Consider the following 72,089-nt stretch of genomic DNA (forward strand, 5'->3'; position numbering starts at 1 on the left):
GCAATGAAAAACTTCAATAAATCGATTATGTTACGTATTTCTACATGTAGGTATGTAGTTTATATATGTATTATTGTGTTTTTATGAATGAACATAGTTACATACATACAGATATATTTATACATAAAAAAATGTTTCAACCAGATGGCTCGGCAAGCATGGTTGTGCAGTGTGAGGTCATCGTGTGCAATCTACAGGTACACTGAGCTCCCCTATACTCGGGGTTTGGGGTTCAAACGAGGAAAGCTGGGTCACTTCATCAAGTGCATCCTAAACCAAATGTACAGATTCATACATGACATCAATATTATATTCCATCAGCATGTTAAAAAAATCATTCTTGTTTACAACAATGGAGGTGTTCTCCAAAAATAGTTATTCTAAAAGTGGATGCTACGCCTTTAAGAGTTAAGAAACTTGAAACCCTGTTTGCGCAACAACCAGTGCAGCACAGAGCCGCCAAAGTGTCTAGACAAACACGTGACAGGAGGCAGCCAATGGCTCCAGCTCTCTCCTAGGGGGCCCTGTGTGTGTGTATGTGTATGCGTGTGTGTGTGTTTCAGAAAAAGAAAAAAAAAGAGAGAAACGGAGAAAGAAAGAAATCTAGATCTCTGTTTATTCAGGTCGGAACACACGGAGCCGGACACACATTGGTGTGCAGGGATCGTTCTCAATTGAGTTTCAATACATAAGGATCTTTGGGGTTGTAGCAGCGATTGCATTACTTTCTCCGAGAGCACACTAGGATTCTAAAAAGGAATATATTTTGGAATTATTTTGCAGCGGAGTAGTTCCATTCATGTGCCGATCGCAGCTTTAAAAGGAAAGATCGGAAGGTGTTTCAAAGTCCAAACCCCTTAAGAGAGCACACTGTTCGGGTACTGTAGCAGCGTTGCATTCTGCTGCAACCATGTGTGATCTTCATAGCAAGCAGCATGAATGAAAGATAGATTAAAGGGACATCGTTTGGGAATAACTCTTAACGTATTTAATGCATTTTCGTATTAAGAATAAAAAGGAAAAATAGAATATTGTCTTAGCTTTTTTGCAAGGTTCTTAGTAAGTGAATGCATTTTGATTTCAATGTAGCTGTGTGCAATTGTGCTACTCTTGCAATTTATTTAGCAAGGTATTGTATTTGCCCCAAATCTAATGTTGCAGTCTGGTTGCAAATACACTGCACTCGGCTGTGCAATCGTTGCACGGCATTTGCAAAAGCTTCATGTTTTACGGCGACCTTGGAACTAATTGGTATCCAGCAGGATCTGAACTAAAATAAAAAAAATATCTATCTATAAATTGTCGTATGTTCAGGTCCAAACGCTCAGGTCTTGTGCGGCGACTCTGGAGAACCCGTTTGATTCCAGATAGAGAGGGGGGAGATGGAAGCAGTAAAAATAGCGAGGTGGATCGGGACGATCGGTGCAGCAGAAACCCGGAGAGAATTCACAAAACGGAGCTCAGAACGATGACCCTCAGCTCGCCCAGGGGCCGAGGAGGGGGCTGCGTGAGGACTCCTGCAGAAAGCGCCAGGACAGGCATCATTTTGGATCAAGGTGGAGATGCGTTTTGCATCCAGAGTCAGGATCATGAAAACCCCAGATCCTCGCAGGAAAGCGATTGCAAAACGGTGACCTGCTGTTTGTTTAAGGATCGGGACCACTCTGGACCCCAAACCGCACAAACGGCTCGGGATAAAGAGCCCAGATCGTGTCACTTCGCGCTGAGGAGCCACGCTCTTTCTGTGAGCAGTCAGGATGTTAAACCCCGCTCGGCAGTGGAGCAGGAGCTGAAATCCGCAACCTATTCTCTATTAAAAAGGCTAAAGGAGAAATCCTTGGATACCCTGGTGGAGGCCGTGGAATCGAAAGGGGGTATGCCCACCGATTGTGTGATGGTGTTCCGGACAGAGGTGCGGGTGGGCGGCCAGGCGGCTTCCCCTCAGCTACTTCTGTGCAAACTCTACCGCTGGCCAGATATGCAGCACCCGGCAGAGCTCAAACCTCTTTGCGACTGTGAGAGTTTTGGGATTTTGGACAGTCCAGCGGTGTGCTGCAATCCCTATCACTTCAGCAGGCTGTGCGGGCCAGGTAAGAACATGGATGATTATTATTATTATTATTATTATTATTATTATTATTATTATTATTATTATTATTATTTGTATACGTCATTTACAAACGTCATCGTATCTGCAGAAGCACAGTCCAGAAGATATTTAACATAGATTTTTGTTTTTGTTTTTTTCCAAACAATAATTAAACCATGTCATGAAATTGGAATAACAACGCGTTTCAAAGTTTTGATGCTGTTAAGAAGGGTACCTCGTATTGCATTAAAAATAAAAATGCAATCCCTGTACCACACAAATGAATTTAACACTGAACTATAAGGTATATCAGTTTAATGATGATCTGTTGTATGTGTACAGTATTCACACCAACTTGCTTTTTTGTAACAGAGTCATGAAGCTAGCTAGCCCAGGAGAAAGATATTTTCCCCTGGGCACGTAAACACTGTAGCAAAGAATGGGTTTAGAACCTGGAGAGGACCCGCGCCAACAGGTGTGATTTTATTGGAACAGAACAAAATCCGAGTGCGATTCAAGCGGTATAGGACACGCATTCCACATCGCGTTCGCATATTTATATCACTGTGGGATACAGAACCTAGTCACGTAAACACCAAGTGTGAGTGGTCCTTACCTCAGGTATCCGAGTAACCTTGAGATTTAGACGGTGTTTTAGCAGGGCTGTCTGTGCAGGGGTTAGAAAACCCGCAAAGCGTTGCGCAACGGACTGCCTGTAGAATGTGGGCGGGCTGGTTGCCAGAGTCAAAGATAAGAGCCTACCTACCACCTACCTACCACCTACCTACCCCTAGCTGGAAAAGCATACATTTTAATCGTGAGAAGCAAACAGTTTAATCACTCTCTTCAAACAACTCGATGACTGTGCGGCCCAGAACGAGCAGGTCAAGTTACTCTTGTAACTGGTGAGGTAATGATTATAATTGAAAACCAATCACAAAATAAACATGCGCTTACTTGACAGGGTGTGGGGTACGTGACTGTGACCGGGTTCTCATGGTGTGTTCTGTTTTTTAATTGTACATCCTTATGCTTTAGCAGTATTAACACATGCTTTCGACTTTGAATGGGGTTTTCATCCTGTAAAACCCCAATCTGTATTCAGAAACGTGGGAAAAGTCCATAGATATTGAGTAAGATTCTCCACATTATCAAAATAACATTGGGTTGAAAACATATCACTCAGATACTGAAAGAAATAATGCATTTCAGTTTGGTTTAATATTTCTATGACCAAAGTACAGTGCCTTTGGAGTGCATTCTGCAGAAGCGTCGTGTTGACCTACTAAAAGCCTTCATGGAATTCTTGTGTGACACGTCTGACTGGGGGAAGGCGTTTCTGTCCTGTCACCCGTAACCAAGTTTGATGTTACTCAAACATCATTGCTCAAATGAAGCGGTCATCTGTGGCACCACTTTCCTCTTCGAAGCCTTTCCCTTGCAGTTTTCTGAACTGCTTCCATTGTGTCCACAGCGATCTACTCGGAAGAGTGAAAGCACTTAAAAAGTTTATATGGACGTTTTGTTAAGCTGGTTTATTGGATGCTTGTGATCTAGAATCCGCTGGTTTAAAAAAAGAAAAAAAAAGCGCTTTTAAAAATACTTTAAAACAATCTGGCTTACTGGTCTGCAATGTGAGCGTCAGTTGGCTGTTCGCAGCCCGCAATCACGTTTTACTTTGAAAGGAAACCATAAATGAAAGATAAGAAACGTTTTTTATGTTGTTGTTGTCAAAGTGTCCTTCAGTTTTAACCACACGCTTTACCAAGCCCCTCGCAAGAAAACTAAGTACATCTTAAATCGTTGGTCTTTGATGTATTTTGCACATCGCTCATACGCACTGACGCATGGCCTGATAAGGTAGTATTTATTCTGTCACTGATGTAGACGATTTTGACTTTTCCTCGGACTCCATGAAGCATTACAAGTCACATGGTGAGATTAAATATACACTTGTTTTCTTGTTCTGTTGGAAATAGTGTGCTATATGAACTTATCCTATTCGTGACATTTTTATTACACTAAAATCACGTTATTGTTAATATATTATATATACATACAATTATAAAATTAGTGTCTTGTCCTAAAACAAGTTTAATTATATAAAAACATGTTTTCCCCTAAAAAAAATAAATAAAGGAATTGATAAGTGTTATTTTTAGTATGTGTTTTGTAATTAGAATGTGTAAATTGGCGTTAGATCAATTCCATAGGGCATACGTAGAAGCGGCTTACACAAACTTTTTGATTACTTTTTAGAACTGAGCAGGAGCGTGCAAAACACACCCTCACACACACACAGACTAATGGTTTGCTTCAGCAACGAGAGCTAAGATTTAAATAAGCACAGTTTTTTTCTTTCTTTTTTTTTTCTTTTATTTGGCCAGGCATTATTCCTTTGAAATGAGATCAGTTTCAAGTTGTACTTTAAAAGCCCTTTTTTTCCTAAGGAGGTCCCCTCTGCTATTTAGGTAAAGGAGCGGTGATAATATGCAGTTTGCATACTGCTGGCGCCGGCCGGACTAGCTGTTTATCTGGCTGACTGCGGATCCACGCAATTACTGTTCTCTTAAAGCAGCAACAGCACTATTATTTCTTGACATGCCGTTTCATAGCTTTTTGCACACGTACCGCATTTTCCAAATGCTGCAGGCTATGTTCTCTATAGAAATCGGATTGAAACGGTTACTTTATTAAATATAATTACTTTTAACTGTAGTGTGTTTTTTTTTCTTCTTTTTTTTAATGGTGCATGTCAAAACATTTTATTTAATAGGAAAATTACCTCTTGTGTTGCAGTAAACAAGACAAAAAGCACACAAACCAAACAATTGTGTTTTATTTTCAATATACTAACACCACCTTATCATAATGTTATGATAACTTGGCTCAATGCTGTTGTAAGTTTAGCCACGAGAAAACACTACTATGTATTTATTTCACTAATAAATGTTCAGGTGCTTAAAGAGTAGTAATGATATTTTATCATTGATCGATGTTTTCTTTTTTTAGAGTCTCCCCCTCCTCCATACTCCCGGCTTTCTCCTAATGAAGAGTTTAAGCCACTGGGTAAGTAGAAAAGTAGACTATTTCAATTACTGTATTATACGTTTCCATCATGGCCATCTGGCCGCTTTCATTTAACGGGCCGCGATGACGTCACACTTCCTTTGATTCAGTTTGACTGAGAATGGCAGAACCCAGTGAAGAGTCCCACTCAAAGTGTACCTGCTGGTCTGCAGCAATTTGCTGTTTCATATTTACAAAAAAAACATATATATTATAACCATGCAACAAACCCCACGTGGTGAACTAGCCTTAATATCGTTACGCCTGTTGATATTATACACACAGGGGGACATAACGTTGCAGGAAACAGTTGCATAGTTTTACTTTTTCTGTTAAATCATATTTGGATACAAAACCTTATGACGCATCCCTAAGGATCCTTATATACGAGTTCTTTCACATTTTTGATTGCCACATACAGCAGCAGTCACTTAACAGGGCTGTTTGTGTGGGTGATAGTCATCCTAGAATATGGGACAGGTTGGTTGTTTGTTAATAAGAGTAAACTGGTCAAATAAAAACGTGCCTTTTTGTTTAATTCAACGTGCTTTTAGCTAAGTCCCAAAGCAAACCACATTTAAAGTGTTTAATTGGAGTGGTTCGGCTAGCCAGGGACACACTGGCTGCTTACTTCTTATAACAAAGTTTTGCCTCAGTTTGAACGCGAAGGAAGGAAGCAAGCAAGAATAAACAACGTCAGGAATTTTAATGGTGGTAATTAAGTACAGTAGCTATGAATTGTTTAGCTCCTTAATGTAACCTTATCCAGTCGACACCAAGTTCCAACCTGCTTTATAAACTGAACCTTCTTTTGTGGGCTTTGAGAATGCTGCACTGAAGTTTGTATCCAGAAAGAAATGTCACACTCTCTCATATATTTGGCTATATGAATGTTCATTTTATTACTGGATGAGCAACCTATCCCTCAGAACTAGCCATTTTACAGTATGGATCCAGGTAAAGATTCCTTTAAAGGCAATTTATTGTTTTATTTTATGGACTATGGTGGGTTTTAAGGTATATCTATAATGATGAGCATGCAATATGTATTTGACTAAAGGACTTATTAGATTTCTCTTGTGGCAGGGCTTCATATGCCAGCAGCTACAGTACACAGTGACAGGTTTGCTTCTAATATATTTCCTTTGTTAACAGATCTTTCAGATTCAACATTGTCATACACTGAAACTGAGGCTACAAATTCTCCCAACGTCACTCCCAGGGACTTCTCAGGTAAAGCGTGCTCACAGTTCTAACTCTTCCATGCCTATTCTGTGTATATTCACAGTAGTGTTGTATCACATGAATCCTCAAGCTATCCTTTGAGAAGTGCTGAACACAAGTTAACAGCTCTTCCTAAAGGCAGAACTGCATCTGGCACGAAGCTGCTGTTTGTTTGTTGTTGTGTTTTTTTTTTTTTTGCATGAGTTGGTCATTCACGTTGGAATGCCTTACCTCTAGATCGGTGTTTTCATTTCAAACTTGAACTGATTTGAAGTCCACATGTTTCACTGTTACACTGTGCCTTTGAAATGCGACCGCTAAGCTTGTAGGATTTTTGTTGGTCATTTCATTTTTCAGGAGCTGTTCTTCAGTTCGTGTTGCCTGTCATAGGTATATGTAACCCACGTTTCTATATAGAAGTAAGTCTGCACCATCTAGTGATATGCTACTTTGCAAACGAGTTTCCTTTATTTTTGCTGGCAGTACTCTGCTGTGCACTAGATGGCGCTGGTGCTTACTAATATAAAGACACTTTGGCTGATCTAGCCTACTTTACATATGTCTCATATGTCTATGGCAACTAGAACTGAAGAGCAGCTCCTGAACTAATAGTCAAATCACCTTCACACAACCTAATAATAATAATAATAATAATAATAGCAAGTTATGAAAAAAAAGTACTTTACTCCTAAAGAGTGCATTTAGTCATGCATCGTTTGTTTTAGGTTTTTTTTTTTGGGGGGGGGGGGGGGGGGGTGGAGGGGGGTATGAAATACTGTCATATTATGTCTTGCTGAAATGTGCGATTTGATTTCACATGCATCATGTTTTGGCAGTGATTGGATTGGCTCTGTGTTTGTGTTCTCCAGTTTTGGTTGCTGTTGGTAATGGTTTGCATTTAAGGTCGAGCATGTGAGAGTAGCCTTGTTTGTTTCGTGCAATGGCTATGCTGGCACTGAATGAGAAAGTTATCTATTTTTAAACCAGCCAAAGGTGTGAGCTTTCTTTTGGTTTCTTTTGATTACTGGGATTGCCATTTAAAACTTGAGCAATAACGTATGAGGTCAGTGCTGTGCTGGGACTACACCTAGAGGTAGGCAGGGGAGCAGGGACTGTGCAAGCAGTGAAATACTTCAATACTTGCATTATGACAGGCACTGCCACATAAGGACTTCTTGTCATGCCTTTAGTACTGTACTGTACCCTATGTGGCAGTCCTCAAAGTGGGGAGGTCACGAAACATTTCATGGGGTCGCAAAACAAGCAGACCTACTATATTATACGGCTACAGAGAATCGCGGCACGCCTTCATCAGAAAGTAGATCTTGCATCTTGAAACTCTTGTCAGGTTTAAGAAAACACTTTTTTTCTGTTTATACACCTGATTCGCTGTTTCTGTAAATGTTGTTAGTAGATGTTTTTCTTTTTCAATAGAGGGGTTCTGTCAGATCAAGGTCCTAGGATAAAAGTCTGATATGGGTGGCATCTTGGTGGTGTAACCAGTGAAATGTTATTGGGATCTTTTCTGTAAAATTTCTGTTGTGTTTTTTGCGCTCAGCATTTTGTTCACAGAGTGATGTAATTGCTTATGGGTGAGGCAGGATTTGCTTGTCTCCATACAACTTAAAGGAAATGCAAACAAACTGGGCTGCTTTCCGATTAAAATGTGGTTAAGCTTTTCCAATGTTATTATCAGTGCTATTATGTTTTTAAACAAAAATGAGTCTCCTTAGTTTTCTTTTCCATAAAGCGATCCACAAAGCCTTAGTGTTTTCTGAGTTTATCTTTCAGACATGAAAGATGTTAAATCTTCAAACCTTCAAAAAATTCATAATGTTGAAGTTTTTTTCCTTACCTTTTCTTAGTTTTTTATTTATTTATTTTTTTACTTCATCAAAAGCTATTTAAACTTCCCCAAGATAAAGGTTTCATAGTAAAAGACAGCATGTCACTGGTGTTTTGTTTAAAACTGGGAGGGTATGATAAAATGTATTCTGTGGTGAAAGTGGTGTTTTTAACTGGAACAATATAAAGATAAAATGCGACCAGGCTTGCACTGTAATTGGATACTCCCTCTCCCGCAGTGCAGTTTCAAATAGTGCAACTCTTAATAACAGAGTGTGTGGCTGGCTGATTTATATTTCCCTTGTGGATGGACTTTGAACTCAAGGATAAGAGATAGACTAGAAAGTGAAGTCACGCTGTCAGTGAGCCGAGATGCCCGGGAGATGGAAATCGGAACTCCTGCTGAAATGGGTTTCAGGTTTTTTTTAAAAAAAAAAGCAGCTTAAAAGGCATTTAGCCCTGCAAAGATGTTTTATTTTTTGGACAGCTGATACTTTTTCTTGCACTCACAAATATGTTTACACACACTAGGATGTAAATACGACTCCTATTGCATAGCAGTGTCACCCATTCCAGGTTTTAATATGAGCTTGATTAGCCACAGTGTATAGACAACAGGCTCAGGTGAGTCTTATTAAACTCATAGTAAAACCAGGAATCGATCAAACTGTATGCAATGGGAGTCCTATTTCCAACCCTGCAAACATTACTGAATCAACTATTTTGTTTTCACAGACCTAAAGACATTGCGCTACATTATCCATATTGTGTTAATGGATCAATCCACAAAATATTCAAGTAATTATTTTTTTCTGTTTTTTTTGGTTTTGTTATTTTTACAACATGGTGCCATTTGAGTGAACCATCTTCACAGCGTAGTCCTCCGAAAGTGTCTTCATATATTGGTGATGAACACACAGTAGAAACCAAGCCCTTGTTTACTGTTGCCACAGTAAGTCTTTTGAAGAATGAAGGTGAAAAAGGGTTTCTGTGAGTTCTGGGATTTCTAAAAGAACATTGCAATCCTCTTAATTATCTTGTTTAACACAAACTTGGATGCCTGCACAGCAAGGAGGTTCATTCTTTCCTTGGCTTGCAGTGTAGGTCTAGGAGAATGAAGAAATGAAACGTCAGGTATCTGTGTGGTCTGGCGAGTAAGTAAGTGCTCCCTGAAGAAAATGGCTGAGATTAAATGGTAAAGCTCTTAAAAGCAATGCTCGGGGACATCTTCAGCCATCCTGGGATAAGGAGGGGATGCTGTTCCAAAACGGAGAAAAGCTTTGTGGTTTTAGTGAAGCAACCTATTTTCCAGACAAGAGCCATTCAAAGTCCCTGCCAGTAAGCCTATTGCACAACTGCAGCTTTTTAAATGGGCCCTTGGTTTCGAAATTTGCATTGCAGTGTCTCAGTGACGGTCTGCCCAGTTATACATAATGTTTGCTTTTGTTAACTGAAAATAAAATTGGTCTTACCGGAATTCTGCCCAAAGAGCAAAAACAGGGTATCGTCTTCCTTTACGAAAGCAGAACAGTTCATGTTGTCTCGCTTCAGTGGAATGAATGCGGTCCTCAAACGAATACACGTGTACGCTTGTAGGCATAGTCCACAGAAGGATGGTTTTGAAGAACTTTATTTGTAAATCAAGCAGTTTCTTGTGGCTTTCATGTTGTACTGCTGGGTTTCTGTAGAAAACAGGTATTTGACTTCAAAAGCATTTTAGGAAGTGGATGCTTCACCACAAGCATTCCTTTGAGGCACCAATTGCTCATAACCAAAGTCAAACATTTAGAGGAAAGCTGTTTTTAACTACAGTTAACGAGTCTCCCTTTTTAAAACGAATATTACAGTTGCATGTTATCGACCACAAGGATGGCTGTTCCCCATATTCAATGGAGATGTCTTCACAGAAGGGATTATTATGGTTCTGAATCTAATTAGCAGAGCTATTTGGTGCTTGCTGTTTCTGACTTGCTACATTTTGTTTTTTGTGACAAGCGTAAGATCTTTTTTCAGTAAACCAGGTAGATTGAGGGATATGTTTGTGTTAACTGGATAAGCTGTATTCTAAACAGCATATAGTGATTCTGTCCATCTCTAGCTTTGCACCTGTTTCCTCGCCGAGTTCCTGTGCTAGTTTTCAGATCAATCTGAATTGTCCATGTATTGCACTCAAAGTGAATCCCATTGCTTCCTGTATAGAGCTCCACATAAAGAATGCAATGCCTACCGGGATTCCCGTGCCAGTTGACGGGTGGTCTCTTCCGGAATTCTCAGCTCTAGTTATGGAACTTTCATTGGCTAGAAAAGGAACATGCTAAATTTGAGTCTTTTGTTAAGGATTTATTGGGCCTGGGGTGGATGCATATTTGTAAAAATACTAGTGGCACTTTCTTGTGGGATTAAAGAAAAAAAAAGATGCATAACTTAAAAAAAAAAAAAAAACGTTGGCTCTCTTTGATTAGGAGGAACAATTGCATAAGCAGACATCAGGTTTTCCTAGTTTTATTATTGCAATTCCCTTATTTATTGATTGATTTAATATTAATGATTTTATAATCACTCACATATTTGATAGTGCATTTATTGACTTGTATTCTCTTGCTTCTGAATGTGCTACTGCCCTTTGATTAAGTGGAACAAGGATTTCATGTATAATTCAACATGTCATATACACAGTATTTGTAGTAACTGTACAACCCTGTAATGTGGTTTGGAGTTGACTGGCCTGTTATTGAAGCTTAATTATGGCAATTAGCTGAAAAAAAAAAAAACATTGACAGGGCCTTTTAAGGAAAACATGATATAAATAAATGCAGACTTACTTCCTCCATCGCATTCTAATTGCACGCTTGGTCCGTCTCTCTTTAAAGACAACTTGCATGCTGAATTCTTAGAACCACATGCACTATTAGCCTTTTCTAAAGCATACAGGATTCCAGGAGCCGTGTATTGAGAAGCTGTCACGTTGTTGTTTGCTCTTCGGGTCATTTCTGTTGATGAGAGAGAAAGCTGATGCTCTGTAGTCCTGGAGGAATTTCAGTTTGTATAAGGACCGGCTGATAGCATCAGGACTGTAAGCCATGTATAGCAGGGTACTGGAGGGACACTCGCCCTTTTGTGAGGCACACAAAGACTGCATTTGAAAACCTGTAATCCACTTTTTACATATTTTAGATTTTAACAACCATATCGCCTTTTTACAAAATTCCAATTGAATTAATTAGCCTGCTTTTACATAAGGGATCATTTTGACTGGCCAGTTACTTTGGCTATAAAATTGTTATAGCCATGTTAGTTTTTGGTAACAGATTTGTGAGTGCAAAAATATGTTTTTATGAACAAAGTGGTGCGTGTTCGTATATAATATTAAAATATTGTGCTGTATTTTTATATCACAATTTTCCTACCTTAAGCCCTATTGCATTTTTTTCTCTCCCTAATTTTGTCCTTTTTTTGTTAAAAGTCCCTTTATGCTTCCAAAGCTTTAAAATAGAGAGTCTTAGACACACATAAACGTGCAAGGGCATCCCCACGTGTACAGGACACAAGTGAAAGAGAGCAGACCACCTAGCTTTGCATGTTTGGCCCATAAGCGTGGGATGTAGGCATCCTGTCAATGTTTTGGCATCTTTATAATGAGTTTATAAAGTATAATAAACAGCAGGCCAATTCAATAATACTGGTCCTCCAGACATATTAAGGCTATACTCTATACTCTACACATGCTGTAGCTTTTTGCCATTTAGGATAGTTCTTTATTACTTGAACTCTTTTTAAAAGTTTGTTTGCACCCAGCTGTGCTGCATTAGAGCAGCGCTCTCCTTGGCATCTTGTCTGTTAATCTATTAAGTATTCCAACATTGCTACAGTTTCGAAAATATGAAATAAAGGGCCAGAGGGGCTTTTGAACAATAGTAAGGAAATAAAAACAAGACAGACATCTGTCTCTCTTCATTCATTGTGATTTTATATGAAGAGTGCCATGATTTATGAAAACTCTTTGATAAGCTTTTGGTCCTGTTTATTTTCTAAATTAAGTTCGAAATGTCAAACTTTAAAAATGTTTTTTTTTTTTTTTTGGAAAATAACAAACAAACGAGAAACAGTGCGGCTAATGAATGGAAATGCTTTCTGTCAAAAGTTGCCAAATGCTACTGAAAGTCTTGTGTTAACTTACACTGCTGTGCAAAATTGGCCACTGCAAGGTGAGAACCCATTAGTACCACCCTTTCAACATGCGTGGTTTGAGTAGCAGAAGCAGGGTTCATTTTATACTGCTTTGCGATCCTCATTCTGGATGTGAACTGAACATCGAAGGGCTTGGTTCTTCTTGAAACGTTTCGAAGTCTGGTTTCTGTTGGTGTGGAATCAGAACACACACACACACACACACACACACACACACACACACACACACACACACACACACAGAGGAACACACTGCTGTGTTGTGTCTTCAGCTGAATATTTCATTACAGGAACCAAGTGAGCACAACTGCATCTTGTTGTGATGACTTGGTGTTGCATGCATGTCTATCGTTGTCCAAGTCCTTCTCAGCTAGGTCACCTGGTCAGAACATGACTTGTGCCTGAACCCTATATTTACTGCCCCAACCTTGCGTTATTACATGCTATCAACGTGTTTTCTTTCCAGTGTGTGAGCCGGGCTAACATGTAAACTGCTGCACTACATCCCACATGAAAGATTCTGTAGAGCGAGTTCAGTAACTAGCTGGTAAGAAGCTGCTTTGTTCTGTAGCACTTTAATTAAGATCCGTGGTCAGGGCGCATTCCTGTGCTTTGTGCTCTGACCCCCCCCACCCCACCCCCCCCCCCACCCCACCCCCCCCCCTTGACCAAGAGCCACGGCTGTCTGTTCCTTATCATGATACTTTTATGAGCTCATTAGTGGGGGTCGCTTGCAAAGGAAATCAACAGATTTCATGAAGAATCCTAGTTGACTCAATTAATTAGCCTACCTTCCTCTAAAAGGTGAATTGGTTTATTTTGGACACTTGTAACCTGCTTGCTTATTCCATATTATTACCCATAGTGTCATAGACAAAATATTCTTTCACTGTTTCACTATTGCCAGTTTCAGCTCTTTGTTAGCGTCAGTTTCATAAATCCCTCTTTGTAATTTTGAAACTCTGCCAAGAAGTCCTAAACTCAAAACACAGTTTATTCACTTTAATAACGAGAGGGCTGAAAACATTTGACAACTCACAACTGTATGCCTCACTGTATTGTATGTCCCTCTCCCAGGCCCCCAAAAAATATCTAAACTGTAATATTTGTTCAAAAAAATGTTTATGTAATCTGATAAGATGTAGTTTCATGCCATTTCTTTCTTTTTTTTTTAAATGGCTTTTCTTTTTATTCTGTTGACAATTAAGTTGATTAAAAATACACGACTTTTGATTCCTTTGTTTTAATGCCAGATGGAAAGAATGCATTTCTGCACAAATTAGATTTTTTGCCAAACAAAAATGCAGGTTATTATCGGCCAGTAAATAGAAACCAGACCCTTTGTGCTCTCATGCTGGAGCTGTAAGGAACTGATATCGTAAAACACACACACACACACACTCACTCACGCACACACCTATCCGCACACTGCTTCATCAGCTTAACCTTTTACCTCCCCAAGTCCCAATTTAAAGGTCCATTACTACTTTCTGGGATTCCATTGACAATTCTGGGAACCTGCTGTGAATTATTGACTCTTAAGCCAGTGTTCTTCAACCAGGTGCTTATGAATGAAGTGATATGAGGGGAAACCCCAGAAAGAACCGCCATCGCCAGAACAAGGATCTTTTCCCCTCTTCCTTCTAACAGCACTAGTTAGCTACAGCTAGTCAGCCCCCCTGAGGCACCTCTTAAACAGAATCACCACCAACCCAGGTATCCACGACTGTGCGATGGTGTTCCACATCACAAAACCAAACATAAATTCACTATTGAATACAACTAGATTCTAAACGTCCTTCCTGGAGGTATTTCATAAACTGGCAACCCACAACGATCACGAGTATCAACGGACAAGCTACGAATTCCTCTGCATCAGATCTACAGACCAACCCACAAGGCCAGCTTTTGACGGCTGGCTTGGAAGGCACTCGACAGATTCGGTCTGCCCTGCCTTCATCAGTCTCTTCAGGGGGGAGATGAAGAACTTGCTGGGTGATCGGCACACTGCACATCCTTGAACAATACTGCAGACAGACTTGCTGGGCCAGCTCTATGCACAATGCATTCGGCATATTTGTTTATTTATTTATTCTTATGAATATTTCAATAGGAAAACACTCATTTGAAATGGAACATCTGTTGAAGGACAGAATAAAATACAACCGTTTCATAGATGGCTTTCTTACATTATATTACGGTAATTTTCTTTCCACTAATTTTTTTAAAAACTTTGAAAACTCTGGTTATATCATTCTAGCAGGGCCTTGTTTGAGTTAACAGCGTACTTATTTGTATGTCTAAACAATACAGTTCGGAAACTAAAAGTACACAACAAAACAAATTATATTAAAAATCTAAAAACAAACAAACAAACAAACAAGGTCTTACCTCAAGGGGATTTTAAGAGGCTTGAAATTTGAATAGGAGCCAGGCAGCGCTATGAAATGAGCAACGAACACGCAGGGGTGCAGTGGCACGCCAGCCCGGCCTGCCAGGCCCCCGCACACAGCAAGCTCCTGCCTGGAAGGGAAAACTCCATTGAGGACCAGCTGGTTGTAATTGTACGCTCTTCATGGCTATCTTAATGGCTGACAGTTCCAGTGAGTTAAAACAACAACATAAGAAAGCCACTCTGTAGCGCTTCAGAAGAGGGAGAAGGAACTCCTGAGAACACAACGCTTTTAACCATTTACCTCCCAGCTATCAGTACAGGGCTGGGAATAAGACTCCCATTGCACAGTGCTTTGATGGTACACTCAAATGGCACCACCTATCAAGTAGTAGAACATACATAATTATTGCCAATATTTTGTGGATTGATCCATTAACACAGTATGAAGTCTTAAACTGGATAATGTAGGGTCCGTGTCTTTAGGTCTGTGAAAAGATAATAGTTGGTTCAGTAATGTCTGCAGGGTTGGAAATAGGACTCCCATTGCAAAGCAGTTGGATCCATTCTTGGTTTTACTATGAGTTTAATAAGACACACCTGAGCTTGTTACCTATACATGGTGGCTAATCAGGCTCGTATTAAAACTTGGAATGGGTGAAACTGCTATGCAATAGGAGTTATTTCCATCCCTGTAATATTGTGAACACAATGGTAACAGATTGTTTAGGGCTACTGAATGCCTCCACAAATGTTAAAGGCTTCAACAAGAACACACAACTGTTTTTAAAGGCAAGATTATCAATTCGATGTCGGGTGGCTGTATTCCGACATCTATTTTGATGTCGAACCAGCTCACCTAATTAATTTTATTTATACAAACTTGAAAGGCGTCCTCCAGATTTAAAATAATTAAATACAAATAAAATAATGAATTATATTCTGTGTTTGGTGTTGCAGCTCAGTTCTCTTTTCTCTTAAAAGTCACCATTTTAACAGAAGAGGAAAATATCCAAAATAAACAGTACATTGAAATTGATCAGTTGTGAAAAACTCTGAAACTTGTCGCACAGTGAACAGGTTTCACAGCTTTTCAACGAAGGACGCGATTCGACTCAATAAAACAAACCAGCTCCTCTAAAAGACCAGCGGGTTTATCACTGATTGAATTGCAGGAAGGTTGAAATGACCTCAGCCTGAAAGAGGTCGCGGTTGGGTGAGAATAATGGCATTTTCCTGTTTCTGTTCATGGCCTGTAGAAAACGATGCTGCAGCTACTTCTGCGACTGTTCAAGTAATCGGTCACTGACTTGTATATACAGCTTGTATATGTTCTAGTTTACATGCAGTACAGGAATGTAACGTAAAGCAGAAACATTGCAGTTGTTGCTGCTGCTGTGTGTTCCTGTAGGTCATCATTGTGTCGTTATTTCTCAGGGCAGCCCGGAGGAGAGTGCTGATAGACTGCTTGTTTCAGTGCCTTGGGCTGGGTTCAGTTTCCAAGGTACTCCGCAGCCCAGCAGCACTCCCAGTGGGAGAGCAGCACATCAGGATACGGGATGTGGAAATAATGTGACTCGAGTACTTCCACACGGCTGCCTCTCCACCTCAGAATAAGGTTGCGGATTGTTTATTTGAGGGGAAAGAGGCCTCAGCCAAACATCCTGTTTGAAACCTGACTGGTAGCAGTGCTGAAGTGCTGTAACTTTAATCCCTGTGAATGGTCTTTTGATGCGTGGGGAGGGGAAGGCTATGGAATTCTAAAAAAGAACTGCAACATTTTTTGTATTTTCTTTATTTAGGGAGTGGGTTAAGAGGTTGTGCTGTGGTTTTAGTAATCTGTGCTCGGATAGGAAGCAGATTTCATCACCAGTGTTTTTTAAAGCAATTTTAAAAAATCGCTTGCTTAAAAGTATGCAAGTTAAGAGTATTCTGCTGCTGGTGTTGGTGTTGTTGTTGTTGTTTTTTATTATTATTATTCGCAAATCAGGTCGCATGGAATGACTGACTTTGCCTAAAACCCTGACTCTGCTCCCTGTTCTGTGCCTAAAGTTGGGTAAATAATTCATACCAACATGAAGCACTGAGTTCAGCAACAATCTCCAGTGAAAGTCTGTAATAAATGAGTGACTGATGCTAGCCTGGATGGCTGTGCCCTGGATGTCTCTCTCTCTCTCTCTCTCTCTCTCTCTCTCTCTCTCTCTCTCTCTCTCTCTCTCTCTCTCTCTCTCTCTCTCTCTCTCTCTCTCTCTCTCTCTCTCTCTCTCTCTCTCTCTCTCTCTCTCTCTCTCTCTCTCTCTCTCTCTCTCTCTCTCTCTCTCTCTCTCTCTGGCTGCGTTTCAGCTTCAACTACTTAAGGGTACTTTGGCCGCAGTTCTCCTGGTCTGCAAGGATCCGTCTCCCTGCCAAGGAGCCTCAGTTCCCTCTCCAGGGGCCCTGGGCAGATTCATTCCTCTCTGAGAGGAGGCTCCACACAATGAAAGTGCTTCAGGAGCGGAAGCGAAGGAGCAGTGCGGACACTTGATGGTGCCGACCTGGCTGACACAGATGAGCACAGTTACAGGGAGCCAGTGGCAGTGTTGCTCTTCAAGTGAAATGAAGCAAGCAGTAGAGCCTAGCTGCTTCACAGTGACTCTTCATCTTCTCCTTGTACAGTGCTGCGTTTAGTCCGATGATTATTATTCTTATTTTTTTTAATAGTATTATTTATTCGTATTTTCTTGGCAACCTTATCTAAAGCACCATTTAATATTTACAGTACCTTTGTCCCTGTTCTGCTTTCTAGCTTACAGTGCTGTTCTCTGTGCAGTGAATTTGCTCAGATAGAGTTGCTTTTAGTCATGGTTGCATAGCCTTTGTTTGCGTTTGTTTTGTTTGCCGCAATCACTGTAGTTTGCGGAGGCGTAATGTTTTTTTTTTTTTTTTTTTTTGGCTTGTTCAAAAGTGAAACGTGACAGATTGCCATGTCCTGCTCAGTGCATTGCTATTGCTAAACCAGAAAAAGGGTTTAATATCGCAGATGTCATTGTTTTCTGTGATCTGAAGAAAAGAAAATACAATACAATTTTGTGTTGCTGTAATATAATATTATATATATATATATATATATATATATATATATATATATATATATATATATATATAAACTAGTATGCTTTTAATGCAGCAATCGCTATCCCAGTGCTGCTTGCCAGTCCAGGATTTGTTGCCTCAAATAGAACCATTCATGCTCCCAAGGGCAAGGGGTTACATCAACAAATAAAAAGGGAGGAACGCCATTAAAAATGTATGGAATGTAAAACTGTTAGTTTAGTGTTTTAATGTGCTTCAGCTACGGTCTATAATGAACAATAAGGTATTTCAGCTTAAAAATCTGTACGCTTAAACTAATGAGGAGAATACATCAGGAAAGAACACTTGGGGATTTGATGAAAGATTGGCATTAAGAGAAAAGATGAAAAGACTGTACAGACAGGACTGTAATTAACAGTTAGAAGGAAATGTAAGAACAGTGACACAGAGCATAAATAAGTAGTGTTTATTAGAAATGTGCCGTACAACCAAAATATTATGGCTGAAATAGCTTGCCCTTGAAGGTATTCATTTTGATTTTAATAGGACTAATGGCAATGGGTTGAATGGGGTTTTATTATTATTATTATTATTATTATTATTATTATTATTATTATTATTATTATTATTATTTAATTAGCCATTCAATTACAAAGACTATTTAGTTTTACTGAAAACTTTTGTGACTAGGGACCGTTATTCTAAGTAATTTCAGTATTGCTTTCAAAGGGAAAGCCTGGTAGGTTGTGTTTCTGTTATTAATAACTCTTTGTTTTTAAGCACAGGTCTATTGTGCATGTCTGTTAATAAGCCACGCGAGTGTTTTGACAGGACCTCCCTCCATGTGACTGGCCTGCAGTTTGTTCCAGGAGGGGTTAACTGGGCTTGACCAGCCCTGGTTCTGGTGCAGTGACCTCTCCCCGGGTCTGTCTTCTGTGCTGTGGCCACGGGGCTCTGGTGGGAGCTGTTTCCTTTCATTCGGAGGCCCACGCTGTCAGGGTCACGGCACTTGGCATTTCCAGAGAAAGCAGTGACGCCCGGCACTTTGAAAAATGGGGAGCCGGGTGACCACTGCTGCTCCCATCCTCTCACTCGCATTCGAAACATTTCAAGCACAGCTTCATTCCACACATTTCATTAACCTCCTGCTGCTTCCTCCCTTCAAACGTCTCTGTTTACTTCAGCGAAGTTAGAAAGGAAAGGAAAGGGAGGGGGAGTTCGGTACAGAAGCACACTTAAAAGGCAGGAGGTCAAAACTTCACTAGGCTCAAATAATACTGACCTAAACTGGGAGAATGTGGTGTAGTTGTCCATTGCAGTGCAGTACTTAAACCTAAAATTAGTGACAGATGTACTGGGTGCTGTGAGATATCAAAGTTATTAAAACTTTGAGTAAGAAAATCAAATCATATTTACTTACTGAACTTTATAGTACATATAACACAATATGGCACAATTTTGCATGTGTTTACTACTACTGTATATTAACATATATAAGTCCTTAACGTCTGTCTTCCCAATGGTAATATCCCAATAAACCAAGGAATACAAAACTTTTGGCAATACCAGGGTCATTGCTACTGGGTGTGCTTCATTCTGTTGCTCATTTTCAGCTTTTAAACAGGTTTTTTTTTTAGCTCTTGTCTTGAAACTTTACGTTGAGATGCAAGCTTTTAATTACAGAGTTGCGGTTGACAGTGGCCCAGTAGTTGCCCAGGCTGGATAGAGCATGCCATTGTTACTTGAATGATTGCGCATAGACCTGTTGCATGGGGGGCCACAGACACAGGCTTAATGTTAATGCTCTAGCCATGTCGAGCTTTAATCCCTTAAGAGATTCCTGATCCCCCAGGGATAACTCTTAACTTACTAGTTTCCCTTAAAGCCAGGGGGTTTATTTTAATAGCGGCCTCACTGGGAAGTGGGGCTCGCAGCCAGGTTCCTGACACTGGTTCACAGAAGCGGCCTCATCGCTGTCCCCTGCTTTGAGTTTTGAGATTTTGCTTCGTGTGCTCTTGAGTATATGGCTGCAGTGCATGTCTGGAGCTGCCGGCCCTGTCCCATAACTGTGATCAATGGAGCCCTGGAGGCTGCAGGCCAGCTCAGTAAAAACTCATAACAGAGTGCAGCAAGAATCCCAGTCATTCAGAAGCAAAAAGCACAGGCATTACACACGGTTTTGTAGACCAGTATTATTTCATCACGTCACGCAATCTATAATGCATCATTTCTGTGCAATTGAAGAATCTGTCCACCTGGGACTCATAATCTGGGGGTGTATGGAGGCAGCCTGGCTGACCATGTGTCAGTATGTCACACTTCCACTTTGACTTCTATCTAGAGAAATCCCATTGTGATGGAACTTTCCAGGGACATTCTTTAGCACTAGTTGCTGAGCAACGGTTTGACTGACTGTCTCACTTGGATTCTTACATGTATCGAGAGATCTGTTTGTCAAATCACGATGAAGCTAAGGAGCTTCTGTTGGATGTAGGTCATGGTGCTGACTGGTTATCTACACCCTTGGCACTGATAAAAGTAAATAAATAACAGTAGAGAATGACATGCTTCTTTTGAGCATTTTTGAGTTTTGAGTGGAATGTCTCGGAGTGCATAGCTTTGAATTGTGAGCTGCCTGCATTGTAATATACTTCTAACATGCTGTAGACTTTTCCAGGATTTCAGGCAATTTCTGTCAATTTAATTACAGGCGACAATGGTGACTTTGTGTGCTCGTTCCTTTTTTTTCTGAGCAGTGATGGTAAGTTTTGGAGTAACGTTGTAATTGCTGAAAACGTTGTGGTCTGCAGAGAGGGGACAGCTCGGAGAGGAATTTTTTTTTTTTAAGTTTTTTGCAGTGCAGCTCATGTAGTCAGGCTGTCGCATCTAAAATAAGGTTTAAATTATAGGACTGGCTGTGGCTTTTTTCCTTTCTTTCAGAATTTTTGCCAGCTTGCAATTTGCTTAATGAAATCCTGCTATTTCGTTTAACTTGAAAGATTCTTTGCAGATGTTTGCAGGGACCTGCTTTATACATCATTTCAATTGAAGAGTTTTAGGGGGGTTTTTTTGTTGTTGTTTTAATCATGTTTTTTTTTTTTTAGTTTTAAAAACATTCATAAAAATAATAACCATTTTGCTTTTTTATTGTTATTATTGTTCTTATTTACTGTACAGGCTCCATCCCCTGGCTATGAGAAACTGAGCAAAAAATATCTAATTTAAGATGAATCTTGAAATTAAAGATGGAAGTTGTGCTTTAAACTCTTAACAAGGATCAGCTGACCAGGCGATCATCGAACACAAAATACTGCATTTCATGGTACAGTAGCAGAGTAAAATCAAAAGAACTAAAAAGCGCATTGGCAAGCCACGGATCTCCCCACCATCTCCGACAAACTAGGAAGTGGTTGGGATGGCCAGGAATACAGCGTGCGTCTCCCAGATGAATTAATAACAAGAGCTGGAGGAGCGCCATCCCCAGGCAGCCCAGAGATAGAGTACACAGGGGCTGCTTAACTGGGGGCGACGGTGGTGGGTGGGGACTCTGGCTTTTCTGTGGCTAGCAGGGAAATGTACAAATGGATGATTCATTAGATGAATTGTCCTGGAACTCGTGGATGTTTTTGCTTTATCTTTGGGCTGAGATTTCAATGGAATGCCACTAAATGGTTGATTGGAGCGTCTGTGCAATGGAAGATGGAGTGCTAGGTGAATCTGTTAGGTTTTCCTCAGATGTTTGTGATGTAATAATGTGTTGTAAATTATTAAAGCAAAAATACAATTCCAGGTGTTTCAAGGAAAGCCTCACTGCAAGGTTAATCTTTTGTGTAACCACCCATGGTTACAATGACACAGTTGGACACAAGCTCACACACACACACACACATACCTTCTTATTAGCATGCACTATGGTATAGATGTCTTAGCATTACTTCACTAGAGCAAACCAAAAGAGCTAGACATGACAATATCCTTTAAGCGGCGGCATTGTTGTTAAACTTTTTTAATCTGAAGGGCTGTTTTCGTTCATTATTTATGTGATGTGCACCGACATTAAGACTTGCTGCCATTTTGTGAAGTTGTTCGTATTTATTTATTTATGTATGTATTTATTTTTTGCTGGGAGCCTTGAGTTTAAAGTGTGAGTGTAGCTGCTTTGTAAAGCATGGAGGAGGTCAGGGTAGCTGTCAGCCGAAATGAAAACCACATGCACACACTCTTCTCCCCATTGGAATTCTTCCAGGAGTCGCTGCCCCTGGTGGATGTTCATTCACAGATAAGAGAGGCCTCCCGCTCTGCAATGGGAGCCCGTGGAGGTTGTTCTTAACAGCTTTGGATGAGAGAGACTTGAACACTGTTAGATCAACTGCATTGCACAATTCTAGCACTGCTCTTCTGCTTGGTTTCAAAGACCTAATTTAGCACCAGAGTTGCATTAGCTAGACCGAGATTAGACTGAATTAGACATTGGCCTCTGATAATTACTCTCCAGTAGGGTTTGTTTTATAAAAACAAAACTTGTCATACGGTCGTATTGCTTGTGGGATTTGAAACCTCAGCATGTTCAGGATCTCCACCCTTGCTGGTGCACATGTGACTGACATCCACAAACCTTCCTGGATCGCAGGGTCAAGCCCCGCCCTGATTGCTGGTCCACATGTGACTGACATCCACAAACCTTCCTGGATCGCATGGTCAAGCCCTGCCCTGATTGCTGGTGCACATGTGACTGACATCCACAAACCTTCCTGGATTGCATGGTCAAGCCCTGCCCTGATTGCTGGTGCACATGTGAGTGACATCCACAAACCTGCCTGGATCGTAGGGTCAAGCCCTGCCCCGATTGCTGGTGCCGGACGTGAAAGCAGAGGGGCAACAGGCACCCAAGGCAACCAAGGAGCACGTAACTCTGCAGCTCTGGGTTCTGTCTGGTGTGGGGCTGGTGATAGCCACTGAACAGGGAATTCATACATTCCTGAAGATTAATAGGTGGGACAGCATTAGGGCACAATCTGAGAACCTTTAATTTGGATGGAAACCTCCTAGCACGTATAACAAGAGCAGAACAAATATGTCATGAACAATCAGTTTTTTTTTTCCTTTTGGAAGTTGGATACAATGTTTTTGCTCAGCTCAGGGGGCTACAACAGGGAGTTGTTCCCTTCCATGATTGCGGCTTTCTTTCCTCTTTTTTTTTTTTTTAAAAACATGTTTAAGTTTCTTTAAGTTTCCTCATGTTGATGTATCTGCTAACAGGCAGCAGTTGCAAGAGAGGAAATGGTGACTGCAAGGAACAAACCCATATATAAACAAGAGCCAGAGTTTCAGTGTGTATGTCTGGCTGATAAAGCTGTCTTTGATGGGAGAGATAGCTCAGACGCCAGCCTAAATGTGGCTGTTATAAGATGTAGTCGCTCTGTAATGATAGTTGTTTAAAGCTGTAGCCTGTACCACTGCCAGAGGGAAGGGGGGGTCGGGGGGGGGAAAGCTGTTTTTTGTCTTGTACGAGAAACGGCACCAACAAATAGGTCTCTCTCAGAAAGGTAGTTATGTTGGCTACAGCTGAATAGAAACAGGATACTTATTTTAGTTTATTTAAGTCACAAGGCTTTCCGTGTGCCACCCCCTGTCACTCTGGCCAGTGGTAGGGTCTAATGTCTGGAGGTGAAACTAATACTTGGCTAAGGATAAGACGCGGAGCAGGCCTCTTGTATTAGGAGCTGGGTAAAGTGCTCACTTCATGTCAGGGTTGCACGATGAGTTCATCTTTTCAGGATTTGTTTGAATACGGGGAGATAAAGAAGATTGAAAAGTAATCCACCTCGGCCCAGGCAGACACTTTGTTCAGCCTTGGAGACAGCAGAAAATGAGGCTGCTTGCAGAATAGAGCCCCTGTTAAAAAGCTTTCCTCAGGCACAGTCCTTTCATTTTTACTTTTTACCGTCTCACCGCTCTGTTTTATTTGCCTTCTGGCCACTTTCTTTTTTTCTTTCTTTTTCATTCTTCCTTTTTTTTCACTGTATGTTGCTTTTACAGCCATTACCAGATAATAAGGAGGATTGGTAATGAAACTTTCAGCCCCTTTGTCTGTTTAGCTGTAATTACCCAGTGCTGCCGCCTCCAGTCTTTGTAGAAAGAGAGTCCTTTGTCAGAACCATGTTTTTCTTTTTCTTTTTTTTTTTAATGCTTCCAAGAAATCTAAAATTTTAAAGGGCATTAAAACAGAAAAAAAACAACACTTTCATTTGATGTAATGCAAACAAATTCTATGGGCTTTACAGATTACAGGCCTGCTTTTTTTAAAAAACAAAGGATTGTTTTGCTGGTAATGATCTGTTAAATAGAAGTGGTCGTGGATGAAAGCATAAAGTAGGTAAAACCTGGTCTAATCAGGGTTTTAGAGAGTCATTCATACGTGAAGCGCAGGTAGCAACATAAAAATGATAGACATAAAAACACAAGGCAGGTTATTGCTTTCTTTGCTTTGTGTAAGAAACAGTAAACCACGTTAGTGACAATAAAGGGATCAAAGTCGGGTTGATTGTGACTCAAACAAGCTGACGTTAAGCGGAGGTGATTTTGAAAATATAATAACAAAAACTACTTATCTAATGGGCAAAATGAGCTGTTACAAGGGACTGGGTTAAATGGGTACAGAGCTTGATAATTGCTACCAGGTTTTATACCTTGAACAGGATTCCTCAGAATCAGACCGCAGCCTGTAAACATGGAGCCAGAGTTCAGCCAGCGCTCACACTGCTGACACCATGTTGTGCTTACAGTACCATAGTAGAGCTTCTAGATATTTTACTGTTCGGAGTTATCGCTGTAGATATAACAATGCTGTAAGCTATTATTAATTTTTTTAATTTATTTCTTAGCAGATGCCCTTATCCAGGGCGACTTACAATTGTTACAAGATATCACATTATACATTATTTCACATTATTTTACATACAATTACCCATTTATACAGTTGGGTTTTTACTGGAGCAATCTAGGTAAAGTACCTTGCTCAAGGGTACAACAGCAGTATCCCCCACTGGGGATTGAACCCACGACCCTCCGGTCAAGAGTCCAGAGCCCTAACCACTACTCCACACTGCTGCCCTATTAATGCCAATGTTATTTTGATCAACTCTTGAATGTGCTATACATAGATATAGATAGGGATTCGATTGATCGATTCTCAGCACCTGGCCATGTGTGTGTTTTTTTTTTTTTTTGCTCAGCACATTTTTTGTTGCCGTGATCGTGTTCTTTCAATTTCAAATCTGCAAATTTCAAGAACAGTGCAGTTGAGAGAGGAGTGAAAGCGACACTACGGGTAATGCAAGGTACGGAAATCTTGTTTAATGGTTGTTTTGAAATGTTTTTTTTTTTTGAGAATCCCTTCCCATTTGAAGGGGTTACAGACCACTGCTTGTTTTCATGGAGTAATTGAGCTGCTCTACGCCCCCCCTGTCAAAGCTCCTTTACATGTGGGAGAAATGCAGTGTGTCCCATGCAGAGAGCCTGTGCACTAAATGTATGCATGTGCTCTGAAGATTGTGCTTCACATTCAAATTTCCTGTTAACGTTAGGGAGTCCAGTACTAGGGGTTCAGTTACAGTATAGAGGCAACGTGTCCAGTGTACGCTGTGCACTTGGGAGCTGTAAAACACATACAGCTAGCAGGGAGAGGTTAGGGTTTCCCTATATCCATTGATCCTGAAATTGACTACAATGAAACTATATCGAAGAGTGGCTAAATTGGCCGAACAGCCAGTTCAGAAAAAGACTATTGAAAACTGGGGCTAGGCTTTTATGGTTTTAAAAAAGTTATAAGTGGTGTCACCTGAAGATGACCTTAATAGAACTCAACATTCCAAACCTGAATTGTACAAGCACAGTTCATTTTGAACTTTACAGGTCGCTCTGTAATTTGGGGTTTGATCACGTGCATTTTGACTCCTTTTTTATTGAAATAAACCCCACGGAGGATTTGTATTGAGCGCTTGTGTGTGTTTGTGTCAGTCGGAGAAGAATCTGGTTTCTACTAACCAGGATTCGAAGGGGGGGTAGAGGTAGCAAGCTACTTTTTTATGTAGAAAGTTACCGTTCATCAGGGCACCCGAAACTTTACAGCAAGCTGCCCGTTCTGTTCTCCCGGCTAAAAAAGAAAAAGAAAGAAAGGCATGCACTTCTACACAAAGGAGAGAGCCTGCATTGTCACAGGCCATCATCCCTTCCAAGGCTCTGCTTGCCCCCGTCAGATATATTGCTGCTGCTGTGCAGCCCCAGCACTGTGAAACGAGGCCTGTGAACTGTTTGGAAGCGCTAACTAGAATCAGGATTTAGTGAGGCCTTTGTTGGTGGGAGGGCCGTGCCACACTCAGGATTATATAAACAAATGTACGTGTTGTTGGGGGGGCCGAAGGGTCGGGGTAACACTGTTTATTTAAGGTGTTTGGCAACAATTGCTAATGAGCATAGCCAGCACTAAAGTAAGCTGCTTTAAAAACTAAATAAAAAGAATACCACAGGCCACGTTGACGGCTTTGTCTCATTTCAGGGCTTGCACTGATCACCGTATCACCCTTTGCTCTGCAAGCAGCCCTGGATTGTTCACAGAAATCAATGGGGTTCCTGAAATGGTGAATGAAAACCCCTTTCCTTTGGAGCATCACTTTATTCTGTATGTGTTTTTATTATACTGCCCTAACTGAAGATCTGAACTCCTGCTTTTTTCATACACTGCAAGGTTGTGTTTTTTGATTGCATATTTCTTTCAATTGAATAGGGGTCTGGTAAATACAAATGAAGTCATTATTATAGGTCACTAAGAGAGATCAGCTTTAGTGGCTTGATGTAAGATTTACTTATCGCACACAAGTAATGACAAAACCAGGGTTTGCATTCTTATATGGGTAGTTGAGGGATTGAAAAAACACAGTTTTAGGTTGTCTTTGGACATTAAATAGTTGACAATCTACTGACACTAATTAGTATTTAGGAGCCCTTTTTGAAATATACATGTATATATTTTCTTTGGGCTGCCATTTGGACTGCAAAGCGTCTGTGTTTGTCTATAGAACCTGGGCAGGGGTTTTGAATATGATGTGTTTTGGGTAACACTGCAGCAGCCATCCCTCAGTTTCCAATCTGGGTGATGGAGTCATTCGACAAGGTCTTGGCTATTCAGGATGGAGAGAGAATGAGGGGGGATTGGCTGACTGACTTGTCTGCCGCTGGAATGAAACTGCAGCAATCCACCTTAAAGGAAAATTTGTTAATGGGGAGGGGAGGCCATTAACTCCAGTGAGGTTTGAGAATGAAAGGAATGGGGCCACAGGCCTGGCCTTTAAATCCTCTGTGTCAATAGAGTCTCTGAAGCAAAATAATGGCATCACCCTGTGTGTGAGTTAATCAGACTTGATGGCATGAAGGCTCGGGGGTCAGGAGGTCACAGGCTTGTGATAAGTTGTCAGGGAGCTGAATACTGGGCCCAGAGCCGGGCTGGCTCGTAGCGAAGACCCCCTTCGTCGGACGCAGACGTGGGACCCTTGCCCAGTGCGGGAATGCGAATACAGAGGGAGGGAGGGGGTGGGGGTGGGCACGTACTTCAAGCTTAAAGGAGAAAATTGCCAATCATGGAGTGCAGTTTCAGATGACAAGAGGATGTGACCTCATGGTCGCTGTTCTCTCAGCATAACCTTGGCCGTGTTTCTTTAACCCTGCACTGAGGGTGTTGCCATCTTATTTTCCACATAAGCAGGCAGGAGATTAAGGTGCTGTATCGTAATGCACAGTTAGAGCTGTTAGAATGGTAATGATTTGTCATACACTGAAGTTTGAGGCATTTGTACAGCAATAACTTAGGCATGACTCATTTCTCAAAATAGGGAGGGGGGTGTTTTATTAACTTATCTGATGTGGGGGTTGGGGGGGGGGGGTTGTGCTCTCAATTCCAAACGGACATCCCACATACAGAATCACTTCCACCCTGTCCCATACACAGTGTGCTATTGTCCTTTCTTGCACTGTGTTCTCATTGGACAGGAAATAAAAGAGGAGCTCTGATGAATGCATGTGTGAGGTACAGGCAAAGCGTGTCTGGGGAAATATAATTCATGTCAGCCTTGTAGGCTAGGGGCAGTGTTAAAAATACACTCCACAGATATGGTCCCATTATGCATGAAAGCTGCATTTCCATGGTGATTTTCTGCCAGTGCGTGCTGATTTTAATTTCACCTTGAACACTGTTGCTGTGTCTATCTTTTATTCGAAAGGTGTCCATTTAAATTATGCTGCACACTTGGTTGATCTCTATTTTTTTTGTAGACATCTGAAATCAATTCGCTGGATTTGCAGTAGAATTGAACTAGGTCCTTTTGAAGTTATACAACAGTGAAATCTTTTCAGTATAGAGAGGTTAAACAGTGAGCAGTGTTTAAGACTTGTAGGAAGTGGCAGTATGTTTAATAGGAACTCCGGGCACACAGTAGACTCCCTAATAGTACATTGTTCAATATTGAATAACATACAGAGCAGGCATTGCTGTTACTGATGGATTTGATGACTAATTTACCAGTAAGCGTACTTTCAAAAGGTGAACTATAATTAATACAATATCCTGATATTTCAATAAAATCTAGTTTTCCCTGGTATTCTTCAGGGATTTTCTTAGAGTTGACCATAGGTTTCAATGATTTGGAAGCTTAAAGAAATTCAGGGATAGAAATAAGACTCCCGTTGCATAGTACTTTGATCCATTCCTGGTTTTATTACGAGTTGAATGAGACACACCTGAGCTTGTTGCCTACACACTATGGCTAATCAAGCACGTATTAAAACCTCTGCCTCTGCTGTGTGCGAGGACTGCCAGGTTTTGTGTATTTATGCTTTTTTTAAATTTTTCTTTAATTACGATACAGTGCTTTTATACTGTATTTATAAAAGAGACATCTGTTCACAACAATAAACTAAAAGCTAATCCACTTCAACTTAATCCTTCCTGTTAGCCTTGATATTTAAGCCCTCGCTGTGTAATTCGATCGTTCTTGTTTAGTGACACGTGTCTTGTCTGTTTATCCCCCTCAGATGCCAGTATGTCACCCGACACGACGAAGCAAAGCCACTGGTGCAACGTGGCCTACTGGGAGCATCGGACCCGCGTGGGCCGCCTCTACACAGTGTACGAACACTCAGTCAGTATCTTCTACGACCTACCTCAAGGAAACGGCTTCTGCCTGGGACAGCTCAGCCTAGACCACCGGAGCGAGACCGTCCGAAGGACTCGGAGCAAAATCGGATACGGGATTTTGCTCAGCAAGGAGCCGGATGGGGTGTGGGCCTACAATCGGAGTGAGCACCCCATTTTCGTCAACTCTCCGACACTGGACATTCCTAACTGTAGGACCTTGATCGTGCGCAAAGTCATGCCCGGGTATTCAATCAAAGTGTTTGATTACGAGAAGTCCTGCCTGTTACAGCACACCATGGAGCAGGACTACACAGACGGACCCTATGACCCTAACAGTGTTCGGATCAGCTTCGCCAAGGGCTGGGGGCCTTGCTACTCAAGACAGTTCATCACCTCGTGCCCCTGCTGGCTGGAGATCCTGCTTAACAACAGATAACAGTCAACCTCCGATTTAAAGGAAAGAGTGTGAGCAGAAAAAAAAAAACACAAGACTATCCCAAATATCATCTACCTAGATTTAATATAAAGTTTTATATATTATATGAAATATATATTATACTTGTAAATATGGAGTCATTTTTACAATGTCATTATTTATGTATGGTGCAATGTGTATATGGACATATGAAAAAAAGAAACCAGAAAATGCACTTTGGCTCATATAGAATTTCTTTCAATACTGATTTGAAAAAATATACAGCAAAAATAGGAGTCAAGCCCAGTTTTTGGTGTATAGTTTTCATATACTATTAATACCCAGACAAAAAGCTAACACCAGTCACACATTGATAATAAAATATTCGCATTATATATTTTGGGGGTTTGTGTCTATTTGTAATTTGTAACTAAACTGGTAGCAGCAGTGCTGAGCTGGGAGCCAACACACCTATGAAGTCTGTGGGTGGGGTATGGATTCTAAAAACAGGGCAGGCAAACTGCCCACACCAAAATGCTGCTTAGAATACCTTCTAACCTTCTAGAATACCTGGCAACCGGAATACCTTCTGCTATTGGATTGCTTTCCACAGTTCTGCAGGAGTACTAGCTGACTTTTGCACTGTGAAAAGTGCTTGACTCTGTGGTACACTCACTGCATGCTATTGCAAAAGGGCGAAACGAGAATAAGAATTGTGTTTCAAAATCATTTTTTTTCAAACACCTGCTGTCAGCTACTTCAGTCTCTTTAGACTGGGCTCACAGATCCCGATTAGCTGCACTACTAATAGCGTCAATCAAAATCCGTGAAACACACCTAAAGTACGTGAAAAAGTGAGTGTGAAGCAACAAGATGCTAATTGAACACTCCTCTGTCAGGGGTCCAAACCGGGTTATAATCATGCCATTACTGTCAGACATATACCTATTAATAAAGCGCATGACTGGAGGCAACAGTATGTACTGAAATGGCCCACGAGGAGCAGAGTGGGGAACCCCAGGTTAATCTTCAGGTGTCATTACAATGCCCTTCACAAGGGCACTGACTCAAGGCTGGCAAGGAGGGCTTCTTTTCCAAGTCCTTATTGTCCACGCAGGCCAGCAAAGCTTTTAGCTTCAACCAGGAGCAAAACATTTGTTTTAGTTTCTGAAATGTTCTGCGGCGCAGACAAGGAGACACTCTGACAGGCTCTCGAGACTAAAAAGTCTGTAGCTGCAATGTTGTCAGAATATGTTGCAATGTTCTAAAAGCCCACATTTAGTATGCTTATAATATATTTATTTCATGTGGGTGCTCTGTGACAACTACAGTGCAGTGACAATACGTTAAGTAAGCCATGAAACTCCAAAGAAGTGCTTAAAAAAAAAAAAGCAAAACATGTGAAACTCCACATACAGACAGTACTTTGAAGTGTACTGTTATTGGATATAATTTTATGCCCTAAAGTGAACAGGTTTCGGGAGAACATCAAAAAAGGGGCGCTGGTTTAAAAAAATGAATTAAAAAAAAGAATGCTGATGCCGCTGCTGTTATTCCTTCACACGGTTCAGCATTCCTGTTTCTTTCATAACTCTCTTAAGAGTCTATTGGCAGCAGCTGTTTTGAATGGCTGAGACCTGAGACAGCCTTTAAAAACACAACAACTCAAAACAGACCCCAAGGGCTCCATTAATAAAGGTGTTTGCTTGTCAGGAGGAACAGGGAAGTCTGTCTTGTGTATCGGCTGCCAGTGCTAATGCTTTATAAATACAGTACAGAGCTGTAACACATGAGGACAGGTTATTTACTGTAACTGTCATTTTTATGATTTCATCCCTGGAGAAAGATATGTGATCATTACCAAACTGTTGGGCAGCTGTCTCTTTGTTTGAGCCAAGAGTGGTATATATTGTTTTTAATTCTGATGGTAAGAGAATAGCAAATTCAAATTATAATAATTGAATATACTTTTAATAAAAAATCATCTCTAACAGTTTGCATATTGGCACTGGGCAAATCTGTATCTGTGCTTCCCTCTGTGGGTGGCCAACACCAGAAGTGTCCCTGCATTGACAAAGGTTTCCAGTGGTGCAGGACTCCCTCCCTGCCTGCAGTACTGTCCCCTTGCTCTGCATCTGGTTAGTTCGATGGTATTTCTAATGCTGCGCTGCAGAGCAGGCTCGCTGTAATGGAGCCAACACTTACTGCTTGTTTACAGCCTTCAGGGGGGAGATAAATCGGAAGAATTTTGTTTTCAATAAAGCGGCTGTGTTTGCTTTTTGGAGAGGCGGAAGTGTTTAACAGAACTGCTTTGTGTAGATTAGTTGTAATTGGGGGGGAGCACAGACCTAGGTGAACCAAGGATGGGATCTAATCCAATTTCCAGAAGTCCAAAACTGCAGGGATTATCACGCATGGTACTTCCACTGGTAAGAGCACATCGTTACGATGTGTATTTCTTAATCATGCTGACAGAACGCATGAATCTGTCATCCACACAGATAGAATTACACCCTTTATCTGAGAAGGACACGGTACCTCCAGGCGTAAGCTTGTACTGTTCAGGTGTTCAAATACTTAGAGCATTTATCTACAGCAGGTAATTTCATAGCAGTGGTAAAATACGTTATGTCAGCTTGGTTTGAAAGGAGGGAAATATGAACCAACTAAGTAATATTGCTGTTTCATGATCTTTCTCTACGTTCTAGAGATCCTTCTTCCTGTGCATGATTATAGCTGTTCAAATTCCTCCAGCAATATATATGGGTTGAGGTCCCATAACTGTTTGCCTACGTGCACAATTAAACTAGATACTTCCTTGGGTAAAGGAGGTACAAATTTGACATTTAAAAAATTTCAAAATTTTAAACGATTACTAAACGATTGCTATCAAAATAGAAAGCACACTTAAATAAACTCACCCCCCCTCCTTTCAGTCTTTACACACTCTGAAAGGGAGAGAAGGGGATGTTTAGCTTCTTTCCTCCCCTCCACGGGTCTTCGGTTACTTCTGAACTGCCTGACACAACTGGGAAAAATTATCCCACTTTTAGAGAAGTTTTGTGTGTCTGTGTTACGGGAAAGAGTCCAAATCACCACTGGAAATGAACTGGCAGACAATTATATTGGGCACTGAGAAATGAAATTGCATAGCGCACAGATTACACAATAAACCACACTCGTTTCATGGACCCAATTAGGTTTCACTGGGGCAAACTACAGTGTTTATTACAATTGCATCTTCATGAAAGCATCCTATGTTCAAGATACACGTGGCACATTTGAACTGTTACTTGAAAAGAAATGAAAGAACATTGCATATATGGATCTGGGCGTAGGATTCTGGCAGTTGCAATGATGGCAAAGCTTTGTATTTTAGTTGTGGTTCCAGTTTGTTTACTTCTTCATTTATTAGTATCTGATCAGGTGACTTTTGGATACTTTTTTAATATTTCATCTTAAAAGCATCCATGAGCGGACTCGCGTTTTTGTGCATTTGGTTAATTTTGTTTAATGGTGATCCTATCACATGACTTTGTTAACTGAAGCTAGAAGACACATACTTTGTCTGCTGCTTAAAACTGAAAAGGGTTTGGTACCTGTCTCTTCTACACGTCAGTGTTCTCGTTATAGAACCATAACTTCAAAACACCCCATTAAAAGGTAAGAGTTATTTAGACAAATGTTTGGTCCAGTGCTTTCATCGGTACTCTTTTTAAACGGCACAGCACCACACTGTTACAAACAGATACTATGGAACGACCCAAACAGTATTGGCCAGTAGTGTTTCCTGTTTGCTGCAATTCCAAAGGCAAGAGAAGTGGTTTTCGAAGGACATTTTCCCTCTGTAATCAGATTTGACCCTGTTAACAGCGCCCCCTTCGAGTGACGTCCACCATAATCACGTGCTGTTATTGCGCGGGTCTGGAAGGTTACATGGTAAGTGCAGAGAGAGTGGATGATGCCTGGTGAACGGAATGCAATCTTGGGTGCATCCGCGCAATCATGTTTAGCATTGGTGGCACCTAATAAAATGGCTAACACAACAGATTGCTGTGTGAGCAGCTCCCGTTTAACTGCGAAAACAGCTGGGCGAAATAAACAAAACAAAAAACCTGTGAAAACAAAGGCTTTACAATCCACTGGAACTGCTGCTGCAAAGCTGCAGAACTTGCCCAGCTGTATTGCTGTATTTATTGCAAATACTGTTCATTACAATATAGAAAGACAATGGTATGCAAACTCTCACTTTCTTCATTCATTGAAGTGATCAAAGCGTCTCTGAATGCTAGTTATATATATATATATATATATATATATATATATATATATATATATATATATATATATATATATATATATATATATCGCTAGAATTATGAAAACCTTGTGATTAAAGGGTTTTCTTGCCAAAGCCTCTAAGTGTTCGCGAGCCATGGGATTCATGCATGTTTCTCCTCCCTTTTCAGCTTTCCCAAGTTGAGTGCTGGAAACGTGTGGAATCCATTTTCAGTAATTCAGAACAGTTTTTGCTCAATTATTGTAATTTTTTTTTTACAGTTGCACAAATGTAACTCCTCTTTGTGTTTGTTTTTTTTCTACCTAAAACATAAACACGCTGGGTCTACGTTCCGTTGTTTTTAACCGTGTTGTTTTCATAAAGAAATGCCCTAAAGAAACTGGCTCTGATTATGCAGGTTTTTAATTGTAGGTTCTGTTTAACATCTCAAAAACTTTCTGCGGTTATTTAAACAATCAAGCATTTTCAGTTTTGTTTGTTTCTTTGTTTCTATTTTTCTTAAAAACGAGCTTCAGAAGAATGCGACGCTGCGTCTTGAACCCCTTAATGCACACAAGGAATTGTGCGGTGGTTGTTCAAGCGGTTTCTTCTTGAAATACATTTGAGAGTGAATCACGAGGAGGAAACTGACGATTTGGATGACCGACCAGATCAAACCTGTCATTAAATCTTAAACCCTGTTTCGCTCAACCTATTGCAAAAATAAGAACGTGATCATCATTTGATCTATGCTCCCTTTAAAGGGTCAGATCCGCGCCCGTCCCGTGATGAGAGCATTCTGGATTCAGCAGCTTTATTGTTGTGTCGAGTACGCAGATGAACAAAGGGGCTGCAGTGGGGGGACTTGACAGGTCACACTCCCATGGAAATCAAGTTCATCATGACTTTGACTTCAGCGCAGAGGCTCCTTGCACCACAAGAACGCGCGTGTGTGTATGGCAGGCCTCCATATGTACGTGCGTGCGTGTGTCGGGGAGATATGAAGATTGGACACACAGCCAGACCACAAACACTTGGTTCAAACAAATTTAATCATTTAATCACACAGAGAGGAGCATGGAAAACAAGAATGCATATATATTTGTGTATCTGATACGACATAAAATAACAGTACCGCTAGCTGAAAGAAAAACATTGTCCCTTAGGTTTTATACCTATAATTAAATAATGAGCTGATTGAAACCTGTAATGAGGTTAACGGTTAAATTGTTTCAATTATATAATTTAGGGTACAGGTGGGGAAAAAAAGACCAGACAGTCTCTCAGAAAGCTGCTTCTCAGAGGGGTTCATGTCATTAAAGCACTGCTGGCACTTAGCAGGCTGTTAGCTAGCAAGCTATCTGATTGTTACCTGTTAAAAAAAACACAGTATTTTAAGATAGAGCAATACACGTGGATACATGCCTTACAGTGAATTGGATTTAGCAGGCTGCTACCCAGAACTGCTTTGTGAAACTAGCCCCTGCTTTCTAATGTAGGAGACCCTTTACACGCCAGTTAAATTGATAGTTCAACATACAACACAACAGTTTCAAATATCTAAAAGTCCTTCAATGTGAAATTAGATATGAGTTATACCTTTTCTTTATCATGAATCTATTTCCGTGACATACAATGAATGAATTCACAGCAGTAACTGACTTTTTTTCTACTTGCTGTAGCTTAAATTTAAACAATTGCAGAATTTTTGGTAAGTATTTACGATTTAAAAACATAATTGCTGTACCAATCAAACGTGTTGATTCTGACTTTTTAAGTGTTTAGCATGGCTTTTTAAGCATGCAATGTGTTCTGTTTAATTGAGCAACGCACTCAGCGCTAGTTTTCAATGTGATTTTATTACGATTACTGTAAAGTTAATTAGTTACACACAAAAGCACCACATAATGCTATGCAAGAGTAGACTATACTAAAGGACATTCTGCAAGGGTTTGAGTTAGCAGTGTTGCTGTTGAAAGGAGGGCAACATATTTAAAGTCAGAGATGCTGGGTTTGTCAGATTATGACGAATGGTGATTTATCATGTGAAGAGGTGGGTGTATGATTTATGAAAGCGCTGTCGAATCGGGTCAGCTCGCAGGGCGAGGACAATGCGGAGGACGTGATCGGTGAGAGCAGAAGGATGGATTGCACCGCGGGGAAGAACAACATTTGGAAACGGCTGGCTGACAACTCTAGCTACCATGCCGTTTGATGAAAGGATAAAGCACATCTGGACCTGATACAAACACCATGAAGTAATAGCATGTTTAAAATATATATATATATATATATATATATATATATATATATATATTACACAGAAACACAGTATGTAATGTTTCCTGTTGTCTCTCTGTGATGAGCGTGTAGTTTTAAAAGATAGGAGCCTCCTGTCACCTTGCTCAAAGGCTTTAATTACAGATCTCCCTCATACAAAAGATATTTATATAGATTTCAACATATACTTACCGAGGTCCTGCTCATACATGCAGCTCTCCAGACAGACGGAGGGAAAGAGACCATGAATTAATCTGTCAGTTATACCAGAAGTGGCAGAATCAGCCAGCGGATCATACTCAAACACACCGTGAACTCAAATTAACCTTCAAGTCTGTATGACAACAACTATTGGTGTTCCATGGCACCGCATGCCAGAGTGTTATAGTTTCCATAATTAAAAGGGTATTTGGCTCCAGTCAAATAATTACTCCAGCATTTTTGTTTCCCCCTAGTACAGTCTTTTTTTTTAAATATACTTTTCCTCCAGTGCTAGCAAAACAATAAATCAATCAAGCCATTGCATGTGAGACTCTGAATTAACATCATGGTATGTTACTTTTTTTTTCAGAAGTAAACTTTTTTACTGGAGCAAAAGCTAAGTAAATGTGTCCCAACGTTGTGTGGAGGTGAAATAGAAGTGTGCTCATATTTCTTTATCTCTACAAATGATATACTTTGTGTACACAGTGCTGGCACTGCAAGAGAAGCTGTGTCTTCACTCCAATCATGAACGCAGTAAGACCTCCCGAGCACTTGCTCTCCCACTCTGGGGGTGCACTATTCACTACACTGTTAAACCTGAGACCTCCCACAGCTCAGCCCTGCTCACTGCCAGGTTCTGAGTTTCTGTGTTGTTTATCCTGAGAAATCTGCTCCGGCTGCCTGGATAATTCATTTCATATTTCACAGCTGGGACCTCCTTTGTAGGGATTACTGGACGATCTCCCTCTCATCACCGGTTTCAGGTTTGTCCACACCAGTGCGAAGTTAAACTAAGAAATAAGTGTGGTTGACGGCCTGGTTTTCAATTTCCTCTGTACCTTTATCTATACTTGGCATGGGAGTGAAGCTGGGAGAGACCTTGGAGACCCATGGGCGTGTCTTAAGCCAATCTGGGGAAGCAGGAATGGCACACAAACTGAAATCCCATCGGTTGTTTAATTGTGTCTTCTTTGTCTCATTCACAGTGGCTCTGGGTGGTTTTCTGCTGCGGTTATATAGTCTTTAACACGCATTTCATTTGCATGCTTTTTGCCTCATATATACGTTTGGCTCATCCGAATTTCTTTTGAACTTGTTAAGAGATAGAGCAGGCTATTGATTCAATTGTTCTGGACAGCTACAGTTGTTAACATAGCCACAGCCAGTTTGCTCGATTTGAATACTCTGCACAGTACCTCGTTTGGTTGATAAGAGGTAACCTCACTTGGCTGGCAGGATCCTACAAGCTGTGCCCTTAGGTAACTTGCTTTTGTGTTCACTGCGTTTGCTCTGTAGTATTGAGCAGAGAGAGAGAGAGAGAGATAAAAGGCTCCGGGTTTAGAGCTTTTCCAATCTGTGCCAGGTTGTTTTGTTTTGTTTTGTTTTCTATGAATTGGACCGATCAGCATCTCAGGTATGTGCATGTTCAAACAAGCCACATTCACTACGATCCTCTCTGAAGAAGAGCCGGCACTTCATTTAAACGAGTGCTAATCCGGCTGATGCCACTGGCAACCCAGCTCAGCATTTTCCAATGGTTATTTATATATTATTCTTACTTTTAGGTCTATCGACTTCTTCATTTCAGTGTTATTATTATTATAATGTTATGCTTGCTGTTATGGGCATTTTTTAAATTCTGGTAAAAAAATATATATATATATATAATTTTATAGCTGTGGTTGTAGAGGTCAGTTATTTTCAATTCACTTTTTCCATAATGTTTCATTGCTCATTTTCCACACCAGGCTGCAGTGCGAATGTGAAAAGCTATGTATTATTATTATTATTTATTTCTTAGCAGACTCCCTTATCCAGGGCGACTTACAATTGTTACAAGATATCACATTATTTTTACATACAATTACATTATTTTTTACACATTATTTTTACATACAATTACCCATTTATACAGTTGGGTTTTTACTGGAGCAATCTAGGTAAAGTACCTTGCTCAAGGATACAGCAGCAGTGTCCCCCACCTGGGATTGAACTCACGACCCCCCGGTCAAGAGCTCAGAGCCCTAACCACTACTCCACACTGCTGCCCTACTATGTACAGTAGCTGTGTGTATTGGGTAAATTGGAGTTCACAATTTAACTGTGTATCTCTGCTGGTCTCCAAGTGGAAGTCAAGTGGAAAACAAAGCTGTGCAGTGTGATCCCTGCGTGATCCTGCCTGGCCTGAGTGATGCCAAAGCTTCCTGTTTGTGGAAACAGTGCTCCTGTCTCACGAAGCAGCAATGGAAAAACATCCGACACAACAAGCTGCATGTCTTTACTTTGAAAAAATAAGCACAAAATAAGCACAACAAACGACTCCCTGGTACCTCCCTTGTAAAAGTTTACCAATGTGTTTTTGCACTTTTTCCCAAGGTCACTCTCTGCATTTACCATAATTAACCATGGTTTGCCATACCTCTCTGTGTCAAAAACAAGAAGAAACCAATCACAGAAATACCGATTCTCTTTTTCAAACTTCTGCACCTAACTATTTGCTAATCGTCGCTTTGTCTGAATCCTTGAAGAAAATGCACACTACATAGCTGTGGCTTTAATCCAGGGTGGAAGTAAGAGAGTCATAATCTTTATACTTTTACAGGCTACAGTTACTCATATATGTGTTTGCTTGTTTTTTTTTTCCATTCTGTAATAGAGTGCATCAAGGCATGCTATAAAACAATACTATTTTGAATAAACACAGTCCTCACCATGTTCTCAGCACTAATTCAAAAAAGGGGAAACAGTTACAGTGTTTGCGTGCAAACTCTACCTGTTTCTCTAAAAGAAGAAGATGAAATGGAATGGATACAACAGTGTTTTTTTATAAATGCATGTCCAAGAGCACACACATTTGTCATGCCTCACCAATCTCACTGTTCTAAAATATTTATGGTCTCTCTGCTATATCTTACCTGTTCCTGAGTTAATGAAGTACTATTCTTTATTGAACTGAGGAGTATCTTTGATAAAAGCCAAGCCAAGCAGTAACAGTGAAACCTTGTGTGTCCTTTAATTGATGAAATGTCTTAGTCACATGTTCATACCACTACAGTTAACAGACTAAGAGGCACAGACATTAAATTGAACCCGTCTTCTAATCTTTGAATGTCCAGCACACATGACACACTCATTAATGAGGGGTGCATGTTCATGTCAGCTCGACGGGAATATTTTAAGTAATGCCACAGATCCAGTGGCAAGAACAGTGGAATTGATAAACAGCATTACAGCCAGTCTCAATCTCACCGGAGCTAAACCAGAGATCAGGGCCAACTATCGTAGCCAAATGTGAACAGCTATATTTTTCTGGAATGGTGTTTGTGAAAGTGCTACTAGCATAGCTAATGACCATTAACTCTGTGGCACTCGGGGGCAGGAGAGCATTGCACACAATGTAACAGGTTGCTGTCTGAGCTGTCCAGATAACTGAAGTGTTTGTACAAACAGTACAGAGACATATACTGAGTGCTGCTGTACACAGGAAGCATTTTGCATTTTCTATCTACAACCCCCTGATAATTACTGACACGGTTCTGTACAGTTGGAGCTGTTGGAATAATATTTTAAGTAAGCATGCATGATCCTGCATTCTCATTAAGAGAAGAAATGAGGCTGTGAGAGCCGGGGATGACTGGAGTTTCTCTTGGCAGGCAGACTGAACGTGGCGTCTCCTTTGAGTTTGTTTTTCCCTGCCCCGCGCTCCACCCTGTCACAAAGACCAGTGAGACTCCCAGACTCTGTGTGGGGAAAGGGGAATGTTGGTATAGTAATCGCTTCCCTCTGATGAGATACACGGCTCTAAGTGACTGCAATCCCTTCCTCCCCTGCCCCCCGCTGGTGCTCTATTGGCACAGGGAGGAGATCTGGCAGCTCTAAAATGCCATTTCTGATATGAAAACGAAGGCACTCAATGAACTTACGGCTGATAGTTTCAGTGGGAGGGGGGTTGTGAGATCTAGACCCCCAACATTATTTTTTAAGACCGCACGAGGAGGTTTCCAGAGATGTTAAAACCCAATACAGTCACCTGCTATTCACTAAACAAATGAGTTGCCACCCACCCCCACCCCCAAAACACCAAGCCCCATATAAAGGTGGTTCACAGCTTCTCTGAAGCAGGGATGAGACTCTCCTTGCATAGCAGTTTGATCCACTTCTGGTTTCACTATGAGTTTAAGATGACACACTTGAGCTTGTTGCCTATACGCCGTAGCTAATCAAGCACATTAAAACCTGGAATGGGTGAAACTGCTATGCAACAGAAGTCTTATTCCCATCCCTGTTAAAGCTTCTCTAAAGGTGCCTCTGAAGCCTTAGAACAGCAGAAATTAGATGTCTCGGACACTAGAAGCAAAGACCTTACCATTCGACTGCATGTGAACAAGCATAGACACATGCAAGCAAGCCTTTTCAATGCACATGACATCAACTGATGTAGGCATAAGATCATAAATAGGCAATCTGTAGAAGTCTAATATTTGTCTTTCTCACAATGTAGTGGTATTCCATAGCGGAAAACTAAAAATTGATAACTATTTGTTTGCAAGAAGTTTGCAACACACCTGCCTACCCAAGTGCTCATGATGCATTTGTGATTAGCTCCAAATACAAAACCCCTTCTCTGAAACACACAAAACCCATTCCATTCCCCTTGGCGAATGTGATTATTAAAGGGAAAAACAAACAGAAGAAACTGCTCTCCGGTTGTGCGCAGCTGACTGACGGTGAGAACAAGAGGAAGAAATGAAGAAGCAGCAGCTCTATTTAGACTCCAACAGTCGCATCCAGGAGAGGAGATGGTAATTTGAAGGAACTGAAAGAAGGTTTTACAGAGGAGCCACAAAATAATAAATCCAGGATCTTTAAAGAGAAGGCTGTATAATAAGTGGATTTTTTTTTTTTTGCTGCTAATGTGTTCCACATTTTTAGTTTGAATGGGGTGGACTCAGGAAATGCAGTCACACTGCTTGCTTTCCAGACTCCCAGGCTGAGGTTTGGCTCCGGCACACAGCGTTCCTTAGAACTCGCCGTTTTAACCCAGCCAGTGTCAGGTTTCTTGACATTCTGTTTACCGAAATGGCTGCAGGGCCTGCTTTATGAGACTGGCTTCCCATCGCCCAGCAATGCAGCAATGCCTCTGCCTGCACCATGAGCTGCAGGTCCAAGGCTATTTGCTGATCTGTCCCTGGAGAGCTGGCCAGTTTTGTTACAGTTCTACCATAACTTCAAAAAGCTCAACAGAATGGTATGTTATAACTAAAAGACAATGGAGAAGGCACTGGCTGTTGGTCTACTTGGACCAGGGCTTGTTTACATCCTCAGCCTGGTATTGGGGGCTATGCATGCAGAAGACACTTCATAAGGTTTCATGAACTCTCTTCATTTTCATGTCAGCCTCGCGGGCTCATTATGGGATGGCAAGAGAAGGGAGGACAGCCAAGCAGCTCTGACATAATTACAGAATCGGTGGCGAGCAGACCTACTTGTGCAGCAGTAATTACAAGTCCTGCAAATGCTTAAATACTGCGTTTCCTTGTTTGCTTTGGGACTTGTTTTCGATTCGAATGTGCTTGACACGTGAAAGAACTCAGCGCTTGCAAAAAGGTGGCTGTTTTTGGGTAAAGCATGTTTGTTTTTGGTTTTCTAAACCATTTTGAGCTTTGGGGTTTGGTAAGCATCCCCTGGAGTTTGTGACGAGAATAATGTCCTATTTATCGTACAGTATGACATGTATTTTATATTCTTTCTTTAAAAAAAAAAGGAAAAAAAATAAAGATTAAAACGTGGAACATTTCACCTAATTGCTCCCAAGTATAATTAGATCATTTACATGGCAACAACGCCATTCCTCAACTCCCACAGTAGCCATTAAAAACAGTATGTTTTCAAATGTAAAATATCACTTAAAAAGAATGAATTGTGTTGGCTTCATAGAAATAGGGTCTCAGTTAGGTTTGATACCGGGTAATTAAAACAACACCTTATCTTCAAGTTATCAAGATTTAAATATGAACTGTGCTGAAACTGCACCACTAGACATGCAAGTGTCTCCAAGTTCCTTTGGTCTGTAATAGTATTGACTGAACAAAAAGGGTCGAGTTTCATTCGCAAGGTCAAGTTTCACATTCCTGGGCTAACTGGGGTGACCCGGCTGATCTCAGGCATACCTGTCTGCTGTGTGACTTTGGGAGGCCCTGCCTGCAACCCAAACCACAATGCAAGCTTGCGTCCTTCTATTTAGTGCTCTAGCTAGCCAAGGTTCTAGCAGCAAGAGTTCTATCATTATACAGCAACTGAACCAGCAGCTTTACTTGCTGTCCTGTGTTTTTTTTTTTTTTTTACCTCTGTTGCTTTTTCTGTTTAGTTCATTATTTGCCATGCTATCTTACTGAGTATTCCAGCAATGCAAGCTTCTGAAAGCACTACTCAAGGCTGATCTGCGGCACCTCACAATGCTGCATTGTAATACTACAAACAGAAATGTATTAGCGCCTCTTTAACGTCCTTCAAGACACTTTGGGGTTTGCCACATTGTGTTAACGGATGTGATCAAGGCAAACGGTGGGCCAGCCTGAGATTAGGCACTGTTCTTAATAAAGTGGCCAGCCAGTGTAAATTGCTAGTTAATAATAGATAGCTGGTAAATATGACTGAGAGTTATGTAAATTGAACGATGGATCAATAGCTGTGATTATAGGTTTCTATTTCAGTGTACCGCGCTGGAGCAGATGATCCTCTTGGTCTTCACTGTGGCGGCGAGTTTTAAGACGTGCAGATGTGCGTCTCCCTCTCATAGATAAGGAATAGCTCAGGGCAGTGTACTACGTGGGTCTGTATTCTGTTAAACCATACCCGTTTCCAGACATTATTAGCTAAGATCTTGAGGCAATTACATGGGAACCATGCAGCCGTGAGCTATACAATTGTAGGTAATGACAGAGGAACTCTGAAGTAGCAGCTCTAATTGGGTTGTAAATTTCAGATGACCCAGAGTAAACCTCCAGAGCACAGTAGTGTCCAGATGTTGAAAGCCATTTAAGGCAAACCACTTTTTTTTTTTTTTTTTTTTTTTTTAAACTGTGTTTGTCAACTGTTAATTGTTTCCATTAAAAAAAAAATGTTTTGAAGCTACTGCTCCACAGCTGCTAAGCATGTTTAATGATTTATTGGAAGAAAAAAAAAACTTGTATTACATCTGTCAAAATAAAGAGAGTGATGGAGTCATCAGAAGAGGAAGCAGAAAACGTTTAACTTGACACAGTAGCAGCAGACGTTCTGAAGAGTAATGAGCGACACGTTCTAGTTTGAGGTGGAGGTCACGGCGTGCTCATCGATGAAGTGTCGGCTTGATTTCCCTTTCAGGAATTTCAGGAATTTCCAGTGGGGCTGTGTGAGCAGCAAAGGGTTAACATTTCCATTCCCCCACATTAAAAAACTATCAAATTGGCCTGTCCTGGAACCAACACAGATTCACCCGGCTAGAAATCTCCACAGACAAAGATTCAATAGAGCCTTTCCTGCCAGAATACAGACCAGGGAAGCTTCTCTGCCTTGTTGTGTCAAGGCTGTGGTCAAAGCAAACCCCATGGTCCAGCGTGGTTGTAGGTACACCCGAACATCAGCCGCTTAGTGATCGGTGCAGGTTACCAGAGGATACCGTGCCATTGGATTGGCTGGCATGACTTATATTGAGTAAATGAAGCCCCTATGCGTGGATCTCATGCAGTTTATCCCAAACACAGGTATATTCGGTATGTTTCAGATTCAGGATTTGGCTGTGTGCACATGTATAAAGTGGCCAGGCAGGGTAACGGTACATGTTGGTTGGCTATGGTGGAGGTCTGGAGAGGTGCCATTGCCATGCAGATGTCATATCTCCCAGCTCATTGTTGTACTTTGTTCTACATCCCATCCATTAGGAATCCTCTAGACACCTTCAGTGGCGTTTCCTCCTTAGCTCACACAGTGACAAGTGCTCAGGGCTTTGTAATTATTCAGGCTCAATGCACTAGATCGCTTCTGGCACCCAAGTGTTAAACTCCTTTTCAATCACAGGGTTTATGGCACAGAACAACATTCCTTTAAGAATATATCTTTGTTATTTTTCACTGACGATTCCCCTTAGAACAGATTTTTGCAAAGAGATTTTACAGTTAAAAAAAACAAAAAAACAGGCCAATAATCAGCTGAAAAACAGGAGAACTTTGTCAGCTAGTTATCATTTCCAGCTGGAAAAAAAAGCTATACTGCTCTGCTTTGAATGCATAAACTAGCTCTTGCTCGTACCACGAAAGCTGCATTTCTTTGTAATTACACCAAAAGCTGGTGCTTATAAAACTCCAGCGAGAAAACCACTGGAACGGTTTTAAAGTATTACTGGTGCCTACTGGATTGTGTTGGGCAGCTTTTGCTTCCATGAGAGAAACCCAACTAAACCAGAGTGACTTGTATCTTTAATTTTTGTTATTTGTTGGGGATGGGGGGTGGAGAAAATTCTGCAAGCATTCTTCTGTTGCCTTTAACCACAGACAGTGTTTTTCATTATGGTGACAATAACGCATTGTTTACACAGACCTGTTTATGGAATGATTCCTCGTAGCACTGGTTAGCACACACACTATAATCCTTTGCTTTACTTGCAAGAATAACATTTGGAGTTGAATCCATAACCTAAAACTCCCTTGCTTCCATAACTCGCATTACAGAAAGTTGTTCCTAGGTAAACAAAGCAATACAGATTACAGGGTGAACAACTTCAAATGTCACCTTGCCTTTTAATTATGTTTATATTATGTTTATATTAATAAGCACCAGCTAGTGCACACAAGTGTGTTGCCAAGGAAACGGAAGTGCAAAATGGCAGATCACTAGCGGTGAAGTAATAATTTTAAAGGTACCGGAACGGCACTAAAATATTGATTTTCTTAATCAATTATTATTACACAAATTCACATATAAGTATTTGTATACTGAACTTCTAGTAACACATATAATAGGTAATGCATTGATCGAATTTCTACAAGTATTTCCACAAACTAATGCAGACCCTAAATTGAATGTATGACTTGTTTATTTCTGGGTTTATGGAGTGTGTTTCTACTATCTGAAAAAATTGTGCTAATGACAATTTGGAGTAAATGGCTTTGAGATACACAGCCCTTAGATACTGTACAGCCCTTAGGCAGCTATACTGTATCTCACCTTGGTAAGACAGAGAGCAAGTGGTTGAGTTGGGATCCACGCCCAAGTCTCCTTGATCCAGCTAACGTGCTCAAATCAAAACAGTGGCACAAAAACGTACCATAAAACCATCTGCATTAGCCCCATGAATTCCAGTATTGCAAGTATGAGAAGAGAGTTTTTAATCTTTTTTTTTCTTTAACATTCTGCACCTCACACAAGGGGGCATTTCTCGTTGAGACCAGTCCACACTGTGGGCTATCATATTCTCAAACCTGATACCTGTGATCCATTGTCAATAAAGGGCTAGTTCACAGTGCAGCCCATTCCAAGTAGGGCACGCTCTGCACTCAATCGATTCTGCATGAAAACATTGCCAAGCCCTGGAGTTTATCACATCCTTCCATTGATTATTCAACTCAAGAGCAGTAAGTATGAAATTCAATTTTTAGATGAGATTCCTGTAATGTGTAGAGGAATCTAAGGGCATTTATGTTTAAGGTTGTACACATGAAAAACCAGGCTCTTTGCAAAGATCATACAATATGCAAAGTTTAAACGTGGGCCATTGGGTCTGTTTGTCCTATCTGCTGCTGGAATGGTATGGCCACCACTCCTCTTTTTTATATTGCTTTGCATACTATGGGGTGCATGTATGTTATGTACACAGGCAGACCCTCGTATTAGATTACTTCTTATGTTACAACACGTTTAGCTGTATCCAAGCGATCAAGAAATGTATTCTTGTTTGTTATATATTTCCGTAACGCAACTTGTAGAAACAGGTTGATTTAATATAGATTGTATTTTATCATCACCATCATATCTTGTCTATCTATCTATCTATCTATCTATCTATCTATCTATCTATCTATCTATCTATCTATCTATCTATCTATGTGGGTGTACTATGTGTGTAGTATGTTATGAAATCATTCAGTTACGGACATCAACGTACAGTAGAACAAAATAACAATAAGATATTGAAAAATAGGGGGACCAAACCACTGGAAGATGGGGCACTATTTTCCACAAAATGTCTTAATGAAACAGATATGGACTGCAGATTTTTCAACTTACAGTGGAAAATGATACTATGCTGCAATGTCTCTTATAGCCTAGTTTACGCCAAGCTCTTGGTCTGCAGTGTTACAACTCTCATTTAATCTGTTTAAGCTCTGAGATGTCTGTCATCCTGCCCATGTAAACCCACCTAATAGTTTCGAAACACGCCGCGCTGTCAACACCTAAATATAAAGTGTTATGTACATTTAGGGGGGTAAAGTCAGAAACTTAAAGGCATACCTGACAGCACTTCTAACTGGTAATCCTTCAGGCTGTGAGATCCTGCAGCTGCAGCACAGACCCAGTTGCATGAACGGATTGCTTTTATTCAGCAAGCTTACTCATAGCACTCAACACCTCAGGTGAGCCACTTCATAAATACTGCACAGGGTGCAGTACAGCAGAAACTTCAAGCTCAGTTTTGCCAGAAGTGTAGCTGTTGGAACTTGGTCCATACCTGCTAGGATGATCTGCAATATCTAGCAAATGAGCGATGCCTTTTGAAAGAGTCTTTGCCTGACCTTGTTCTGGTTCCTGGTTATTAGCCACGCCCCCCTCAACATTAGCCTCCTAGTGATTGGTGCAGGTTACTAGAGGATACAGTGCCATTGGATTGGCTGGCGTGACATATCTTTAGTAAATGAAGCCCCTATGCCTGGAGTTCATAAAGTTCATCCCGAAAACAACAAATACCTGTATATATGTTTGAGATACAGGTATTTGTCTTTGTGCACACCTCTATTTTTTTTTTAGAACATCTGCTCTTGTCAAAGGCCCTGGGAGCAATCCCTAAAGAGGATAGGGGGCTATGATAAGAATGAAGGTTAAGTGATAAATACTGAATGACTAGCTTCAAGAATAAGAAGAGAGACTTGTAATATACCAGCTTCAGTATCCACAGCACTCACTTCTTCCCTGTATAATCCACATACATCAACATGCACTGAGAGCTTTTTCTTGACTTCTTTTTTGCTGCAGGTAAGAGAAGAGGCTCCTGTCAAACATGACAGGGTCAGGATGAGTCTGTGATGTTCGACAGTAATTAACATTGTGAAAGAATTCCTGTTGGAATGAGTCTGTGGCGGTGTGTACGAGCCCCAGAGGGAGCCTCTTGCAGACTTCTCATTACAGGCTTGTGGAACTGTGCAGCACATCACAGTGTTGCACAGAATATTACCCTGCAGAATTCCACTGTACAGCACTGTTATAGCAAAGGATTACAGTATGGTAGCCTATAGAATTGTTTAATAATGAAAGGACAATAAATTGCTTGGATACTAATTGTGTTATAGTATAGTACAGTAGTCTCTGTGTATAGGAACACCTCCTAAGAGAACACTTCGCCTAAGGGAACACCCTTGTGGTGAAACTGTTTTTTCCCATTGTAAATGCTCCGGCTAAAGGAACAGGAACTTCGTTTAAAAGAACACCACCTTGGCACCGATAGCGATTCATTCACAACGGATACAGTACTGTTTTGTAAAAATAAGCGACTTATCATCGCGAGAGTGTCTTGAGGGTCACTGATTGGTTTATTAAATCACTCCTGAACCGCTGTCATGTCATTGTGTTCTGGTGAGTTGCTTCTCCATTCTGTTAAATAATGTGCATGTCTTGTATATTGCTGCTGCGTTTTGTATCGTGTGGAGGGGTGCTGTGTTCATTTAGTTTGACAGTTAGTTTATTAACATTAAGTTACACCCTAAGTAACACCCATTATTTTTCCCTCTGCCTTTGTGATAGACCGAAACACACCTGCCAGCTAATTTCATAGTACATGGTGATTAAGCTTTTTGACCGTGTTGTTTTGTTTTAGTTTTATTAACGCTAGTTTGTCTGTTACTTTATTATTATAGTTTATTTACATACACCTGCTCATTGTTTTGCTTTTACTTCAGTTAATTTCACATGTTGATGCACGTGCATCATGACAAGTGATACATATGTATTTATTTATTGATTCATTCATATTGTGTCTTGTGGCTCTTCGAGAACACTTTGATTATGAGAACACTTTGCTTGCTTCCTGAGGGGTGTTCTCTTAGCCGGAGAGTACTGTATATCTTTCTATGTATCTCTACATCCCTCCTCCTCTGTTATTTTATGTTCAACATCCAGTTAATTGCAAGACTCTGTGCATTCAGTGCAGCCATATACAGTATGCATTAATATCAATGGCAGTAGCCCTGCAGGCTGCACCAGACAGCATAATAACAGTGTTCTTTCAAACCCCTCCATTATATTGGACCCTGCATTCTTCCCGAGAGCTCAGCAGGTTTCTACTTGTTTTCTTGCTTAAATCTACGGTTGCTATTGATTGTTTTCTGGGATTCCTGTTCTGAGTCGCTCGCCGGTCCAAGGTGAAAACCGTACATGTGAATACATTTTTTGTGTTTGTTTTTTCCTCCATTGGAAGTCTCATTTTACTGTATAGATATATACCCTGCTCCTGGTATGTAATTGAAGAATAAGGAGCACTAAAATATATCTGCAGTTTTATTAACCTTTTGTCTCACTTTTTTTATTTTATTATGCAGGCAAAGAAATATTCAGGTCAGGGGTCATCTTGTAACCATGGGAACACACAAAAAAGAGAGAGAAAACAGCACCACGAATCACCCAGAATGACTGTTGAAATCACAACAAGGATGGATATTGTGAATTATACAATGGCAAGGATTGTTCTCCTATCCCTTTCAATGGGCTATATCTCAGGAAATTGATTCAGGACTACAACCTCATCGCTATTTCAAATGACCTCATAGCCATTGTATATTCACAATAATGGCACTCCATGGTGTGTGTCATTATGGGATATCTTGGGTGTCGCCTGGTGCCTCGCAGTGCACCCGTAACATGACGATATCCTACTGCAACACACACCCTGTCATGCCAACAAAATGCAAATACCCACGGAATAACAAAGAACTGCACACTGTGTTCTCACTGGTTTCTATGGTTACTTGACAATTTAAATAATTTAAATTACAAAATGACTAATGACTAAATGTCTTAATGCCAATGGTCAATACAGTACAGATGCTCATTCAAGTGCAGAACATATTTGTATTAGAATTGAATACTGCAGGTTTTTTTTATTTCTTCAAAAGCAAGCAGACACAGATGCAATACGAGTAAAAACTGCAAAGCTAAGCTAAGTGCGAAGACGGAGAAAAAAAGCCCTTTTTTTCATCTGTCAGAATAATATTTTGAAGGAACAAGCCTGTCGGACTTTGAGTTACACCTACAGAAACTGGCCAAGAGACAGTAGAAGTTTGTTTTCAGCTGTTTAATCTTTTTTTTCGTCTCCCTTCTCTTTCCAAAGTTTTAATATCAAAGTGCAGTGACTGACAGAAGCAGGGCTCAGACAAGCCTCCTTTTGTTGATACACTAGCCTGGGCCAACAAGGCCTATCAGGCCTGTCTCTGTGAAATGAGAGCCTGAAGATGAAAAAATGTCATCCAAGGGAGAGAAGGTGGGGTGGAACTCAATAACTTAATTTCACCTCATCAAGGGGTTACAGTTAAAAAAAAGAACAGCGCCTTTTCATGGCCCCAGCCTGGATTCACTGCTACGTCGTTTGATTAAAGATGTATCCTGCCTAAAATTACCATCTCTTGTTCCTAAAGAGGCTTCATTTGAGAGCGTCAGCCAGCCAGACTGGCAGGATTACAAAGGTGCCGCCGAGGGCTGGGTAAGGCGAGCAGGCAGTGAGGAACGTGCAGGGAGAATAGGTGTGGAAAGTGAGGTCTACGCTCCCTCTCCAGGGTGTTACGCTTCAGAGACGGGAATAATGACCCTCTTTGGAAGATCTCTGCGTTTTCATTAAAGATGCACCTTTACTTTTCTCTGACCTAAATGAGCCTGCGTTTAAACATACAGTGGCTAGACACAGAGCTAGAGAAACGCCTACGATATGTAGCACAAACTCTGCCCCGAACAGGCCGTCCCCTCTCAATTATTGTTTGGCTAATTATCCAAATCCCTGACCTGTATTCTGTCATATATAAAAAATGCATCTCCCTGTTGCAGGCCGTCTTCAATCCCGATGAGCAAGATGGCAGAATCGGCTTTGACGGAAGACTGGTGCTAGGAGTTCTGAAAACAAAGGCACACAGATATAACATATAAACCATTTAAACAATCTGTCTAGGCTATAATCATTAGTACAGTAGCATGCAACTCATACTTTCTGAAGCTAAGAACTTTCAAACTCGTTGCATGGCCTGACTTGAACATGAATCTACTTAAATCAATAAAGCATGCTGTTGAAATTAATCAGAACGTTATTCTAGTGCAATCAGCAATGCCCGGCACATTACATTCAGTCTCCTCTGTTCAAAGTATACTTGAAGAAAACCACAAAACCTCCTATTTGCCCCCTGAGGCAGACATGAACCCGTCACAGCGGGTCAGCGAATCTCTTTAAACCGGTCGCTATGTTCTCCGTGGGGCACAGTAGAGAAAGGAAAAATAAGAGGAAGAAGCCATATAGGACAAAGCCATGGGGAGTACAACGCTCCAGCCAGACAGACTTTATCAGACCACTGTCTCCTGCTTTATCTCTGAGCATAATGGCTCTAAAGTGAACCAAAGTGAAATACTTTAATCTCTAACTGCCGGGGAGGCTTTATGTTACTGTACTTTCTTTCTTTCTTCCTCTCTTTCTTTCTTTGCTGAATGGTTCTTGTTTATCAAGGAACAATAAGGACAGGGAGGGCTGCTCTGCTTGTCGTGCCAGGCAGCAGCAGGGCTGTTAATCTCCAGCCTGTGGGCATCTATTTCCTATCAGTTTCATTGCTCTCCCATGTCTATTGCACTCCCCAGCTGGCGCCCTGGGAAGGACAGCACAGTGCGTTGCTTTGCTAGACTGTGCCCACGCTCGGCAGCAGTGGTGGGTGTGCTGTCACAGCCTGGCGACTGTAGGTCTGTCTGCAGACACTGCCGGGACATGTGGGTAGAGTCGGTCCAGTGCAGAGATGTATGGTGATGTAAGAGAGTCCCTCAACTGGCTGAGAGAGAGAGAGAGAGAGAGAGAGATCAAAAGGCATCAGGAATGTAGCCCCAGGGCTTGGTGTCAGCACAATAAATTATAACCCCAATTGAAAATGTCAAGAGCCATGAAATGCAGGAGATGCCTCACTCCCTCATCTGAATGAACAATAAACAATATGTTTTAATAGAATGTTACGAGCCAGCCTGCTGTATATAGGATCCCACTCTGTTTGCTCAACGCTGAATCAAATGGCTTTCTTTATAGCTGATATTTAACGAAGAAAGAATATCCGCAACTGAAAATAACATTTAAAAGTGACCTTTCGCCCAGAGTGCCACACTGCTAAAAAAGAAATGGTTACATAAGGATGTCCTTTGTTTCCATTTTCACCAGAAGACTAAACCATCTATAATCTGCTAATTAACCTGCATTTTTACAGCAAGCTTCATTGCCCTCACTGTACATGATTTGCACCTGCTGACCTGAACAGCGGCCTGATTGTTAAAAAAAATATATACTTCAAGAGAAAAAAATCCAGGTAGCCCCAAACTGCAGCTGCTTACTTGCATTCATTTATTTATTTTCTGTTCATTTCTGAAACCACAGTAGGGCTTTTATTCTATAGAGTACATGCTTTTAATTTACTTCATACCTTCCCATAAACTTCCCAGGGGTCATGACTGGTGCAAATGTTTGATCTAGACATAGTGCAGTGAGTTCATTTTGAATCTACCTACAGGATACACTACAAAGGTATGTCTTTCCACTATGAATTAGCACTAGCTAGTTTAAATATCTGACTATAGATATTGTGCTATAGTGCTATAAGAGCTAGGTTTCAGTAAGTTAAAGAATAATAATTCCATCTCGGGTTTCTGTGAGTTTATAAAGTACTCGACCCAACGGTCTCATAGTTTATGACGTCACATAAACCTGAGCTGGAATTATTATCCTGTAACTCACTGAAGCCCATCTATTCTCTCTCTCTCTCTCTCTCTCTCTCTCTCTCTCTCTCTCTCTCTCTCTCTCTCTCTCTCTCTCTCTCTCTCTCTCTCTCTCTCTCATATATATATATATATATATATATATATATATATATATATATATATATATAAGATGTTTATTTCTGTCCCCCTTCTCAGTTTTGACCAGATTCCAATGTATCACCCGAGGGGGAGACACAGTAAGTATACCATTCTAGCCATGCAAACCTGCTTACAGAGCAGCATGTTTTTAGTTAGTTCAGGGTTGGGATAGACAAAGCAACTGGGCAGAATTTCCCTTTGTTATTATTATTTTTTTTCTGTAAGAAGGGATTTTCTCTGTGGGAAACATCAAGAGAAAAGTGTAATATTGGCAAAAAAAAATTTTTTTTTGCATGATTTAAAAAAATCAGACGCACAGAAAATGCATAGCTGTCAAAAATGTACCTGTTCGGTCACTGCGTGGGGATTAGGCAGGTAACGCTTTCAAAGACACAGAAGAAGCCAGTGACAGAGAGAGGGCTCTAGGTGGTCATTTCTCCTGTCGCCTCCCACTGTGCCACTGGGGTTCTGTTACAGTCCCATCAGAAACGGGAACAGCTTACTGTATCAAAAGAGCTGAAACCACAGTTGCACTTTGAAGTGTTGAGAATAATGGATCTGGAGACGGGGGCTACAATAGGCAGAGTGGGGTGAAGTTGCGGGAAGGACGGTTTTGTCATTCTTCACCTCAAAGCCTGGGGTAACACTTCTCGCTTCAGTGCTGGCTGTGTTTATATATAGTGTATCTCAACCAACTGACAGCTCTTTTCAGAAATCTTTACATTTTTGATTATTTATTTGTATTGTCTAAGTAGGTCTGCTGAGGTATTAAGATATTATTATGTATTATTCAAGTGTATTCTACTTTACTTCTAGTAGTATTTCTCAATAGCCTGGAGTGTTACTTGGAGGCCAGGTTTTGTAATTATGATAACATGCAGTAAAACATGTTGTTGTTTTTTAAATTAATAAACCAGGGGTAGCCAAAGTTCTTTGTTCCAACCCTGTTCTAAATTGTTTAATTGAACCAATTAAACCTCCCTCCAGACCCTGAAGCAGTTCATTATATAATTTTACCCTTTAAACCTGGAGTGGCATGGCGCTCCACAAGTGTGATCGGACACCTCTGTGATGAACTGTTGTATTTCATGATCTTATTAACTTGATGTCTTTCAGTAAGCAAGTTGAAATGCATGACTTCTGGAGACGTTGTGGAGGCGTGCAAAGTCAGGCTGACCCAAAACTTTCAGCACACTAGCTGCGAAAATATTCACAACATTGCATTAATAAAAAAAGATAAAGCCCTTTACATAACATACGTCAAGAACAGGAGAGAGCTTTGAAGTTAAGTGGAACTCGGCAAGATTGACATTTCTAACATCATTTAGCTCAAGGCTTTTCATGGTAACTCTCACAATGACTTAAAAGAGAGAGCGCTTCAATGGAACTGAAGGTTCAGACAGTCAGCATTAGACGACCAAGACTCCAAATATCAATTTCAAACACAGTACCCCATAGACACAGTACAGTCTATCTGGAGTCTGTCTAAACATAGGATTAGTTTCAAAGAGTAAACAGGCTTTATGTTCCCTCCTGACTGGCCCCTTTGGTTTTCAGAGCACGCTGTATCTCCCAACACACTCCTGTCAATAAGTGTAGTACAAATATATTACAAACTAAAATGCTTTTTTTGTTTGTAGTTTATTAGTGTAGAAACATTTGTAATTTGATGGTATCCCATTTGATTCCACCATTCCAGTTAAAGAGGACAGATACAGGACCTTTTGGAAGAGACGGTGAACCAAGGTGGACATCCTGCAATTTCAATAATGGGGTTGGTCTCCATCCATACCCCTCTTTAAATGGGTATCCGGGAACTGTCTGTCGTAGTGGATCTGACATGCTTGCATATTATTTTTCAAACACTGCAGAGGCATCTTTTCACAGTGCTAGAAAAGAAAATATCAAGGTACTGTTTTGTTTTAGCGTGTACATAAAACAAAACAAAAGAGTCCATAATAAAAAAATCGCCAGAGGGGTGAGTGTTGTTCTTCTAATCTCCCAGATGTTGTGTGCTGTTCTGTGCTTGTCACCGTGTGTAAAGCCATGCCTGAAAGCATGTTATTAGTTCAGGGGCTCTGCAGAGCAGATGGTTTACAACATAATTATACAGATGACCTGAAGTGTCAGCTTTGACCAGCCTACGACACTTTGTTCTCAATCTGTTCCAACGCTTCTTGGCCCGGTTCCTGTTTTTAATTTCCATGTATTGATCCATGTTCACGACGCTGGCGTGGCTCTTCAGCAGAAGGGTGTAGGAAGAGCAGCCAGAGGTGGAGCTTTTGTTCCGGCGCTAAGACAAGACAGACAATCAGACTGTCACAGCGATCCTATTCCTGCCAGGCAGGAGGGTAAACTGTGTGCTCCAGTGACACAGTCTCTTCCTGGTGCAGAAGTCAATACAGCTGCTCGCTTGCTCAGACGGAGCCTGGCAGTATCACCAACATTGTTACTTCCAGGAATCTTTTAACCCGAATGTATCATTTTTTTTCTCTGTGTGCTGCGGTGTTGTTTATCTAAAAAAAAAGTGAGTCATTTTATGAAGCAGCGATCGAGTGAAATGTTAGCGAGATAATTGTATTATGAGAGAGCTGAGCCGAGCCGGAGACTGGATCGGACCGGCTGGTCCCAGCCAAACACACGCAGTCTGGAATTGTGGTTTCTCAGGAGCCAGCGCGGTGACGCGAAGGCTTGGAAACACAGCACTGGAATGGTAAATCAAGGCTGGATTGTACATGTAAATAAGTGCTATGCTTTCTGTTGGAACAGAAACCTATATAAACAGGGTCACTGTGGATGTTTAATGATGCTCAACTTTCAATTGAGCTAAATTGAATTCCATATACACGGACAGGCTCCGGTGTCTCAGATAACAAGCGTTCAAAAGCTGATGGGCTTGAGTAAATCTGATGATAAAAACAGGTAAATTATCTTATGACGATTACTGCAGTGTGGGTGAGGCGGGGGGCGGGGAGTGGGGAGTGGGGTTGGGGGTGGGGGGGGTCATTGTATAGAAATCTATTTCATCAAACTGCATTCACTTTCCTTGTTCTTTTGAAATGTCTGGAGGCTGGAGAACACATTTTGAGGGTTTTTTTTTACTTTCATTAATGGAACCCCCCATAGCCTTAAAGCAATCTGTGTCGCTCTTGTACAGATGTCTGAAATGTTGTAGCAAATTGTAAAATGTAAGAAATTACTTCAAAAGAAAAAAAAACAAAGAAGAAACATTCCAGAGTCTCAGTAACAGTGAACAGTAATATTAATATTATGTCCTTTATGGGGTTCCTATTTAAATAATAATGTGGACATTCACCTGACCCCTCAATCAGCCATCTTCATTTTGCTGGCTGGTGACACTCACAAGCACATTATAACGACTCCAGTGGACGACCATCAGCAGGAATCTTTGTTCGAAGCCACCACAGACTGGAAAAGGGGGAAGTCCAGCAGGTAGTCCAGATGCATGCAGGACCACCGTCCCCAAGTCAGTTTGAACGCTGATTAAGAGACTAGGCTGAGCTGTTGCCCCTTTAAGTGGAAGAGCTGCAGGGATGTTAGTCTCTGTTCTCTTGACTGCACCTCTTACCCAACAAGTGGACATCGCTGGCTGGGCTCCACCTCAATCAGCTGCAGTGGTAATAAAACAACACCAATCCCACGTTGATAGCCAGGCCAACAATATTACAAAAACCTGATTACATTCCAGAAGTGACAGGTCATGACAGACACGCGTCTGGATACCTCACTCAGGCTCCTTGAGTTTCTATCTGCAGGATCTAATTATGCGTCTAACATTGTGCTTATTCTCAGAATCACAAACACCAGGGCTCGAGCAAGGTTTTGCCAAGTTTGTAGAAAAAGAAAAAAACGTAAAAAGCATACTTTGTCATCTCTTAGTGAACTTAAAGCGTACTGACATTTTTTCTGCATATATGTTTTTTGAAGTCAGTTTTTAATGGTAAATTGGCTTAAAAAATGATCAAGGCATTTACTAAAGCAGATGTCTTTTCCCCAGTATTGTAGAAATTGATTAAATAAAATGTCATAGGTTAGTAGACGATTACTGCAGTGTCTTAAGGGATGCTGGGACATCTGCTCTGGTGAATAAATTAAAAGAAAAGATGTGCTTCATAAAGAAGTCCCCTAAGGTTTCAATTCTCAAAACGGTGGATGTGTAATTAAATTCGACATGGCTGAAAAACATGTTAGTAACTTGGCAAGAAGCAACTTGGGTGTTTGTTTATTTCAGTTGTAACAGGAACAGCTTTTCCTCTTTCCTCTCTACATCCAGAAAAGAAAGCTGTGAAAAGCAATCTTCGTGTTCAGTGACCTCTGATGGGATACCCTTTGAGCCGATGCTCAGAATAAGCAGACAGCTTGCATCTTCTGTTCAGCCCCTTCAGTCACACAATGAGGCCGGAGACAGGCAGCGTGGGTGTGCACCTGCTCTTATATCTCACAGCAGCAAGTCCTCCCGGGTGAGCAGTAATACCCACAGCATTTCCTTTAGATGGTACCTTTCAGGAACAGCCACCCCAGTGCACACTGCAACTTGACATGAGTAATTCAGATAGTGGCGTGGCCAGCATGCCTGCCTAGAGCAACCCTAACTGATGCCTCCGGGTTTAGTGGTGGGTTAGTAGTTCTGAGATAACTTGGACCAACATTTTGCAGGGTGTTACATTACAAGAGTAAAAGTCGATTGAAGCCACAGTAGATGAGCCAGGACTGGTGTGATGTGTCCAGTTTGACTTCATGTGAAAAAGAAACACTTTGTACTCTATTTACATAGTAGATGTTAAATATTGTATTTACTGGTTTGATTATACATATAGAATTGCACTGAACAGTTCCCACTCCGAGCAGCAGGTTGCTTTGGGTTTTCAGTTTACGCTGTGGAGTTAGAGCAGCATGCTATATTTCTATTGCCCTGTCTATCAAACGCAAAAACTAGAGCTGAATTAGTATAGACTTGGATAACTGATGATCTTTAGCACTGTATTAAGCCAAAGCGTTTGGAGTAACTAGCTAATTGAAAGTAGTAGAATAGAATGATAAGTTGCTAAACATTGCTGTATGTTTCATGAATACAGATTTTTCTTTTCATCTGATAAAAATTAAGGTTGAATATATATTGACTTAAAAAAAAAACATTTAGGACTGGAGCAAACGCCTTGAAAATATGTGTGATACAGTAAGTGTCTTTCCTCTGGGACAAGAGAGAGTTACAGTACATACGAGTCAGCCATCGACATTTTGAGTGTCTGCTTTCAAATTCAGATTTTCTTTTAATGAACTCAGGTTCTTGCACAAGAGCTATATAAGGATGTTGCTTGTCGGAGTGTGCTGTGAGTGTTTTATTACAAACCCCTCTGATTGAAGTAGCCCCCCATGCAGCCTGCCCTGGACACACTGCAGTACACAGCGCAAGCTATGCCAGGAATTGGGGCTGTGAGCACACACTCTCTCCCAGATAGAGACGTCAAAACAGTCCAGGCGCCAGGTGAAGTTAAGAAGCAGATCCATTACACGGCAACTGCAGGAGTTAAATATTAGAGAAGCTGGGAGCGCACTGCTTCCTACACTCCCCCACGCACTCCCTCCCAGGCGGCTCAACCAGTTTAGAAAAATAAAGAGGGATCAATAGGTGATAGTGGAGGGGGGGGGCGACTACAAGCATAGCTGACATACAGCAGAACTCTAGACGTGTGCTTTACACTTAATACCTCCAGGCCAAGGGGCTGGGGGAGTTGCATTTTCCCACAGTCCCACAGTCTGAAGGAAGGAGATGAGTTGAATGTTGCTTGAAGTGTGCATGGTCCCTTATAAAAGTTTGCCATAGTAAAAGCATAGCAAAGTGTAATAAAGCAGAGTGAAGCACTGCAAGGAATAGCAAGGTATGGTAAAGCATATTAATAAACATGGCAAACCAGGGTAAAGTAGGGTAAATGCATACTATAACCATGGGAAAACTGCACAAATACCGTGCAAAAATACTCTGGTAAATTTGTATAAGGATAAAAACATATGCTGCTTATTATTGACAGGAGAAACATTTTTGATCCCTTAATTTGTCAATTATAGCTCACACAGTTTTGCTTCAGTGCTCCTGGGATCAACAGGAAACCCATAAGTGTCTGTTAAAAACTCTGCAGCTCCACAATGAATGCATCATGAGGCTGTTTTTAGTGTACATGTGGAAGGCATATTACCAGAAATACTGTACTTGGCAGATTTAGTCATCATACACTTTTGTAATGCCCCGCATTTCTAGTGCTTAAATCAAACTGGAATGATTCAAATGAAAGTGACTGTGTACCCTTTGATCTGGTTCACATGCAAATGAAAAAACTGACGTTCCCACTGTGAACAGGGATACAATATGATATGGTTTCATATTTTATTTCCTATTCAGTATTGGATTAGATTGAACATTCACAAACCCCACAAAATGATGAATTCCTTACAGCACTGTTTACAGCAATGTTGTCTGTAGTAACTTGTACTGATATGGAGAACCGCTTATTCTTTAGCAAACTGGGGTGTTCTTACTGAAACAGAAAGACTTTTAATCTTGATTTGCATTTCTGCATGGTTTTTTTTTTTTTTTGTAGTGCATAGCTGGTGGTTGAATATTGTAAATATGTCGTAATTGTGTCCTAATTGATAGGTACATTTTTTCCACACTGCAATGCCATTAACAATGGCTGTCCTTTCCTCCCTCACACAGTAAGAAAAACAGCCAAATTAGTTATGCAACCAGAGCACATTTTGGACAATATCATTGACTGTGAAGCCAGCCCTATAAGAATATGCAGATGGCAAACAATGGACCAGTTTAGTCCAGTGAGACCCTCGTCCAACTTTTGAGGTTAAGGTGCATGTTGTCATCAAATTACATAGGGGGATAATTTTGCCAAGATCCGAAAATATTTTCCTCCTTTGCTTTAGAATCCCAAATTGATCCGCAAAACAGCAGCCTTGTGCTACCTGCTGTACCAGCCACGTGAAATCTCCTTAAAATCTCAAATCTCTTTCCCAAACAAAGTGCTCCAGTATATTCATGCCTGTTATTATTCTGATGCATTACTGATACGGCAAGAAAAGAAAAAAAAAAAAGCAGCAGAGCAGCCGCCCCTGACCTCCCTGGATTATCTGCTGTTCTCAGCATTTATAAGCAAGCAAAGCCTGCAGCAGTCAGACCGGCTGGCTCCGCTCGGAGCTTACAGCCCAGACGGGAGGCGAGACCTTCTGTCATGAGGTTTGCTTTCACTGGGGTCAGCTAAACAAGCCAACGTCAGCCTCCAACCCCCCCGGGCCACTTCACATTGACTTCAGCTGCACAGCAAACATGCTGCTGATTCTGTCAGGGCCGGTGCTTCACACGCAGTAGGATACCTGGAGCCACTGCACAGCACGCTCGGGGTCAGCTGGCTACCCAGCTCCTGCAGCAGCCTGTCCCGGCAGCACAGCTCCCACGCGCCGCTCACAGATGACACCCTGCATGCTGTGCAGAGTAGTCGTAGTAGCCATGGGTCGAAATCTTCAGATTGGTAGCAAAAGAGGGGAATGAATTGTGTTGTTTTAGTATAATCAAATATATATTTAAGAAAGCAATAGAACATCGACATTGTTTGACAGTTGCTCAATAACATAGATAGACAGATAGATAGATAGATAGATAGATAGATAGATAGATTTGATCAGTTCTGCAGCTGGGACCCAGACGGACTTGCAACAGGGAGATGCATCTTATATATATATATATATATATATATATATATATATATATATATATATATATATATATATATATATATATATATATATTGCAGAATGCATATCAGTTGTCTGAGGGAGCTGTGTGGTGCACTGACAACATGTCAAAGTTAATATTCAGTCAAAACAGAGCATTGCACGACAATGACCGAATGTTACATTTATAAAGGCTGTTCGTCACAGCACTGTAGAGCCTTTTTCACTTTTTGATTTGCTTGATTTTGTGATTTTGTGATTTTCTCACACACTCACACACACACACACACATCAGAACAAAGCCAGTCGATCATATCAACCCTGGCTGGCGATCTGACTGGCAGGTTCTTGCTGAAAAAGTTGCACATTCGGGAGCACAGTGTAACATTTGTAAATAACTTCTCCAAATGAGCCCCCTTTCAAAGCCACGACAAGCTGTTTCTGATTTCACAGTCCGGTGTGCAGAGTGGAAGCTCCAGTTCCTTTTGTGCCCTGCAGATAACTCATGCACTCCCGTGCTGCAGCTCTGACACCATGAAGAACAGGTGCTTATACTTTGGGTCCATCCGCACAGGTCTAATAATGATTTATGAAGAATGAAAGGAAATTAACCATAAAGGATTACATTCAGCTTCAGATACTGGAAGGATGTGTATTAAGTGGTGTGCTTATTATTCCACAGCCCAGCTACACACATACGTATTCTCGCACTAAGTAAAGACATGGCTGTGTGGTTACTGAAATGCATGATAACGGCTGCAAATGAGAGCTCTCTGGGCCTGTGATTATTTGATAGATATTATTTTTAATTAAATGAACAGAGAAAGCAATTGGAAAATGTAGTCTTAACTCTTTCATCTCTAAATAACTTCACAGAAAGGGCAATTAAACAGTTTCAATAATGAAAAATGTATATCAAATAGGAATATATTTACATAGTAATATATTAGGTTTGTTTATTGGTTTGCTGTTCAGAGTGGAGTTTCCTTTCCTGGACTATTGGATCAGTCTGATGTTTTGATCCTTTCTTGAATACTTGAGCATAATGCCTTCTTCAGTAACATTTGTAGCTCCTTATAGTTTTACCTGACCCCCCCCCCAACCACACCTTGCAGGGCTGACCTGGTACTGATAACTTGGGAATAGTTTTTGCATCCTCCACTGATTCAGAGGAATGCAGTCTGGAAGGTATGAGAACATCTACATGAGTTGGCAATTCAAAGTATTTTATGATGACACCAGTCATGTCCTCATATAGAGGATCTTTTTTTCTGCTGGCACGATTCCCCTTACAGCTGAGGTTTCTTGTGGTCTCGGGTTCAGCTTTGTGTGCTCCGGGGCGATGTCCTCAGACCCTGCCTGGAATTACTGAGGAACGGCCGCTAGAAGAACTTCAGCTGTTCTTCTGTTACGACCCCACATTTAAATACAGCACAGATACAGTTAACTAGCTCATGGAGTTTGTGGGTCAATGAAGCTGGGAAAGCACAGTTTTAATGCGACATGGCAAACTAATTGGCACAGTTCTCAGCACCTAACTACTGCAATTCCTATGCAGTGACTGCAGCAATTACAAGGATGTGTAGGTTCACCTCAAAGACAGTGACCACTGATATGCAGAGGGAGATTCATTTCCATTTCTTCTTTGGTTTCCCTCTCTTAAGATAAGCAGCCTGAAGAGTCTCTGAATCCTGCTCTACAGTGACTCCTACTGGCAGGCTAGATGAAAAGCAGCTGCTCAGATTTGCTTTGGTTCCAGGAGTCAGGAAACCACAACAGAGAGCTGAGAAAGCTGCCCCCCACACTTCTCTCTCTCTCTCTCTCTCTCTCTCTCTCTCTCTCTCTCTCTCTCTCTCTCTCTCTCTCTCTCTCTAAAGCAAATGCTCATTGGATCTCAAAGAGGAATAACCCTTGTATGAGTCAGTCAGAATCTGAAATGAACCACATCTCCCTGTTGAAATGTTTATCGTAGTAAATCTGCTTGGGAATGAAACCAGTGCACTAGTGTCTAGTACCTGGGATGGAAACACAACTCCCATAGCACAGCAGTTTGATCCATTCCTTGCATGTTACCTATACACGGGGGCTAATCAAGCACATGTTAAAACCTGGAATGGATGACACTGCTATGCAATAGGAGTCTTATTTCCATCCATGCAGTAAATCAGAAGAACATATTTTAATGCAAACTGCTATTTAGAAATGAAGCAGGGGGTTGCTATGAACTCCTTATAAAAAAAAATCCTCCTACATAGATTTCTTAGTTCTAATGACAGATTCTAACTACGCAGTCAAACTTAATTTCAGATCTTCTTTATCCCATTGTAAATGACATATTTAGAAATGCAGAAATATTAAAAGAAACGCGGTCAATTCAATGAGAAACATTTCTCAAGGTCTTCAATGTTGAAATGAGTTTTGGTTCACCTAACTTTAACCAGACTACCCAGTGAAGTATATGAATCGATACTCATTTCACTATTGAAGACTGGAAAAGACATCTAGAAAAAAACGTTTGTCATTGAGTTGCATCTGGGCATAGCCTTTATATGTTTTTATACCCAATCAACAGAGATTGCTGATTTAAGAAGATGTTTCAGGTGCTTCGGAAAGGCACACAGGCGCTGCCGCGACCCGGATATCTTTTGAAAATGTTCTTTCTGAGTAACTTCAACGCGGTACGTTTTCAGAGGTTTTAAAAGTTTGCTACAACAAAGTAAAAGCTTCTATGAGAAACACATGCGGAGAGCACCCCAGGCAGCGAGTGAAACCTGACCCAGGAAGGGGTTCTTTAAATCTGCACGTTCTCATTTGATTTGGCACTGTTATTAAGGTTGTATTTCAGGGCTGGCCAACTCTCTCGAAAGATGATGAATAACAATAAAAACATTCACTGGAGGACTGTCATCCTTTCCAAAGGAAGTGTAATAAATACTTTATGACTAGACTGCGTTCTGTGTACTTTTTTTCACGTTTTAAATTACATTTTTCTTTCTGCTTTCTGTTTAATTGCAATTGCTGTCTATTACGCATGGCTTTGTATCTGACTTACTAAACTATTAACTAAACTTACTGGAACATCACATGCCTTCCACGCACAGGGCAGATAAATAGGATCGCAGAATAAAAACAACATACCTGGGTTCAGAAGAAAATCAACTCAACATCCAGCATTCAACAAATAACCAGGGATGGAAATCAGACTCCCGTTGCATAGCAGTTTGATCCATTCCTGGTTTGATTATAAGAAGTGCAGAAAGTCAATACAAGTTCACTTTATATGACCTCAATGCGAATGGTCTAGAAAACCCTTCATTGTTTCTTCATTATTTGATACATGACTTTATTTGCACTGCTTATTCTGCAGGTGAGCAGCAGAGCGTGCATGTCACGATGCAGTGTATCTATAGGGAGCTAGGGGAGCCTCGGCTAGTCTGAGAAGCTTGTGCATCCAGTTCTATCCCCGTTCCAGACGCTTGTAGAATGGGAAGGATGCTTCACGAGCAGAAGAACACACGGGAGCAATGCTGACTGCATTGTGGCTCATTAAGGTGTTTGGCAGGCTCTGACAGAGCTGTTTCATGTTGATCATATATAATGATACAATACGATATAATAAAGTGGGAAAACAGGGTGGAAGGTGGGATTCTCCACATGATATTTACACTTACAAACAACTCCTTGTAAATACTCATGAATGTACTAAAAACATGTTTTGCAAAATTATATAGAAAACATATTTAAGTTTGATAACTAATTTCCCACTACAGTGACGGTTCACAGTTCCTATATAATGCACATGAAGTGCATAGGTGCATACACATCTTTTATTAACACACTTACCTCAGGCAGTACAAAGTGCCTTGAGTTTTTTAACAATCACCTCATATGCTTTGAAGGAAAAAAAGCTGAGTATTTTTTTTTACATTTGCTCGGTTCTTTTGGAGCCAATTCTCAATGACCGGCTCCACCTAGTGGTAGAAACGGAGAAGTGTTTCACTTTCCAGAATTGAGTAACTGGTCCGCAGTGTAGGGATATGACATCACATAGAGGTCTTGGAAAGCAGCGGAGTAACGGCCAAATAGTTCATTAAGAAAATTAAAACAGGGAATGGGAATATATTCCTATTGGAATTAATAGTATCCTACTCCTAAACCGTCTAGCTTTTACAGGCAAAGATAAGCAGCAGGTTTTTGTTTTGCTTTTTTTTTTTTTTTTTGGCTCAAGTGCTCCTCACAAAAAAAAAAACCAAAAAAAAAACTAGCAGGAAACCATTTGGAATGTAAATTGAACTGCTCAAACTGCATGAAAGTGTGTGTGCTATGTATGATTAAGGTTCATATTACAGAACGTTTTGCTTGCTTTTTATTTTAATAGCTTTGATAAGCGTTTGCTATGGTCAGAGAGGGTTTTGAAACAGAAGGCAAGAAAAAAAGAAAAGGTTTTATTAGCAGGGCCCCATAGTACATCGGCAGGCATAAGCCCCCACACAACAAGAGCAGGCACATTCTTCATCTCCTTGTTTAAACCTGTCTGTTCCAGTTATACTTTAATTGCACCTGCGAGCTGATAAGTGCATGCCTGCGACTCACAACATCCTCCTCCTCAGAGAAACCTGTGTGGTTTGTTGCTTTGCTAGTCCAGTCTCATTGTGACAGATTTTTCCAATGCGAGAGGTCCTAATATAAATATAGGGTTAATAATAAAGGTTGTGGACACTTTAGAATACATGCTGTTTCCTCTGGTCACCTGGGCGGCCGTCTTGAGCTCCTGGGGCTCGTGGTGGCTTTACAAATTGACCACACACAGCTTGTATCTTTTGGGAAGGAAACACAGCCGAAGCTACCCTTATAAAAGTTTAACATGCTATTTTTGCACATTTCCCATTCTTTTCCTGTGGTTATACTATGCCTTTCCCAGAGTGCACCCTGGTTTGCCATGTTTTTTAATACGCCTTACCATACCTCTCTGTGCTTTACGGTGCTTACCTGTGTTTCTTTACCATGCTCTCACTGCGCTTTATTACTCTTCTAAGGGTACTTTCTTAACTGCAAAACTATAAAACTAATTATTTTGACAACTGGGTACAATTCTGTGAATACTGACCCAACAATGTAAAGTCTTTTATCACCAGAGATCCCAAAACTCATAAGACTGTGCTGGTGTATATCTGGGACCAATTACACAAGAACAGCTCAAATTCCTGTACATTTTTACCTTGATGCAATATCATCATATAATAGTATCTTAGGGCTTATATTGCATTGTTTAACTATCTTGTTTCATCCCGACTAATTCTTTATTAGCAATATAGCCTCGCCCCTCACGGCTCTGTGAATAAATGTTCCCAGGCCTGGTCCAGTTTGGCAGAGTGCATGTGAGAAACAGAACAAACATCTCCTTAAGCACGCTGCATTGTTCTCACAGAGCTGAGACCAGCACTGTTATTTATACATCACATATAATCCATTCCCCATCAGTCTAGAGGCAGCATGAAGAATGCCGTGCCTCCTGCATCACTGAGCTGTAATTGATGTCATTCTCAGGGTGAGTAAGAGGCTGTTGAAAGAGAGAACCCTGGGCTGCAGAGCAGGTACGCAGCCCAGGCTCCTGTTATATTTACTCTGCGCTGGAAACATTATGCAAGAGAAAGTGCAGGAGGAAAAAAGAAAGAATTTTCAAGCTGTATTTTAAGGTGGGGGGGGGGGTCACTTGATGGAGTGCCTGCTAAAGCTGAGTAGTGCAATTCATTGTAAGTCATTTATTAGGTTATTACATGTAACTATGCAAGCTATGCAGATTGTTGTTGCTGTGCACTGGATGAACCCTGTGGCTGGAGGCTGGAAGGTGTCCAATCACTCTGCATGAGACACCGTGGGATTCAGAATTGCCAGTGGTTTCAGAATTTAATAATTTCACAATATTGAAACTTAATAAGGTCTCTAATGACGTGCCACTGACGAACCTCTATTACTGCACTATTAATTCACAAAGCATTGGACCCCGAAGTGTCATAAGAACCATTTATTCTGAAAAAAGAAAAACCCCTGTTGAGCTTAATAAAACCTCAAGATGTCTTGAAATACATTTCCAAGGTGTTTATTTGAAGTTTGGTAACCGTTGTAACAGTGGGCAGCACTGCTTCTTGTCTTTCAGATACCATGTTGCTTATGGCACTTTGGAGAAAAGGACTTTGAGAATTTCACTCATGGGGTTAGATTCTCAAAACTATTTATCCAATTCGTCGTTAGCACATTGTTTTTCAGAAAGGAGAAACGCACCCAATAAAATGACCAAACCTGAAATAAACAACTCAGACTTTTGAATTCAGAGGCTCGAATTAAGTATTAAGTCGTTTCTTGTTTGTTTTATACATTAAATTGGCTTTTCTTTCCTTTCTGGAAAAAAATGGTGCTAATGACGATATTTGGAGTGAATGGCTTTGACAATCCAGCCCTCAATCGTATCATTTGTTTCATTGCCAAATCAGAAAAAAAGTATCTATTTAGTCTTGATTCAGTATCATCAGTCAGTGTTCAGCCACGTACTTGATGGCAATTGTAGAACCTTCTTCAAAGTCGTTCCTTGTAATCTGATCTGAGCCCTGCTGAAGACCTTCCCATGATCTGGATACCTGCTGACAGGATCGGATGACAGCCCGCCATTGTACTGCATGTGTCTGAGGGGCAGGCTTCTGCCCCGTATCTTTCCTTCCAGGGCTGGTGGAGTCGACGAAAGCTCTTCAGAAGATCTCATATTCATGACAACCCTTTGTTTTTGTGTCTGGGCTGAATCCCACAGGAAGGGTGGTCTGCCTGTTGCTCCCCCCGTCAGCCCTCTTTGAAGTGCGGATCTTGCTTGACTTGATTATCACCCTGGATGATCTCTGGACTGGGCATGGACAAGACAGAGAGGTTGAGCTGCTGCTGCCGCGCAGGGGAACAAGAACAAAAGTACAATTCCTGCTTGTTTAACAGGAAATATAACTGCTGTGGTTATACACCCTGAGCTTTTCCAATGAAGAAAACAGTATCCTCCAGTATGAATCTGTGTTTATAGAGCAGGGTTATAGGGAACAAAAACCCCATTGACAAAGACCCAGGTAATGGCAGTCCTACGGGACGTTCTCATCTTCAATATAATTATATATTAGAATTTAATAGCTTATACTATAATATAATAATAATTTATTTCTTAGCAGACGCCCTTATCCAGGGCGACTTACAAGATATCACATTATTTTTACATACAATTACCCATTTATACAGTTGGGTTTTTACTGGAGCAATCTAGGTAAAGTACCTTGCTCAAGGGTACAGCAGCAGTGTCCCCACTGGGGATTGAACCCATGACCCTCCGGTCAAGAGTCCAGAGCCCTAACCACTACTCCACACTGCTGCCTGTTATACTGTCTTTTTATTGGGCAGAATCCCTGTGACCTAAAACTGTTCCCCAACGTTTACAAAACGCGAAATTCATTAGTTTATCTAAGTCCACATTTTAAAGTTTAAATACACTTAGATATAAATTAACTACTTACATTTAGCTTCTTATCACCTTGGCAAGCATGGTTACACCTACTCGAAATGTTAACAGTGTAGCCTGTCCTGCAAGTGTGTGTGTGTGTGTCTGTGTGTGTGTGTGTGTGTGTGTGTGTTTGTGTCTGTGTGTCTGCGTGTGTGTGTGTCTGTCTGCATGTGTGTGTCTGTGTGCATGTCTGCATGTCTGCATGTGTGTGTGTGTGTGTGTGTGTGTTTGTGTGTGTGTGTGTGTGTGTGTGTGTGTGTGTGTGTGTGTGTGTCACAGAAAGACTGCTGAAAAGAATACAAAGAACAAATTCATGGCTGGGGTCCTGTCCCCTATGAGCTCACTTTCTCGTTAGTCCTGCAGGCTTGTTGATTCAGCCCGAAGTGCGGGTGACAAGTGTGACTGGGTTGTTGAATTAGGGTAGCCCATGGAGCCTGGCTCACAGAGATCCATCATTGTCTCACTCTGGGAACCGAACCATTAATTACACGAAGCGCTCCAGCCAAATCTCTCTGCAAGGTCATTTCTGTTTCAGAATCATTCCGTTTTGACAGGAGAATGTTTAAACAACACAAGAGCTGTTTATTAGGGACAATACGGACTGGTTCAGGTCAGGGGGGATTCATTAGGTTAGATTGGCTGGAATTGGCGTCCTTCCAAAGTTCAAATCAGGACCTCCCGGTTCCTCCGAATAGCACATGTCATATTCTTCCTAAAAACCCCACTGATGATCTGCGTTTCACCCCCAGGCCCAGGACACGGACGCTCAAGAAGACATGAGCTTGTTCTTTTCTTTTCTTCTCTTGTGCTCTTTCGTTTTTTCATCTGCGCCATAACTGAACACCCGGACCCCAGGACTGGCATCATTAAAACTGCTGCTCATATAGAAATAGCAGATATTAATATGATTAGGGTTTCTGTGTTGGTTCGGTTAGTTTGTTTTACTACCAGGCAACTGTAGTCACTACTCTTCAATTGCTTGCTGTGGGATATGTACTCTAAGTGTTTTGATTCAGATTGAACCCCACGTATTATTTGCATTACTAATGCAACATGTTAAGGATAATGCTGCTCTCTGCAGGTGAGAAAATACAATGGAATGCAAGCGCTGTTAACTGCCAGTGTAAATGGTTCATCTTTGCAGACTGGTGTATGTCTCTGTATGTGTTTTAAATGGTTAATCTTTGGTGAATGTCTCTGTGTTTTAAAGAGCTGCAATGATTACAACAGGGTAGGGGCCCACAGTACTAATCCCCAGTCTAATTGTATTGTGAATAATTCAGAATGTCTAGATCTGGGTAAAGCAGCGTTGTCCTGAAATCTCAAACTGTCTCTCAAAGCATCAAAACAAAGGCATTCCTATTTTAGAACGAAATCTACAGTAGTGTGCTGACGGGGGATATCACTCCTCAATAAGTGACTGAGGTGCACCGAGGACAACCACCGCCACATGCGTGTGACATGCAGCCATCGTTAACATGCTCAACAAACATAAAAAGATCCACTCGCAGAAGCAATTTCAGAAATGGCTTTTTTACAGAACAAGACACACCCTTTTGTGAAGTCAATTGCCTGGAAACCCATTCTTGGGTGGAATTACATTCTTTATTTACAAGTCATAAAAGAAAAAAAGAAGAAGCGATGCATCTTGCATCTTTCCAGAGTTAAAACACCGGGCCTTTCGTTGGACAAAACAGCCTTTCCAAATCCCTAGCTTCCATAAAATACTGTCACAGCTAATGTGAAAACCATTAAAGAGCAATTAAACAATTATCATTACGGGTGAGCTAGGGGGCAGCTTTCGTAATTCCAATCAGTCTCAGTTTCTAGATCTGCACTAACAAGCTCTTCACGTTTCCTGCAGTCAGCCCAGTCTCACTCACTGTTTACCAGTCCCCTGCATTACTTAAGACTTGATGGTTTCTTGGAAATAGTCATCCCTTCACAAAAACAGAGAGGAAAGTATAGCCGTCTCCAGACTCGGTTTTCTATGCTTTTGGTCTGACCATCTGACAAAATCCATAAAAACATCCAAGTCCTTTTGGAATCAAACTTGCCCTCTGTAAAAAAAACATTTATAGATGCAATGCAACAAACATTATTTCTTGGAATCCAGTTTCAATTTGCATGCCATTTAAGATTTTGAAATTATGAAGGAGTGACTGAATTTGCATAATGAAACCATGCTGACCAATTATGTTGCATTTGTGTTTGCAGTGATATTTAATGAAAAGTCTTCTGGCTGCCTTAGTTATAGACTTCTTTAAGATATTGCATTCTGAAACACACAAGTTGCATGCTATGAAAGCTTAAGCCTCATTACAACAAAATACTCCCTCTGAGATTTTCAAGCACATTTCGGGCCAAATTCTCAAAGCTATTTTCTCCAAATCGTCATTAGCACATTATTTTTCAGAAAGAACAAACACAGTCAAACCATATATAAACAACTAAGGCTTTTAACCCAGGAACTTGTAAGTAGTCTTAAGTTGTTTTAGAATTGTAATGGTGATTTTTTTTTCCTTCCAGATACAAACTGTGCTAATGACAAATCGGAGTAAATAGAATCCAGCCCTTCCCGTTTGAAGAGTCGCTCTGTGAACCTTGCAGACGGTGGTTCCCAAACTGATGCACTCAGTTTTGAAAATGTGAAATGGATCCTTGTTGTCTGATCACCATACCTGCCCTTCAGCACACAGAACTACATTCCCAATGCAAGCAGATCCCTATGCATATCTGGGGGGTTTCAAAGGAGTCTGAGCCCCTGAAAACCAATAATGTGTCTTTTGTGCTAAACCCACCCCCTCAATACTCAACGTGTAGGATGCACGAGCTGATCCCCATGATAATCTGCCCGGCGCAGTCAGGGAATTCCAATAGCCCTGATGACAATTTCCTTGTTTATGGATCAGTGTCACTGAATGGGAGTAATAGGATGGAAAAATCAATAGCGTTAGGTAGTAACATGTCGTAAAACAGTACTAATGAGCCTGAGGTTTAAAGGGCTCTGAAGTGGGTTACATATGGCTTTTCAGAGCATTGCCATCAAAAGAATGTTATGCATGTAATGATGCGGATAGCAATCCCAGCCGCATGCTTTCTCTTGCATTGAGGGTTCATTGCTTTTCTTAAAGGGTCATGTACAACTGCTGCTTTGTTGTTTGTCTGATGTTTACTGTAACAGCATGACAGAGGACTGTCTTTAAAAAGGAAAGAAAGAAAATACGTGTTTGTCTGTACAATGACTGAAGTGCATTTCATGCTCCACCTCACCTCAGCGCTGTCTTTTTGCTCCTGCCCAGCTGTGCACCTGCCCGCTTGTATAAGCCAGGGAATGTCCCATTATTAAAGAAGTGTTGCAGCCGAATTGACCATCTTAAATCTCAAGAAACTAGCTCAGCAGATTTGCTTTTGCTGTATATATATATATTTTTTTGGTTCCTTTTTAAATGACTGGTGCAAACTTTGAAATGGAAGAAATCAGGTCAGGGTCGCTTGAATGGGTTTGAAATGCAAAGTAAATCCTCTGCAACTGTAAACAAGCATCCTCCAGAAAAGCTGTCAGCAATATGTTTGACCTCTGACCTTTCCTGAAGAGCGAGGGACTGTGGGTAAGGCGGGCACTTGGCAATGCTCAGCATTTCTCCTCAGTGATGTCACCCTTACGAGGGCCAGCTTTACATTTGAAACGCACACAGACGGCACTGCATTCCATTTCAATATGATGAACTACTTAAACGCACACATTGGCTTGCTCTTAAAAGGAGTCCCAATGGACCATGATGCGGTACACACGCAGCTTATAAATAAACACTGTCAAGGGGGCAATGCTAGTTTCATTGAAAGCAAGAAAATCGAGTAACAATTACTAACGTAACAATTCCTGTTGGTACAAAAGAACGTGGATGTCATTTATGATAGTACAGCAGAGAAAATACATACTGCTTGGCATGTGTGAGTCAAGGGTAAGGAAAAAAATACCTCATTCACAACCTGAGCCTGTGTGAAGGGAAATGTGGATGAGGGGGGCATGTGTCTGTGAATCACTGCGCTTCATTAAACACAGGATAAAGAAGAACATGCAGGCCTTAACTGCTAATATGTTACTCTAAGAAATGAACTCTGACATCCTACCAAGGCTGTCTCCCATATTCTGAATATTTATACCGAGAATATATTTGAATACCAGGAGGGAAGCGCACAGTCCAGAACAATGGTCATAGCAGAGA

General features: G+C 41.0%; 1 protein-coding gene across 1 annotated transcript; it reads left to right on the plus strand.

Moving 5' to 3' along the window:
* The first annotated feature begins 470 nt into the window (after positions 1 to 470).
* LOC131700610 (mothers against decapentaplegic homolog 6-like) lies at positions 471 to 29,633 on the plus strand. Its single transcript, XM_058999054.1, has 4 exons — positions 471 to 2,090; positions 5,102 to 5,158; positions 6,314 to 6,391; positions 28,965 to 29,633. Exons 1-4 carry the CDS (start codon positions 1,307 to 1,309, stop codon positions 29,501 to 29,503), a joined length of 1,458 nt encoding a protein of 485 aa, XP_058855037.1. The 5' UTR covers positions 471 to 1,306; the 3' UTR covers positions 29,504 to 29,633.
* The last annotated feature ends 42,456 nt before the right edge of the window (positions 29,634 to 72,089 follow it).

This window comes from Acipenser ruthenus, chromosome 24 (genome assembly GCF_902713425.1).
Source record: "Acipenser ruthenus chromosome 24, fAciRut3.2 maternal haplotype, whole genome shotgun sequence".
Classification (NCBI taxonomy): domain Eukaryota; kingdom Metazoa; phylum Chordata; class Actinopteri; order Acipenseriformes; family Acipenseridae; genus Acipenser; species Acipenser ruthenus.

Excerpts from the sequence above, each read along its gene's own strand:
- LOC131700610 (XM_058999054.1), top strand. The coding sequence starts at position 1,307 with ATGTTCAGGTCCAAACGCTCAGGTCTTGTGCGGCGACTCTGGAGAACC. Across the intron at positions 2,091-5,101 it reads CAGCAGGCTGTGCGGGCCAG|AGTCTCCCCCTCCTCCATAC; the intron begins GTAAGAACATGG and ends TTCTTTTTTTAG. Across the intron at positions 5,159-6,313 it reads TGAAGAGTTTAAGCCACTGG|ATCTTTCAGATTCAACATTG; the intron begins GTAAGTAGAAAA and ends CTTTGTTAACAG.